Below are 59,045 nucleotides of genomic sequence, written 5' to 3' on the forward strand. Positions count from 1 at the left end.
AATTTGTAGTTGAACGTCCAACTCGTATGCATCTTTGCTTGTTTTTCATTATATTCATCAGTCTTACCTTGCTTATTGTTGAAATGAAACCATGTCCTGGGCTTGTTTTATTCCTCAATGTCTTACTTACTGTATTTGTCCAGTGGGTGTTATTTGATTTTTGATTTACTGTTTATTTTATGAAATATAAACATGTTTAGTTCATAAAGTAACTGCCCAGTATTTAAGGATGAATATGAATTTGAGTGAAATAGTTTCTAAAACCTGGTAATTAAGGATGTTAAAAGCAGCTCTTCAATGTTGTAATGTTGGTTGGTTACATACCGGTCATTACAAATATTAATGCAAGTGGACTGCTGACTGACTGGAGCGCATCCTCAGTGATAGTCCGTCCATCATAGCAAGCGTTTTAGATTTTTTTTCTCTTCAAGTTATTCTTTGGCCACATACCAGTTTTGGATAAGTCAACATCATTATTTTGGTATGAGTTAACAGAATATGAACTTTTAAAAGTAAGATGTTACTGGGCAGTTACTTCAAGTCAGACATTCCAGAATCCATGTCTCTTGACATGACAGAATGCCTTTGTTGTTCTAGTATGTGCTAAGATTAGGCACGTGTTCCAATTTGATATTTGAAGCAGTAAATACATATTTTTTGGGACATGGATGCATCATTATTTTGTAATTCCAAAAAAAGCATTGCTTTTACACTGGACAGAGTAACCAGAAGTGTAAATGTTAACACTAATAAAGAGTTAACTCTAGATTAACCAGAGGTGTTGAATATAAATTACACTGTGAGTGTTAATTCCTTCCAAGTGTTACATTTGAGTGACACTAGGAACTGTAATGCAGTGTTCATTTTTTACACTACTGAGTTTCACATTAACACAAAAAATGTAACACTATAATCAGAGTGCTTTTTAAACTCTGTAGAGTTTTGGCCGATTAAAACACTTAAAGCCGATAAATAAAATTGTAGCAGGCCGTATTGTCCAGGAGAGGCTGTCTATCATGGCCTACACCCCTAATTCACGATTCATGCCTTGCGCTCTTGTGCGCCTGATGCTGGGGAGAGAGAAAGAGTGAATCAGGGCACTTGACCTAGGCTATCTACCATTGAATGCGAAGATGGAGGCCTTTTTCATTGAAGTAAAACAAAACTTAATAGAAAGTTAGAATAAAAAAGTATGGCTGTAGTGAAAAGCACACAAGGGGAATTTAATATAAGTTGTAATATTGTAATAGACTAAGATGAGAAGAATGTTGGCACGACCATATGCAGGCTACTGTACAACTCTATTCAGGAAGGAAGCATTTTTGGAACTTAAATTAATTTTGATCTGTCTTTTTAATTGTTTAATTTAATTTAACCCACACTTTCAAAGTGCAGAAAACCAAGACTTTTACGAGAGCTGAAATCAGTGAACCAAATATCAGAGCACAAGTCAGAATTGATGCAAGCAACAGTAGATGGGCCAGGGTGTACAAGCACATTTCCAGATATCATCAACATTTATACAGTCAAGGCACGCCAGAGGACAGGGAGAGCTCTGCAGTGTTGATTTATGACATCTGAATGTGCATTAGATGGCAACAAGATCATATTATACAATTTCATCAAGTAACATGAATACAAAGCGGGCGAGAGCTGGTTAGAATAGGATGGGAGGCCAAAAGTCTGTAACTGTGATTAAGCCATCATAAGCTACCAGCCAAACAAGCTTGCAAGAATTGTTTACTTAAACTCCTTTTAGATAAGCATTTTTTCATCTGTAGCTCTGTAATGTGCCTGTATCTATGTAATTGTATGTGTACATTCGGAAATTGTCAAGGCCAGCATTCGGTACTGGGTAAGCCTACAAGGTAGGGAGGGATGTATTTTCTGTTTGTTGAGATTGACAGTCTATTTATTACTACAAAGGTAAACCATGATATTGAAGTGCCCAAAGTAGGTATGCGTTGTTTATTGGTTGTGTAGCAATGGCACTTCCACCTGTTTGGTGGAAAATGTGTTGCATATATTTTATAAATATGGCATCAAAATGTCGAAAATCTGATTTCCCCCAGTGGCATATATTCATGGCTGCCAAGGAAAGCCAGGCTTCCCCAAACAATGGAATGCCCCAAAAAATTCATAATTTGTCTCTCTGTGTTTCAGAAATTTCCTTCAATTCACAAGAGGCTGAATGTAGCTCCCCGGGAAAGCATCTGAGTGAGCGAAACTGAGCCTCAGTCTCAGTTGTGTAGCTAGTCAAAATAAGTATTACATTGTTGCCGCCCGTAGCACTGAATGCAAGGGAAGCCAGTGAGCATTTGGCTAGCAAACAAAGTATAAAAAAGTAGTTTAGCGTTGACCTAAACTGACTGAGCTCAACTGTGAATGGTTCTGGTACACCCAAAACAATTGTCAAGGGAGGCCAGTTTGGATTTGGCTTCAACTGAAAATAAATCTTGTCTTTATCCTCCGGTGGATAGCTAGCTAGTTAAAACCAGTCTTTTCCTAAATTAGTAATGGATGGAGATAAGTATTTGGACTTGAGGTTTTACCTAATTCTCTGTAATGGCCAATGATTATAATGGTGATTCTGATCCAACCATTAATTCACACATTCTTTCTCTGGCCTGAGAGGATGGAAGATGTAGCAGGCTATACCCACCTAGCAAAATGTAGTTGAAAAGACGACTATGCCCGACGTCCAATCTCCGTTTAGTTTTGGTTGAAAGTTTCAACGACTTGAAAACTTAATTTCAATGTACTTGCAGCACATGAACGCAGTATAATGTTTTTTGGTATATGGACAATTTTATTAACAATCATACATCACTCCAGTATTTACACACAGTATTTCTGTACAACATTTGTTCTAATTGTCTTTATTCCACTACTGAAGAACTGACTCGAATCATCACCTGCTCATATTTCAAACGTCCATTATTCCATGCCTTACCATTAACTGAATTATTGCCATTACATTTTATCAAAGGCGTTTCAATTCGGTTTTGATATTTCAAGTAACATTTAGTAATTGTCATTATTTATGCAACCAACTGACTTGTTTTTTTACAATTGTATTGTTTGCAAACAACGGAGTAAAACAAGCTTATATTTTGGGTTGGATATTGCATCAAATTCTTACTCTTTTAATCAATGGCATATTGAGAAACTAATGAACCCAATGATCGACCAATCAACACTCTTGCAAAACTAATGAACAAATATCTGCAAAAGCTACGTACATCTTGGTCCATCTTAGAATGAAAGATGGTACAAATTCAGGATATCTTCCACTATGTCAAAATTGTGCATGGTATATAAGTTTAGTATCACCTTTAAAACAATCCATTTTTGTTGAATTAAAAAAAATAATTAAATCAATACGTCAAATGATTCAACTACTGAAAACTGAAACAAACAAATGGATCAAACAGACCAAGTCTGTTGAAGGTGGTTGGTGGTGGCGTGGTAAAGGGGAATTCCCCTGTCTCTACCTATGCTTCAGGTGGTCTCCCACAGCTCTGCGTATGTCATGTTCTGTGGCCTTGATGTTCCATTTCTTGACTGCCAGTGCAACACAGAAATAAACATATTTAGTCATGCTATGTATATAAAACACTCAAAGTAATGGATATGGAGCATCTATGGACTCAGTTACACCCGACACTTAAAGGTGACTTAGTGTGAGAGGCCATTGTGCTCGCATTAGGTTCAGATCTGCCAGGATGGGCATTGTGTTCAGAATTTGACAGTCTGGATGCAATTAGGCCACCAAATATGTACAATCAATGTAAAGAGACGGGGTGAATGAGTGGGGAAAAGTACACGTTACACAAATTACTTAGAGAATAACAAAGAACAAATGTGGGTTCCTGAGAGGAAATCAACTGTCAAAAGGGGAGAGAAACTACATGAATCAGTGGACAATTTCACTGATGTAAATCAACATAGATGATGGAACATATTCCCTTTTGCTTATGTGATATAAATATTTACCATCTAAACCATGTGACCTCTCACCTCTCTGGCTGTAGAAGTGTCTCACTGTGCTCCACCCTCACTGGGTCCTCAGAGGAGAGGAAGGCTGGGAAGGGATGAAAGGATCAATGGATCAATCATTCAACAAGTCAGTAAAATAAAGGGAGTGTTGATTAGCTTAAATATCCATCTCCCACCCATGGAGAGACCTATATTCTGTATCTTACCCTCCAGACAGTCTCGGGGGTAACGAGGCGGCTTGCCTCATTCCTGGTCAGCTGACATGGCAGGGGGTGAGCGAATCATCACTGGTTCATACACACACAGGACAAGGACAATAAGCCTAGTTAATACAACACTACTACAGAGAGAAATAGCAATAGCGTCTTCTTGTAGGCACTAACTCCACCATGGTTCGTTGGACGAAGCCTATGGGGAAATGAACAGCGGTTTGGTAGGGTTTTTGGATGAGTGTAGAAAATAAGGTCTGTGGTAAACACAGGCTTAGGAGTTTTGTTCTATGAGATAATCATCTATAACATTCCATCTTAACTGCCTGTGGGAAGGTTAATTAAGTTGTGATGGCTTGAATTAAATATAAAACTTCTTTCTCACAGACAACCTTGTGTTCATAAGTGTAGTGTATAACAAGAGGTGTTCCAGCTCGGAGCCTGGGTTTGATTATGATGCTCCTCTCTCTTACCTATCCATCTCCGAGTCTGGGTTTGATTATGATAATGCTATCTCTTATGAATCCAGCTCTGAGTCTGTGTCATACCTATCCAGCTGAGTCTTGGTTTGCTCCTGATTTCTGGACCACTGAAGCAGACTGGGATGTTACTGCCTGAGAGGTTAGTCTGCCCTTTGACCTTTTGAGGAGGATCCATTGTCATCAAGCGGCTTTGTTCCTTCATCAGACAGTGGAGTCATAAGTGAGAGCAGCTCCTTGGTCTGCCATTCCTGAGGGAGAGAAACACAAGACTGATAACAAGGCAGCCACAGCCTACTGTAGAGGTACACCTCAATAGTCTAGTGGCTTCCTCTCTCCTACCTTTCATTGTCATTGATCTAAACAGGAGAAAGCATTATGGTATTTGTTTTCACCCTTCCAGTTTGTTATTTGACTAGGAAAGTCCCTGCAGTTGTTTTATGAAACGTGTTATGCAGAGTGGAAAGTACCCAATGGTTGCAGGCGTAGATTTACATTGTTTATTATCTGTTTTAGTAGTCTGACAAATTAATCATAATACTGCTAAACTGCGAATAGTTTTATCGTGGTTAGATTAATTTAATTGTAAATACATTTGTCCATTGATTGTAGAGATTGAAAACAGGAAGAGGGGGGAGTTTTACGAGGAAGGAAACCTTGGCCTACAGCTCAGAGTGAAACCATTATGTACTGTTGTATGACAGGGAATGTTAGGGAAGAGGACGGTTTAAAAGTCTATTGCTCTTTTATTTGTTCAGTTCGATGATTTGCATCTAGTCGTATGCTATAACTATGTGTTTTGTGGGGGATGTTAAGACTGTCAACTGTAAATTATATGTCTATGGTAATTCAGTAAAAAGTTGTTTTGGGTGAATGTGTTTTCCTTAGAACTGTGGAGAGAAGTGTATTTACTTGCTAGTAGTAGAACTGGTTTCACAAGGGACATAAAGTGATACTATCTAGGCTACATTTTCTAGGGCAAACTCAGCAGAACGTTTTTGAATTCATGCATATTGTGCAGTTGAAAGTCATGCTGACAACCACCTTAATGATTAGTACTACTTGTATTCTAATGTTGTATCGTGCAGGCACCACGTGTGGGTTCAGTGGCCTTTTAGTGTTGTCCTTGTCCTGTCCCCAGAGTTCCCAGTTTACCACAAGTTCACCTGTTTAACAGACACAATCACTGAGATGTCTTACGGTTAAAAGCAGTGCTTGAATTGAGTGGGTATGTAAGGATATAGGACTAACTATTGCTATAGAAATGGGCAAAAAGCAAATGCTACCCCTTGTTTGCTAAGCCTTAGTAAAAACAGTCCAGATTATACGTATATAGCGCTATACAGGCTTCAACAATGAATTCCGCAATTATTTCTGCATAGTCCACTAGACTATCGAATGTCTTGCTCACCCTCAACATGGGTTCTTGGTAGGCCTAACATGCTAACCAGACCAAACAGGTTGCCTGTTCAGAGTTTGTTTTGATATTTTAACCTGCGTGTCGTGATCGTGTTTGGTGTGGGGGACAAAATACATGTATGCATGATAGCGCAGGCACGCAGCCGGTTCGGGTTCCGTGTTAGTCTCCGCAATTTAGAATATTAGTGGTAGGCTATGCCTATACAAAAATACCAAAACGATAGAAGCGGTATCCATAGACCAAACAGTTGAACAGATTTTTATTCAGGTGAATCGCATTGAATCAGGCTATTCATTTCAGTGCAGCTGCGTACTTACCCATAACCTATAGCCTAAACGGAACCAAAAATACCCCTGTCTATTTTGATCACAGATCATGACAAAGCCTGCACATTTCAGCTATATTTCTCATTGATTTAGCCCACTATCGCCTACAGATTTGATACACATGAAGCCCTACAGGTTCTCTGAAACAATAGCCTGACTAGGATCCTTTGACTCCTCCCCGCGCCATATGTGTTCCCAATTACGCTAAACGTTGTCCTATTAATAAGCTTTGAATGTTTCCCTATTCATTTGCATTGGTTAACCGGTGTCAGAGGAAGGCCCTAAAAATTGTCAAAGACTCCAGCCACCCCAGTCATTGACTGTTCTCTCTGCTCCCGCATGGCAAGCGGTACCGGAGCTCCAAGTCTAGGTCCAAAAGGCTAATGAACAGCTTTTACACCCAAGCCGTAAGACTCCTGAACAGCTAATCAAATGGCAGCCCGGACTATCTGCATTGTCAACCCAAAATTATTAATCAACCAGGTTGTCACCGAAATAATTATAATATAATAGTAGCCTTTTCATTTTCTTTCATTGCTGCCAATACTGTTTTCTATGTTTGATTTCACTTAATACTTTGGGATACTAGTGCACAAAAAACACTGACAAATACAGTGTTTTACTCCAATTTGGCAACCCTCATAAAATTTTACTTGGCAACAGTAATATGCCAGAAACCAACTTCAAGAAACAATTGAATGTAGATCACATTTACCACAGTGTACAGAATCTGGACGTACCTTGTAATGATGAGTGAGGTAAGAGCTTGAATCTGTGGGAGAATAAACCAGTAATGAACAAGGACCGTGTGAAAGTGAAGCTATAGTTTCATAGCCCTTTGATCATATCTTAGTTGTCATCATTGTATTGATAACATGCAGTAATAGAGCATACACTTTTAGTCATACGGCTGAAGTTCTTGACATCTCACCATTTACAAAACTAACACCTGCAAGATGCTGTACTTTCTTCTGTTTCATTGTACTACATTGCTTGGTGTTTCCTCTAAATCTGACGATGCCTAATAGAAGGAAACATTACTCAATGAAACATTTCTAGTTCAGCCCAGAGTAAGTAGAACAATAACATCTGCTCAGCTAACCTTAGCACAGTGACTGTTCAACATGTAGATTATATCAACCTACCTCTACAGCATTTACTGTCACTGGAGAAAAAGTCACTGTTGTTAGACTTCTTTTCTTCCTTAGAATTACAAATATCCTTCTAAGTATTATTGTTATTGTTACAAGAGCTATTAGGACTGATGCCACAACACCAATGATGATTCCAGGATATATTCTTGAGGATTGTGGTCCACATTCAGAATTGGACCAATGAGTTCCTGGTCTAAGTTCTTGAAGACCTAAGGATTTACACCTGTAACACATAATATAACAGTCTGAGACAGCAATTTGATCATTCAACTTTCTGTTTTATTGTAGATTTGTACTGTAGTATATTGTTTGATTTACCTTAAACTTTTGATGTATGTAAACATATGTGAACTTACTGTGTGTGTGGCTGGCAGGATGTTAATGATCCATCTGAATAAGTATCACCAGTGCAGTCAGAACACACAGTATCTGTAGATGTTGTTCCTGCATAAATATATGATTGCATTTAATTTTTCACCTACTAATTATATTATATTTACAGTTAATGATTATTCACACTTTAACTCCATTAACTGTTAATGATTATTATTCACACTAAAGTGACCAACTTGACTCAATTGAATTAAGACAACAATTAGTATAATGAGTGAGACAGAAGACCAACCTGTGTGGTTGATGTATTGACCAGGTTTACAGCTGCTGTGTCTCTGGGCTGCTCTACAACCATCCTTAGTTGGGTCTAGACAGTAGAACCCCTCCAGTGTCCCACAGACAGTGTCTGATGAAGGTCTACATGGCTGCTTTACCTTCAAACCCAAACCTAGAGAGAAAACATGGCATGTATTATCTGATGCAGATTACAACTGACATATTCTCATAGCATAACAGCATAGACTAACATATCAGTGTTTGTGTCTGGGTTTCAGTACAGACACACAGGACCACTCTTACCTGGATCACAGTTGATACACACTTTGCATTTTATGAGACCATTGGGCTCATCAAGGAACGTAGAATCAACACAGGGCACACAGCTGGTGCTGGTGAATTCAGTACAATGCCTATGTACATGGTTTCCTGGGGAAGAGAATCACAATGTCATGTTTTTCTGTTAGTGTTGATGATGTATTAACGTCTGGTGATTCATATGATGTAAAGAGACGGTCCTTACCTGGTGAACACATGGGACAGCATTCATCCCCTATTCTGTATTCAGCTCTACCACATGCAATACAGCATCCAATGCTTACAAACACCAATATAATAGGTATCTGGAAGTAGAGAAAATGTCACAAAAAATATCACAAAAATCTAAACTGATGGTGTTCATAAAACATACAGAAGTAGATCACATAATTCTAACCCAAATATTCACGTTTCAAATCAAATTAAAGTAACTATATGGAACCCTTTTAAAGTATTTTGTGAGTGTGGTGGTGCCCCGTGGTGTTTTCATGTCGTCATTAAAGGTGTGACATTAGACCCTAAACCTTGGTCAGCGTTTCCCAAACTTGGTCCTTGGGACCCAAATGGGTGAAGGTTTTGGTTGTCGCCCTAGCACTACACAGCTGACTTCAATAACCAAAGCTTGATGAGGAGTTCATTATTTGAATCAGCTGTGTAGTGCTAGGGCACAAAACTAAATGTGTACCCCTTAGGGTCCCCAGGACCGAGTTTGGGAAACGCTGACCTAGTGAAAATGTACATCTCTCCACCACCTATTTTCAAAAAGGTTTCATTAAAATTGACAGAACCATTAGGCAAATAATAACTGATTTATATTTCATAGGGGAAATATTTCAATTGATAATTGTTTTAAACATGCCAAGCTAATCATAAAAGTTTCACTCACAGTCCATATCAAAGTGTCAAACTGTGCCATCGTTCCTCAATCCTCTCCAACTCACTGGAAGAGCCACACACTGGATTTGTGAAGTTCTTAGGAGTTTTGAAGTATCCAGATGAACTGACCTGTTGAATTCATGTGTTTTAGTATATGTAAATATAATCCTTTCAATTTGTAAATGATGATCTTACTGAATTGTATCACTGAAGAAAAAAATGAACAAGCTAGTTATCAACTTTGAGAAGTATGAAACAGAAATAGGAATGTAGTTAGAGAATGTTGCCATCTTTGACACTTGATACAGATACGACCAGGAAGGTATTATTGTTGCAGGTTAGGAGAGCATTTCCGCTAACCCTAACCCCTTTCCTAACCTTAACCTAACCCTCCTAACCTGCGGTGTATAACATCAGTAGTACACTATAGTACAGAGATTCCCAACCTTTACTGTCCCAGTGAGTGAAGAAACATGGTCTTCCTCCTTTTTTAACCAGCTCATGTTTAAAACAAATACATGTTAAAACACCACTGGAGTCTGGAGATACAACTCACCACTATAACTGGGCCTCCGAGTCTTGTCTCTGCTGTCACTGTCCCTCTGTGATTTACCTTGTTCTGATCTGTCACTGTCTGTAACTTTGTTGTCAGTCTGTCTCTTCTTGTTCTCCTCTGCTGTCACTCTGCCCTCCCTACCCTTTTGTCAACAGGTGTCACAGCAGTTCTTCTGTCACCCTGTCAATGACATAATCTGTATCCAGGACCATAAGGATTTCCTTTTCAGTTGCCATCAGAATTCTCAAGACCCGGTTACGAACTCGGGTCTCCGGTGTGAGAAACAGTCATTTAGCAAACTGAGCCACTGATAGTCAGCAGAACCCAGAAGATGAGGCAGGACACAGCAGTACTTGAGACTGCTGTTTTAATAAAGTAAAAAGGAAAGTTCAGGCAAAAATATAAATCCACAAAGTCAAAAGTAATTCCAAGAGAAAAATGTAATCCTTCAAGTGAAAAGGTAAATCCACAAGGTGGTAGGTACAGCAGGAAAAAGCCTCAAAAGATAATCAAAAATAAATAAACGAGAACAAAAAACAGAGCACCACAAGAGCCTCCAACTGGCGCAACAAACATTCACAGCATCGCTGGGTGCTAACATTCAAACACAGAGCAAAGAACTGAGGGAAAACTAAGGGTTTAAATATATTCAAAGGAAACGAGGCACAGGTGCAAATAATAACTGGAAACAAAGGAAACCAAAAGGGTCAAAAAACACAACGGGGGCATCTAGTGGCCAAAACCGGAACAATCCTGGCCAAATCCTGACAAGAATAAATGCTTCCAAGAGATTGTAGGATAGGGTGCTCCTGAGTCGATGTTTTATGAATTTGAGAGATGAGAAGCTCCTCTCACAGGCTACCTGGGTGACAGACAGGGTGAATAGGAACTTGTACCCCAGACCTATAACACTGTAGGCCTCTGTCAACAAGATGTACCACCGTAGAAGTTGACAACAACATACAGCACAGTTCTTACATGTTGAACAACTTGTATTCATCCTCTCCACTTATTCTTCATCAGGTCCATCTGCAGGTATCTCTCACAGTCCTGGTTGTGTACTTCTCCACTGCTGATGTTTTCAGTCTCTCCCCTTGACTGGCAAGACTAGTCAACTCACACTGCAAAGTACTGACAGCTGCTCAGTTGTCAAACTTAAACAAGAGTTTGCTTAGTTTTGCAAGTCATGTCTGGGGCAATCCATTATATTGTATCTCTGAGAACCTGCTGGGGTCCAGATGAGTAAAGTCTGTGTAGAACGTGCCTGGGGTCAGCAAGCGCTGACAGATGTCCTCAGTGACTGTATCCATGATGACAAAGTGCACCTTAGTCTCTCTGCATCTCTATCATGGTATCATGGCATGGTCTTCCTTTTCTTTGTTCTCTTCTGAGGCATCTCAGCTTGCACTTCCAGTTCGTTGTCTTCATCCTGTTCTTGCAGCTTGTCAGTGGACCACTGCATGAAGCTGTTTGCAGCCCTCTCCACATCAAGTCCCTCACATTCTTTTGCAGAGCCTCTTGTGTTCCCAATACCATCCCTCTGTCAGGATGTCCACGCCACTGGTTTGAAGGTACTTGGAGAGAGGGGACGTATTCTCAAATATAGACAGAACTGTTTGGGCAGTGAAGATTGTGTTGTATCTTGAGCAGAGACTCTGTTAATGCTCTGGCCTTGACACGTCCAGTTGGCCTTTGACCTGCCATCTCTTCAATAACCATCAAGGTGAGAATTACATCCACAAACAGAGCATTTTGTGGGTCGCCAAAGAATACAAAGACCTTCTTCAGAGCAGCATCCTTGGCCCACCAGCGTGTTTCTCCTATAGGAGAGAGACGTCTGTGGCGAGTGTCCAGGCTCTTTTTTCCACACATTGATTCTTTGGTAGGACTCTGGAATTAACACTGCCAGGTTATTTAGTAGAGAGAACAGACATAACTACTCCTATTGTGTCTGCAATCACAGGAGTCAGGATGTGTGTCTAACACCTCATATACTTGGTTGGGAGAGTGGGAGTTTTCAAACATTTCTATAGGTAGGCCTAAAGGTTTTTAGGCAAAACAACACAATCAAGACGGAAAGCTCCTTGAAAGTGGGAATATGCCAGTCCTATTGGGCCAAAATCAATGATCAATTATGGCCTATTGTATAGATAATAGAACGAATATGAATGAAATGTTTAAGAGATCTGATTTTTTGTTTATAAATACTTTGCTACAATGGCCCAGTTTGGTATCTACCCATTACTTTATCTTAGCATGTGCACGTAGTAAGTACACCATCATACTTATAGGATAAGTGTATTTTCAGATACCACAATGATCCTTTAGTTGTGGATGTTTCATGTAGCCAGCCTGTAACAACTTCCATATTCTGCACATAGAACTATGGAATCCGGTCTGTAACTTAACAGTTTAGCACCATACCAGCAGGTGGAATCCGAGCCTTAAATATAACAGTGGACACATCACCACACTCCCTCTCTTGCTCTTGGACCTCATCTTTGTAAGTCTATGTATCACTCTTTTTGTTACCCGTTTGACTTTGAATGTGTGCCACTTCAGCTCAGCTAATCAGAAAACCGGGCCGGACCATTTTGGGAGGGTGGGGGGGTCTTGCCTACTGGTCAGCCAAGTGCTCAATATAGATTATTTTGACAACAGAGATATTGTACAAAAGTAATCGAAAACAGGCCCATGACCCACCGGCCATGTTTTTTGTAGAAATAAAACATGATTTAATTTATTTTTATTTTTTAACAACCCACCCCAATAAAAAATGATTTGGTCTTTCTGCCGTTTGCCAGATGTCCAATTTGCCCATGCATGGAGCAAAGTCATACACCTGGCAGCAGGCCAAAATAACGATGAATGCCTACACTCCAAAATGTTGTATTCCAACAAGCGTTCTTCTAAGATCCTAAAAGTTCCTCAGGGTTCTTGGCTATGAAAAATGCCTCCAAAATGCTCTTCCAAGAACCCCAAAGGAGGTGGGACCTCCTCAGAAACCTCCTTAGTTTGTGGGGGTTCTTGCAGGAACTGCCCAACCGGAACATTTGGATTTGAATTTGAGGTGACAGCAGGTGCAGGCACTTAACTGAAAAATGTAAAGATTTCCTGAATATAAGGTAAGGTTTCTCCCTTGTATGATCTAAATTGATATTGTTTGATGATCATACCCTCTATCTTTTCATATTTGTAGAAATGGCGGTGTTGTTTGACACTTTCTCCCTTATAAAATTCTGTATATCAAATCAACAAAGAGGTAAGAATATGTTGAAGGCTATAGCTGCATTGGGTGCAGATGACTATACCTCTCACTTGTGTGTGTTTAGCACCACACTTTCAAATTAAAAAGCAGTTGAGTCATCAGAGGCAGAACAGACATTGAAAACAAAAGGAAGAGATCAGCCTTGTCGTAAAATTACAAATACAGTCATTAATCACGATTAAAATATGTCATTCTTTTTCAGTTACTGCACGGTACATGTTAAGTAGGCTATTTCTACATATACACACATAATCTGTATCTTACCCCGTCTTGGTTCGCAGTTGGACTATTTTACTTTCACTCTGACTTTCCAGATAAAGTTTGCGAAAAGTGGGAGGCAACCTACTGATAATCCACTATACAGTTTAAGTGGATAATCCACCCCAGAACTACAGATCAATTTGGTGAAAGCCTGTTTTATCAGATGATAAAATACATTTCCATCCGTGATTTAATTTGTAAATGGTCCGCCTGTGAAAATCTGGACATCGTGTATGAACGCATCATTAGTAGGCAATATAATTATTGTCACTGGAGATACAGGATTTCACACTATCACATTTCATAACGCTTTCAAAACAATGATCTACACTCTAGATCGACAAATCAGCCAATATATAATATGGCCACACATCCATCCGTTTATATTGTCATGACAAATGTGGGATTCTGTATTTCACAGTATTGCCATTACCATATATATGATTAAATATTATCTGATGTTGGTTGTGTGAGGTATCTGCATTTGTGCACTGGAGCATCATTATGAGATTAAACAACTACTTGCCTGTTTGTGTGTGTGACAAGAACTGAGTAACATGGTGTGACCTGCATGTAGCAAAACTGTAAATAACAGCCCAGCAGATGCTTTGTCCTTGTGTTTGTATGTAACAATATTGAGCACATGGTGTGACTTGCTGTATCTTACAAAGTTGCGGTTAAGCAGGCATAGAGAGGGGTGGTCATCACGAGGTTTAACTGAGATGGAAAAATACTGAACAACACAATAGCAGGAACTGAGCAACTGTTATAACTAGGCTGCGATACCAGAACAGTAAGACATCGACGGAGGGAGGACTCCAAGAAGCGCCAAGAGGCGGGGACCCGCCTGAGCGCCTGCAATAGGCTGAGCAAGTTTAAACCACGCCCAGCCTGTACTGTGATAGGCCAACAGACGTTTTGGGACAATGTCTATCACAGTATAAGAACACTGTTTACATACATCTTGTCAGTTCTCTGTTCTGCCCTGCGCGGTATTTCAGTGAGCACCTATATACGGAAGTTGCATTTGCCATTTATTACTTAGCTAATAAAAAATAAATAGTATACAATCGGTGGCTCATTGTTATATTTATCCTGATACCAGATTCGAATTTACGCAACTCTAACACAAAGTAAAGACTTCGCTTAGATGTGCTCAATCTAAACAGTGTACCAAATTAATAACCTCCGTTTCTTCTTCAAGTACCATGTCACAATGTGTCGTGTCTGTAGGATAACGGAACACACTGCAAACTAATACTGGATTTAAATACCCATTAAGGCAATCAAAAGGGATAATGTTTATTCTGAGTGGATATTAGCACCATTGGGAATCCATATTAAATGTATGTTTTATTTTGTTTTTAAAGAACATTTAACCTGCAATTTAATTTGATGAATATGTTTTTGTAATCCCCACTGTTGTCATGTATTTGTAACTGTAATAAAATAAAACACAAAATACAAACAATAATGCTGCAATGTCGCAGTAAGTCATACACGTTTAGGACTGATCTTAGAATGATGAAATGCATGTTTATTCTCATTCACTCTGATTGGCCCCCTCAAACCACTCTATGACATCAGCATCCATAGAACGTGTTTCTTTGAGATGGAATGTTTAAACCTTCTATGGAATAACCATAGAGATATTGTAAACTATATGATTAAAAAAATAACTGTACTATAGACTTTCTCTCATTTGATCTTGGTAAAATGTAAACATAAGTACTGGTCGTCTAACATCTAAATTATTATTAACTAATTAATTACTAACGACTTATATTACCGTAGCACGCGTTCCAGCAGGGATATATATTTATTTTACCTTTATTTAACTAGGCATGTCAGTTAAGAACAAATTCTTATTTGCAATGACAGCCTAGGAACAGTGGGTTAACTGCCTGTTCAGGGGCAGAACAACAGATTTGTACCTTGTCAGCTCAGGAGTTTGAACTTGCAACCTTCCGGTTACTAGTCCAACGCTCGAACCACTAGGCCTACCCTGCCGCCCCGGGGTAGCCTTTTCAGACTGGGCCACACCAATCTGTATAACATGATGAACCTTCTCATGTAGTAGGGTCATGTACTATCTCACTTGTCACCCCAATTCCTCCTTTGGCCGCCTCTCCTTCCAGTTCTCTGCTGCCAATGACTGGAACGAACTACAAACATCTCTGAAACTGGAAACACTTATCTCTCTCACTAGCTTTAAGCACCAGCTGTCAGAGCAGCTCACAGATTACTGCACCTGTACATAGCCCATCAATAAATAGCCCAAACAACTACCTCTTCCCCTACTGTATTTATTTATAGATATTTATTTTGCTCCTTTACACCCCTGTATTTCTACTTTGCACACTCATCTACTGTCAAATCTACCATTCCAGTGTTTTACTTGCTATATTGTATTTACTTCGCCACCATGGCCTATTTATTGCCTTTACCTCCCTTATCTCACCTAATTTGCTCACATTGTATATAGACTTACTTTTCTACTGTATTATTGACTGTGTTTGTTTTACTCCATGTTGTTTCCAATTGCTTGGCTTTATCTTGGCCAGGTCGCAGTTGTAAATGAGAACTTGTTCTCAACTTGCCTACCTGGTTAAATAAAGGAGAAATATATATTTTTAAATATCACTGCTTTCTACAATAATATGCGACATGAACTTTCTTTACATCCAAAAATACACTTAGTAAACATTTCCTTGATGGTGGTTTATGTAATATTATGTAAGTCTGCTCCTGTGAAGGACTTGCTGGACCCCTCCACACTCCCAGGAAAACCAGGTACCCAGACTTACCAGAGATGTTCTATAATGTTGAAACGGTCTGTAGCGGCATCACAGACTGTCAAACTCAACCTTTCTTGTCTGGTGGGAACCCCACTTTGAATTCAGTTCATAAACTGTGACTTACATTTTTAATTCACATTTAATCACTCTTATTTGATAATAATGCTTTGTTTTACAGTCCGAAATGACCAGGAATCCAGTCAACGGTCAGAGAGAGAAGGGCAAACAACTTCAGTAAAAAGAAAACTATATGTGAATAAAGTGAAAGGTATTGAATGTTTCTTGCATGTAACTGAAGCCTGCAGGTGAATGGCGCCACAAAAGGAAATGGCAGGTTTAGCCAGGATCAGCTAGAGAGGGTCATCAGAACAAGTCTAACTTCACCACTACCACCATGGCTGAGGACACGGGGGGTGAAGGTACCATGGTACATGACCCTACTACATGAGAAGGTTCATCATGTTATACAGATTGGTGTGGGCCAGTCTGAAAACCTCCCTGTAGACACTTTAAATGGCCCCTAGTAGATCTAGAAGGATCTGATGGTTGTTAGCACTATGGTTGGCTCAGTGGGGTGGGCACCATATTGGAGGTTGACTGTAGTTGTAGTATTGTAACCCCAAATCAACCCTTAGCTCTCACCCCCTGAGATCTGAAAGGTTTGGATAAGTGTGAACAATCCTGTCAATTAAAGCTGAAACTCTTATTGTATGTTATCCCAATCAATACTGAACTCTGAAGGTACAGTGAGTTCCTTGTGTAGAACTCTGTCCATAAAGGAAGGAGAGCTGATCACTGCTAAAGGCCAGCAGGATGAGTTGAGATAACAGCTGAGGACAGGTTGGTCCAGCTATAGGCCATGTCCAGGAAGCTAGTGAAGGACAGATTGGCCAAGCTACAGGCCATGTCGAGGAGAGAAAGCAGAAAACGTCTGGTTACGGTAGACTTGTCTGATCCTGTTCAAGCGGGCCAGTCTGGGATACGGTTCCTGTTTTCTCATGGTATGTGACGAAATATGACATGATTATATGAGATGCCTAGCAACACCACAAAATGTTACCCAAATAAATGCTTCACGAAATGTTGCACATCTTATTAAGAACTTTGCTGTTTGAGAGAACCTGCTATCTCCTTTGCTTTCCCTTTAATGTTGTGAATTTCCACGACATACTTCAGGTGCTCATGATGTAGCTTAACCAACCAGCAGGCAGATTTGGCACTTTTGGGACACTTCAGTTCTTTCTGGAACTCGTGATCTGATAACTTTGTTTATAAGCTACACTTCCTCTTAAAGAATCATGCCCATGGTTAGAAAGCCACCGTAGGCCAACGGTGGCAGTTCAAGAGGGGAGTCAAATGGTTCTCCTGAAAATAATGTTTGATTAGACCTAGTCCAAAAAGGACTATCTTATGTTTGATTCAGTTTGAGAAGGAGACCGCAAAGATTATTACATAAAAATACAATTTACAATCTAAATTAACTTTCATTTTCAGTATCATTCTGCGGTGTGATAAAAACTCACTTGAGCACGATCAGCACAGAGACTGTTTAAAGTGATCTAGGCTCTTTTACGAAGAGTTTTCTTTCCAGTCTTGGTGATGTTGTAATCTGTAGATTTCCTCATGCTTCTGCTTTATAACCTTTAGCCTCCCCCTCATCCTCTGCTCTCTAGGGCACAAGCAGCTACTCTTCCTGCGTTAGAAGGCTAACCAGTGTCATTTTTTAGTCCCCTTTGTACTGAAGCTTCACCTGTCAGACATTTGAATTTGCACCTGTGTTTGACTTGACCTTCTCTGTAGACAGAGCAGAGGGTTTCACCCCACAGAACCTGGTTTCAACTAAGGTTTCTTTGCCCCCAGGATATAAAAAAAATGTAATTGTGCTGTTTCCTTGGAATTACTTTTAGGGATTCAGGCCAATGGTTAACCTTCAAAGTCAGCTGAATCTCTGTACACTACAAAATTAATTTGCCAGAAACCCATTTCAAGAAACATTTGAATCTAGATCACATTTACCACAGTGTACAGAATCTGGACAGTACCTCAGGTAGCATTTGTAATGATGAGTGCGGTCAGAGCTTGAATCTGTGGGAGAATAAACCAGTAATGAACAAGGACCGTGTGAAAGTGAAGCTATAGTTTCATAGCCCTTTGATCATATCTTAGTTGTCATCATTGTATTGATAACGTGCAGTAATAGAGCATACACTTTTAGTCAAACAGCTGAAGTTCTTGACAACTCACCATTTACAAAACTAACACCTGCAAGATGCTGTACTTTCTTCTGTTTCATTGTACTACATTGCTTGGTGTTTCCTCTAAATCTGATGATGCCTAATAGAAGGAAACATATTACTCAATGAAACATTTCTAGTTCAGCCCAGAGTAAGTAGAGAAATAATAACATCTGCTCAGCTAACTTTAGCACAGTGACTGTTCAACATGTAGATTATATCAACATACCTCTACAGCATTTACTGTCACTGGAGAAAAAGTCACTGTTGTTAGACTTCTTTTCTTCCTTAGAATTACAATTATTCTTCTTATTATAGGAGCTATTAGGACTGATGCCACAACAACACCAATGGTGATTCCAGGTTCTATACTTGAGGATTGTGGTCCACATTCAGAATTGGACCAATGAGTTCCTGGTCTTAGTTCTTGAAGACCTAAGGATTTACACCTGTAACACATAATATAACAGTCTGAGACAGCAATTTGATCATTCAACTTTCTGTTTTGTTGTAGATTTGTACTGTAGTATATTGTTTGATTTACCTTAAACTTTTGATGTATGTAAACATATGTGAACTTACTGTGTGTGTGGCTGGCAGGATGTAAATGATCCATCTGAATAAGTATCACCAGTGCAGTCAGAACAAACAGTATCTGTAGATGCTGTTCCTGCAGAAATATATGATTGCATTTTGTGTTTTCCCCTACTAATTTAATGCCATTAACTGTTAATGATTATTCACACTGAAGTTACCAACTTGACAAAATTGAATTTTGACAACACGATGAGTATTATGATGAGACAGAAGACCAACCTGTGTGGCTGATGTATTGACCCGGTTGACAGCTGCTGTGTCTCTGGGCTGCTCTACAACCATCCTTAGTTGGGTCTAGACAGTAGAACCCCTCCAGTGTCCCACAGACAGTGTCTGATGAAGGTCTACTTGACAGCTTTACCTTCAAACCCAAACCTAGAGAGAAAACATGTCACTTGGTATCTGAAGCCAAATGTAAAGTATGTTGTAGTTCATTAAAACAACAGCTGATATAGTAAAGTAGCTCAGTGTTTATTCCCAGAACACAGAATTCTCACCTGGATCACATGTGGTACAGTTGTTGCATGTTGTTTTACCACTGGGCTCATCAAGGAAGGTGGAGTCAATACAGGGCACACAGGAGGTGAATGTAGATGTAGTACAATGACTATGTACATGATATCCTGTTGAAAAGATAAACAGAAAGTAATTACCTTTTGGTATTATTATCATCATAATTATTGTTGTTATTATTATAATTAACTCCTCATAAAAATACACAAGGTCCTTACCAGGCCTACACATTCTGCAATATCTGTCACCTATTTTATAGATGGCTGGATCATATGTGGAACAGGGTTCAACGTTTAGAAGTATCAAAGTTATAGGCATCTGCAAATAGAGAAGAAATAAAACATCAGCATACATTACATTTAAAGATGTGACACCAAACCCAAGATAACCTGTTATCTGCAAATTCAGTCAATAAATGTTAATGAAATGCATTTATCTCCATGGTTTTTCTACGATGTTTCAGTAAAATTTAAACTAAGACTATATTGTAGGCTGATAATAACTCTAATTCATATTTCATGAGGGAGAAATGTACATTGATCATTTTTTAAACATGCCAAGCCACAAAATGTGCAAATCAGAAATGTTTCTCTTACAGTCCGTGTCAAGGTTTCAAACTGTGCCATGTTTCCTCAGTCCTCACCAAGTCACTGGAAAGACCCACACACTGGATTTGTAAATTTCTTAGGAGTTATGAAGTATAATGAACTGACTGGAGACTTCGTTGAAACCTTAGGAATCAGAGAGAGAGATGAATTACAAGAGTATTTGGAATATTAGTGGATCTATGAGTGCTTAACAGAAATAGTCAAAAAGGTTGTAGTAAAATAGACATGCGAGGTGGATATACAACTGGTTAACAAGAATAATAGAATGTGCCTCATCAAAAACTCTGTTTGCAAGTTAAAACTGGTGTCTGGCAGGTTTATAAAATACCCTCCTTTAATTATTACCTGGACTGATGGACAACTAGAAAACTCACACCATGTATTGCCAGGTTCATGGAAAAAAAGTAAACAATAAAAAAAACTCCTAGTTTAGAATAAATAATTACTCCAGCGCACTGCACACAGTACTTAATTACACACTGCACACATTCATTTAATTGTTGGAAGCATCAAGATTGCCAATGTGCTGAAGTGTTTCATGATGGACAAAACCAAACAAAAAGTACACTACATGACCAAAAGTATGTGGACACCTACTCCTCGATCATCTCATTCCAAAATCATGATCATTAATATGGAGTTGGTCCACCTTTGCTGCTATAACAGCCTCTACTCTTTTGGGAAGGCTTTCCACTAATGTTGGAATATTGCTGTGGGGACTAGCTTCCATTAAGTCACAAGAGCATTAGTGAGGTAAGGCACTGATGTTGGGCGATTAGCCCTGGTTTGCAATCTATTCTACTGCCAATGTTTTATCTCTGGCTGTGTGCTTGATTTTATACACCTGTCAGCAGCGGGTGTGGCTGAAATAGCTGGATCCACTCATACTTTTGATTATATAGTGTATTTTTCACTGATGATATGAAGTTGAATTTGAGACTGAACAAAGCAGGTGTCACTATCCTCTATTCTAACCCTTGAACACAGTACTGCCTGATACTTCTCTCTTCTCTATGATAGTGGCACATAGCATGTGAATATCCATGCATAGTATGAGTGGGTGTACATGAAGGGAAGTCCTGCTTTCTCCAGTCCTGTACTGCATTCAGCTTTAACATTAAATATTCAATTGCCATGTTTATAAATTAAGTTTCAATATGGTACATTTTGCATTAATAGTCTGTGTATCACGTTTACAGAACTATCATTTCAAATTGACAAATGTTTCATATATTCAACTTCTCAGATGCATTCAGAATCAGTTTTAAAATTCAGACAACATCCTGGTACTTTGCCAGCCTTGACAGGTAGAGGAGAGCTGATAGAATAAAGCTCTCTCTTTGGTAAACAGAAGTTTTTAGTGATTTCTTAATTTATTTTCTTCTATTTTGTTACGAGGCATTGAAGACAGTTTTATTATCTCTACTTGCACATCCTCATCTGCACATCTATCCCTCCAGTGTAAATTGCTAATCTGTAATTACTTTGCCACTATTGGCCTATTTATTGCCTTACCTCCTTACTTCATTTCGACACACTGTATGCAGATTGTACGTTTGTTTATCCCATGTGTAACTCTGTGTTGTTTTTGTCACACTGCTTTGCTTTATCTTGGCCAGGTCGCAGCTGTAAATGAGAACTTGTTCTCAGCTGGCCTACCTGGTTAAATAAAGGTGAAATAAAATAAAATAAATACAATTTAAAAAAATCTTGCATTAGCTTCCTCAAATCATCCCTATGGGCTTTAGCTAAGTGGGCTAACACATTATTGTGACATGTAGGAGACCTGGTTTGTAACGGTTCTCTTGTTGTGAAGTAGAGGCGGACCAAAACACAGAGTGGTGGTTGTTCATTGTATTTTAATGAAGACACTATACATGAACAAACTAACGAAAACAAGAAACGTGAGAACTCAAAACAGCCCGATCTGGTGCAAACACAAAGACAGGAACAATCACCCACAAACACACAGTGAAACCCAGGCTACCTAAGTATGATTCTCAATCAGAGACAACTAATGACACCTCCCTCTGATTGAGAACCATACTAGGCCGAAAACATAGAACTGCCCCAAAACATAGAAAAACAAACATAGACTGCCCACCCAACTCACGCCCTGACCATACTAAATAAATACAAAACAAAGGAAATAGAGGTCAGAACGTGACATGGTTCAATCCCAGTCAGTCACAAGTAGAATATTAAATAGGGAGTGGAAAGGCTGTCCTTAGAAGGGCTATGGCAGAGATATTCAACAATATTCTTCCGACCAGGGGGGCTCCCAATGATTTGGTTGGTCAGTCTCACTCAGATATCATATACAAAACTGCAAACATTTCTCTCCACCCTATGTCAAAATGTGTAGAATTGCAGGAAATTAGATGTAAAACAGCTAATTTTGCTCTCTGCCCCATGGCAAAATGTGTAGAATTGCAGCAAACATGTTCTGAATTGCAACATGTTTTGTACACCCACATATCTAAATTAGAATTGCACGAAATTAACTCAAACGTTAAAAAAAATATCTGGGAGGGGGAGGCGTGGTATGGATGTAGGTACACAGAGCTGCGAGCAACTGTGGCCCCTCATCATCAGATTTTGTGGCCCCCACCCCCATCAAAGTTGCCCACCCCGTTCTAGAATGTTTTCATCCAAAATATCGAATAGAATCAAATGCTGCCTTGTGATAAACCAGTTTCTCTGCAAATTATATATATATATATTTATTTTCATTTTGTTATTTAACCTTTTATTTAACTACCCATAAGCACTCCGACCTGGATGTAATGCATTTCAATGGGGACATTCACAGTGGAGTGGAATAGACCTGGATGTAATGCATTTCAATGGGGACATTCACAGTGGAGTGGAATAGACCTGGACGTAATGCATTTCAATGGGGACATTCACAGTGGAGTGGAATAGACCTGGATGTAATGCATTTCAATGGGGACGTTCACAATGGAGTGGAATAGACCTGGATGTAATGCATTTCAATGGGGACGTTCACAATGGAGTGGAATACACCTGGATGTAATGCATTTCAATGGGGACGTTCACAATGGAGTGGAATAGACCTGGATGTAATGCATTTCAATGGGGACGTTCACAGTGGAATGGAATAGACCTGGATGTAATGCATTTCAATGGGGACATTCACAGTGGAGTGGAATAGACCTGGATGTAATGCATTTCAATGGGGACGTTCACAATGGAGTGGAATAGACCTGGATGTAATGCATTTCAATGGGGTCGTTCACAGTGGAGTGGAATAGCAAAGCCCCCTTGCGGTTAAAGGCGCCGCAACCGGGAGACCCATGGGGCGGTGCACAATTGGCCCAGCGTTGTCCAGGTTAGGGGAGGGTTTGACCCGCAGGGATATCCTGTCCTATCGCTCACTACTGACTCCTGTGGCGGGCCGGGCACAATGCACACTGACACGGTTACCAGGTTTACGGTGTTTCCTCCAACACATTGGTGTGGCTGGCTTCTGGGTTAAGCGGGCATTGTGTCAAGAAACAGTGCGGCTTGGTTGGGTTGTGTTTCGGAGGACGCACGGCTCTCGACCTTCGCCTCTCCCGAGTCCGTACGGGAGTTGCTACGATGGGACAGGACTGTTACTACCAATTGGATACCCCGAAACCGGGGAGAAAAATAAGTAAATATTTACATTTAAATATGAGTTTTTCCCCAAAAAGGGGCTTTATTACAGACATAAATACTTCCCAGCACCCCGGATGTGGAGGCCCTGGGCTGGCATGGTCTGCAGTTGTGAGGCCGGTTGGACATACTGTCAATTTCTCAAAAACATTGGAGGCAGCTGATGGTAGGCAAATGAAAATGTTGTTATCTGGCAACAGCTCTGGTGGACATTCCTGCAGTCATCATGACAATTGCACCCTCCCTCAAAACTTGAGATATCTGTGGCATTGTGTTGTGTGACAAAACTGCACATTTTAGAGCGGCCTATTATTTTCCCCAGCACAAGGTGCACCTGTGTAATGATTATGCTGTTTAATCAGCTTCTTGATAAGCCACACCTATCAGGTGGATAGATTACTGTATCTTGACAAAGGATAAAATGCTCTATAACCGGGATATAAACACATTTGTGAGAAATAAGCTGTTTGTGCATTTGAAAAATGTCTGGGATTTTTATTTCAGCTCATGAGACATGGGACTAACACTTTACATATTGCATTTATGATTTTGTTCAGTGTATATAGGTATATTTGGTGAGTTTTGACAATTGACAAATGAACAAAGTTTTGACTTATGCTTGTGTGAACATAGAACAGTACTGGCTCTGGAGCAACATGTGCACACTGTGTGTCTGTGTGGAGTCTGGAGTCCCTAAACTAGAGGTCGCGACCCCATGTGGTTTTGCCTGATATTAAAATGGGGTCGCGGGAGAATTTCATAAACCCTCCCCCCAAAAAAATATTAATATATTTTGTCTTTGTATCTCAAAATGATTGTAATGTGGTTAACCTTAAAAATCAGAATTAAAATTATTTGAATCCAAAAGATAAAATTTCAACCAGAGAGCGTCCTAATATCATGGAAAAAGGCCGAACTTGACCGTTACACTTGAATCATTACTACGGTGAATCTCTAGACCCGTTACATTATGAAACCACACACTATTGCAGAGACTGATATTACAATTGATATGGTGAAAACAATGTGAGGGGAGGCAGAGGCACAGAAATTGACATCAATACCTTTGTCAGATAACACTGTTAAGTGAAGAATTTATGCTATTGCAGGCAATCAAGAGGAAACTGACTGAACGACAAAAAACTCCCCAGCTTACGCTCTCCAAATGGATGTTGGCTATGAGGCCCGAGTTGCCAATGCATTGATTTTTGTTCGCTATACATTTCGGGGGACGCTATTCACAATGACATATTGTTCTGTCTCACGATTCCCGAGCATGAAATGGCACAGGGGATGTGCTGTGTGCTGTGTGGCTATATTGACGAAAACTGATTTCATGGGATCGAATGGTGGGCTTTTGCACAGATGGGGCTCCATCTACACTACCGTTCAAAAGTTTGGGATCACTTAGAAATGTCCTTGTTTTTGAAAGAAAAGCAAAAATAAAGTCCATTAAAATAACATTAAATTGATCAGAAATACAGTGTAGACATTGTTAATGTTGTAAATGACTATTGTAGCTGGAAATGGCTGATTTTGTTTGGAATATCTACATAAGCGTACAGAGGCCCGTTATCAGCAACCCTCACTCCTGTGTTCCAATGGCATGTTGTGTTAGCTAATCCAAGTTGATAATTTTAAAAGGCTAATTGATCATTAGAAAACCGTTTTGCAATTATAATAGCACAGCTGAAAACTATTGTTCTGATTAAAGAAGCAATAAAACTGTCCTTCTTTAGACTAGTTGCGCATCTGGAGCATCAGCATTTGTGGGTTCGATTACAGGCTCAAAATGGCCAGAAACAAATAACTTTCTTCTGAAACTTTCTTCTGAAATTAAGTCTATTCCATGCAAGAAATTGCCAAGAAACTCGAGATCTCATACAATGCTGTTTACTGCTCCCTTCACAGAACAGCGCAAACTGGCGCTAACCAGAATAGAAAGAGGAGTGGGAGGCCCCGGTGCACAACTGAGCAAGAGGACAAGTACATTAGAGTGTCTAGTTTGAGAAACGCCTCACAAGTCCTCAACTGGCAGCTTCATTAATTAGTTCTCGCAAATCACCAGTCTCAATGTCAACAGTGAAGAGGCGACTCCGGGATGCTAGCCTGAACCATATCTCAGACTGGCCAATAAAAAGAAAAGATTAAGACGGGCAAAAGAACACAGACACTGGACAGAGGAACTCTGCCTAGAAAGCCATTATCCCGTAGTCGCCTCATCAATGCCAACGTTGAGACTGGTTAGTTGGTACTATTTATTGAGACAGAGGGGCACAAACATTTCCAGACCAATGGCCACTCAAAACATGCCCAAAAGGCCTGAAAACATGCCCATTGTTTCACCCCACAGCAAGAGCTGCCACATTTATACAATAAACACATTTTTTTCACCATAACGTTATCGAGCAAATTACAAAGGAATATCGGCAGAACTTGTAATTACGTTAGAAACAAAATTAGGTTTTCATCAAAATAATAACTCTTGTGAACTATGACAAGACGTAATAAACTGATTTGAATATGTCGCAAGAGAAAAGATAATTTTCACTTATTAAATTTGCCAGATCGTTTTCAAACAATGGATGTTGGTTAAACTTGTTTGACAGCTATAATTAATCAATACTGCATGAGGGGGTATGGTATTTATCCAATATACCATGGCTAAGGGCTGTTCTTTAGCATGATGACCCAGTACCTGGGTGCCTTATTGATATTATAAACTGTTTGCCAACGTAAATACATTTGTCATACCCATGGTATATAGTCTGATATACAACGGATTTCAGTCAGTCAGCATTCAGGGCTTGAACCCGGTTTATAATTGTAAATAAATCCCTTTTGTGCATAATTATATATAAATCTGACAGGAGATTTTGAGTGATGAAAGTTGGACAGAGGATCTCGAAATCTCTTAGCAAGAAACACTTGGACTAATATTTTTTTTTATCTTAAGCTATTTTCTGGCAATTGTGCCATTATTATGAGCCAGATGTTAAGACTACTGTAATATTTGTGTTTTGGAGAATATCACCAGGCAGGAAACGGGAGTACAGTTTAGTGTTGTTTAGTAAAAACATCTCGTGACCTTCAGCATGTGCACTTTATATTAGGTGTCGTAACACTGCTGTGATAAATTACTGCTTAGTAACAGCATAGTAACTAACATAGACAGATATAGATCACCGATACTACAACTACAAACAGCTATAAATGGCCCATTTGCGAGATTGGCTTGTCATTTTAAAAGGCTTAGGTTTATGATTGTAATTCAATGTTGCCATGGTTTGCTTAGATAGATGCAGGTAGTATATAGCCCCTGATAGGACTACATCTTCAGATTGTCTACAGTAGCCTGGGCAAAATGTAGGCAAGATGTAAACTGGACGATTTAGCAGCTTGCTTAGTTCAAATTAACAGACTCATTTATTCAACATGAATAGTTTGGCAATTTCGAAGTAAGAAGTAATTGTGTTTCCCAATAGCCTCCTGGAATTGGTTACTGAGGATGGAGTCCTAATTTCAATCACTGAATTAAGTATGAATATGAATGTATATGAACTGAATATGCTTGTCAACAACAGACAGTGTTAATTTGTTATTGTTTGTTTTACCTGTTGCCTAATCTGACTGTTACCTTCAACCTATTGTGTTCTAAAAACTGATAGAGCATTGATAACTTCCAATTTAATTAACATGGCCATTAATAATTGCATAATAATTGACACAAGGCTATAACAACAATAGTTATAGGATATTTATTCAATCTGTTTGCCGGCTACACAAGTGGCACAAATTGATTTGCAATGACTCCAGTGATAGTCATTTCAACATATTTATTGTATCAAATGGTGGCCTACAGTGGCCTGCAATGACATGTAGGAATGAATAGCCTACTTGATGGCCAACAGATGCAAATGTATCCTATCATTTTCCACATTTAAGGGCAGTTTCATAGAGGCTTTTTGCCCATAACAGAAGCACGCGAGGGGGTTCCATAACTTCCATTTCAAATTTCCACTCACGCATGAAGACAAGTTAAATAGCCTACCTACAACTGGTAAAAAGTTGTCACACACCTTTGTCTCCTCTCACTCACGTGACTCAGCCAATAAACCGCATGCTCCATTGCTCTCTTAGAAGTACCCCAGAAACCATGAATCCTACCCAATATTCTCATCTCACCAAAGAAGCTAAATACATCATTAAATACTACCTCCCTGACTCCCTGGCTACATATTGACAGCTGAATCGCAAAATACACTTACCCCATGACATGTCGAAGTCGCCTGTGCTACCACTTTCACTTGTTTAGGGAGATGATCTAATCCCATGACACGCAGCAGTCCCCAATTGACTTGTTTGTTTAAAACAGCTGATTTCCTTTTCCTTTTTTTCCACTAGTTACCACAGCCACAAAGTCATAAACCTCGCCTATTTAAAACATTTATGTGTTTTAAATGTGATTTTAAACCTAACCGTAACAGCACTGCTAACCCAATGCCTAAACCTAACGTTAAATTTAGACCAAAAGGTTCAGGTTTGTTTTCATGAATTTCTATGCTATACCTTTGTGGCTGTGGTAACTAGTGGAAACACAATGTGCACTGGGAAAGTGCACTGGGAAAGTATTCAGACCCCTTCCCTTTTTCCACATTTTGTTACGTTACAGCCTTATTCTAAAATGGATAAAATAAATAAAAATCCTTATCAATCTGTACACAATACCCCATAATGACAAAGCGAAAACAGGTTTGTAGAAATGTTTACAAATGTTTTAAGAATGAAATAGAGAAATACCTGATTTACATAAGTATGCAGAATCTTTGCTATGAGACTTTAGCTCAGGTGCATCCTGTTTCCATTGATCATCCATGAGATGTTTCTACAACTTGATTGGAGTCCACCTGAAGCAAATTCAATTGATTAGACAGGATTTGGAAAGGCACACACCTGTCTATATAAGGTCCCACAGTTGACAGTGCATGTCAGAGTAAAAACCAAGCCATGAGGTCGAAGGAATTGTCCTTAAAGCTCTGAGACAGGATTGTGTCGAGGCACAGATCTGGGGAAGTGTTCCAAAACAATTCTGCAGCATTGAAAATCCCCAAGAACACAGTGGCATTCATCATTCTTAAGTGGAAGAAGTTTGGAACCACCAAGACTCTTCTTAGAGCTGGCTGACCGGACAAACTGAGCAATCGGGGGAGAAGGGCCATGGTCAGGGAGGTGACCAAGAACCCGATGGTCACTCTGGCAGAGCTCCAGAGTTCCTCTGTGGAGATGGGAGAACCTTCCAGAAGGACAACCATCTCTGCACCAATCAGGCCTTCATGGTAGCGTGGCCAGACAGAAGCCACTCCTCAGTAAAAGGCACATGACAGCCCGTTTGGAGTTTGCCAAAAGGCACCTAAAGGATCCTCAGACCATGAGAAACAAAATTCTCTGGTCTGGATGAAACCAAGATTGAACTCTTAGGCCAGAATGCCAAGCGTCGCATCTGGAGGAAACCTGGCACCATCCCTACGGTGAAGCATGGTGGTGGCAGCATCATGCTGTGGGGATGTTTTTTAGCGGCAGGGACTGGGAGACTAGTCAGGATTGAGGGAAAGACGAACGGAGCAAAGTACAGAGAGATCCTTAATGAAAACCTGCTCAGAGTGCTCAGGACGTCAGACTGGGGCAAAGGTTCACCTTCCACCAGGACAACGACCCTAGGCATACAGCCAAGTATGTTAAATCATTAAAAATTAAATAATTAAAAATTCTACAATGTGATTTTCTGGATTCTTTTCTTCTCATTTTGTCTGTCATAGTTGAAGTGTAACTATGATGAAAATTACAGGCCTCATCTTTTTAAGTGGGAGAACTTGCACAAATGGTGGCTGACTAAATACTTTTTTGCCCCACTGTATTTGTCCAGTGCTTGTTATTTGATTTTTGATTTACTGTTTATTTTATGAAATATAAACATGTTTAGTTCATAAAGTAACTGCCCAGTATTTACGGATGAATATGAATTTGAGTGAAATAGTTTCTAAAACCTGGTAATTAAGGATGTTAAAAGCAGCTCTTCAATGTTGTAATGTTGGTTGGTTACATACCGGTCATTACAAATATTAATGCACGTGGACTGCTGATTGACTGGAGCGCAACCTCAGTGATAGTCCGTCCATCATAGCAAGCGTTCTAGATTTTTTTTTCTCTCCAAGTTATTCTTTGGCCACATACCAGTTTTGGATAAGTCAACATCATTATTTTGGTATGAGTTAACAGAATATGAACTTTTAAAAGTAAGATGTTACTGGGCAGTTACTTCAAGTCAGACATTCCAGAATCCATGTCTCTTGACATGACAGATTGCCTTTGTTGTTATAGTATGTGCTAAGATTAGGCACGTGTTCCAATTTGATATTTGAAGCAGTAAATACATATTTTTTGGGACATGGATGCATCATTATTTTGTAATTCCAAAAAAAGCATTGCTTTTACACTGGACAGAGTAACCAGAAGTGTAAATGTTAACACTAATAAAGAGTTAACTCTAGATTAACCAGAGGTGTTGAATATAAATTACACTGTGAGTGTTAATTCCTTCCAAGTGTTAACATTTGAGTGACACTAGGAACTGTAATGCAGTGTTCATTTTTTTACACTACTGAGTTTCACATTAACACAAAAAATGTAACACTATAATCAGAGTGCTTTTTAAACTCTGTAGAGTGGGACTATATGTTATCCGGGGTAGTATTACAATTAACTGATTTAGTGCAGTGTTGATTTAACACTGCAAAATGTATTGTGTAGAGCGAGCTTGGGCACATTCTCTATAGACTACCTATGCTATGTGACAAAACTATCAGTAGGCCTGGAATTGAAAATGCTATGGAAATACATTTTACTTGTGTTTTTTATTCGGTACACGGGAATGTAACCTCTAATTCATTCACAGACTTTTATCTGAAACAAGTCGACTTGATGGAAACACAACTCTGATGGCAAACCAGGGTTTCCCTTAGCTGGTAATTGCCAGCTTTTGGCCGATTAAAACACTTAAAGCCAATAAATAAAATTGTAGCAGGCCGTATTGTCCAGGAGAGGCTGTCTATCATGGCCTACACCCCTAATTCACGATTCATGCCTTGCGCTCATGTGCGCCTGATGCTGGGGAGAGAGAGCGAATCAGGGGACTTGACCTAGACTATCTACCATTGAATGCGAAGATGGAGGCCTTTTTCATTGAAGTAAAACAAAACTTAATAGAAAGTTAGAATAAAAAAGTATGGCTGTAGTGAAAAGCACACAAGGGGAATTTAATATAAGTTGTAATATTGTAATAGACTAAGATGAGAAGTATGTTGGCACGACCATATGCAGGCTACTGTACAACTCTATTCAGGAAGGAAGCATTTTTGGAACTTAAATAAATTTTGATCTGTCTTTTTAATTGTTTAATTTAACCCACACTTTCAAAGTGCAGAAAACCAAGGCTTTTACGAGAGCTGAAATCAGTGAACCAAATATCAGAGCACAAGTCAGAGTTGGGGCTAGCAACAGTAGATGGGCCAAGGTGTACAAGCACATTTCCAGATATCATCAACATTTATACAATCAAAGCACGCCAGAGGACAGGGAGAGCTCTGCAGTGTTGATTTATGACATCTAAATGTGCATCAGAGGGCAACAAGATCATATTGTACAGCAATTTCATCAGGTAACATGAATACAAAGCCAGCGAGAGCTGGTTAGAATAGGATGGGAGGCCAAAAGTCTGTGTAACTGCGATTAAGCCATCATAAGCTGCCAGCCAAACAAGCTTGCAAGAATTGTTTAAACTCCTTTTAGATAAGCATTTTTTCATCTGTAGCTCTGTAATGTGCCTGTATCTATGTAATTGTATGTGTACATTCGGAAATTGTCAAGGCAAGCATTCGGTACTGGGTAAGCCTACAAGGTAGGGAGGGATGTATTTTCTGTTTGTTGAGATTGACAGTCTATTTATTACTACAAACGTAAACCATGATATTGAAGTGCCCAAAGTAGGTATGCTTTGTTTATTGGTTGTGTGTAGCAATGGCACTTCCACCTGTTGGAGGAAAATGTGTTGCATATATTTTATAAATATGGCATCAAAATGTCGAAAATCTGATTTCCCCCAGTGGCATATATTCATGGCTGCCAAGGAAAGCCAGGCTTCCCCAAACAATGGAATGCCCCCCCTAAAAAAATCATAATTTATATTTTGTCTCTCTGTGTTTCAGAAATTTCCTTAAATTCGCAAGAGGCTGAATGTAGCTCACCGGGAAAGCATCTGAGTGAGCGAAACAGCCTCAGTCTCAGTTGTGTAGCTGGTCAAAATAAGTATTACATTGTTGCTGCCCGTAGCACTGAATGCAAGGGAAGCCAGTGAGCATTTGGCTAGCAAACAAAGTATAAAAAAAGTAGTTTAGTGTTGACCTAAACTGACTGAGCTCAACTGTGAATGGTTCTGGTACACCCAAAACAATTGTCAAGGGAAGCCAGTTTGGATTTGGCTTCAACTGAAAATAAATCTTGTCTTTATCCTCCGGTGGATAGCTAGCTAGTTAAAACCAGTCCTTTCCTAAATTCATAATGGATGGAGATAAGTATTTGGACTTGTGGTTTTACCTAATTCTCTGTAATGGCCAATGATTATAATGGTGATTCTGATCCAACCATTAATTCACACATTATTTCTCTGGCCTGAGAGGATGGAAGATGTAGCAGGCTATACCCACCTAGCAAAATGTAGTTGAAAAGACTATGCCCGACGTCCAATCTCCGTTTAGTTTTGGTTGAAAGTTTCAACGACTTGAAAACAACTTAATTTCAATGTACTTGCAGCCTATACACATGAACGCAGTATAATGTTTTTTGGTATATGGACAATTTTATTAACAATCATACATCACTCCAGTATTTACACAGTATTTCTGTACAACATTTGTTCTAATTGTCTTTATTCCACTACTGAAGAACTATGACTCGAATCATCACCTGCTCATATTTCAAACGTCCATTATTCCATGCCTTACCATTAACTGAATTATTGCCATTACATTTTATCAAAGGCGTTTCAATTTGGTTTTGATATTTCATGTAACGTTTAGTAATTGTCATTATTTATGCAACCAACTGACTTGTTTTTTACAATTGTATTGTTTGCAAACAATGGAGTAAAACAAGCTTATATTTTGGGTTGGATATTGCGTCAAATTCTTACTCTTTTAATCAATGGCATATTGAGAAACTAATGAACCCAATGATCGACCAATCAACACTCTTGCAAAACTAATGAACAAATATCTGCAAAAGCTACATACATCTTGGTCCATCTTAGAATGAAAGATGGTACAAATTCAGGATATCTTCCACTATGTCAAAATTGTGCATGGTATATAAGTTTAGTATCACCTTTAAAACAATAAATTTTTGTTGAATTAAAAAAATAAAAAAAAATAAACAATACGGCAAATGATTCAACTACTGAAAACTGAAACAAACAAATGGATCAAACAGACCAAGTCTGTTGAAGGTGGTTGGTGGTGGCGTGGTAAAGGGGAATTCCCCTGTCTCTACCTATGCTTCAGGTGGTCTCCCACAGCTCTGCGTATGTCATGTTCTGTGGCCTTGCTGTTCCATTTCTTGACTGCCAGTGCAACACAGAAATAAACATATTTAGTCATGCTATGTATATAAAACACTCAAAGTAATGGATATGGAGCATCTATGGACTCAATTACACCCGACACTTAAAGGTGACTTAGTGTGAGAGGCCATTGTGCTCGCATTAGGTTCAGATCTGCCAGGATGGGCATTGTGTTCAGAATTTGACAGTCTGGATGCAATTAGGCCACCAAATATGTACAATCAATGTAAAGAGACGGGGTGAATGAGTGGGGAAAAGTACACGTTACACAAATTACTTAGAGAATAACAAAGAACAAATGTGGGTTCCTGAGAGGAAATCAACTGTCATACAGCCAAAAAGGGAGAGAAACTACATTAAAATCGGTAGACTATTTTTCACTAATGTAAATCAACATAGATGATGGAACATATTCCCTTTTGCTTACGTGATATAAATATTTACCATCTAAACCATGTGACCTCTCACCTCTCTGGCTGTAGAAATGTCTCACTGTGCTCCACCCTCACTGGGTCCTCAGAGGAGAGGAAGGCTGGGAAGGGATGAAAGGATCAATGGATCAATCATTCAACAAGTCAGTAAAATAAAGGGAGTGTTGATTAGCTTAAATATCCATCTCCCACCCATGGAGAGACCTATATTCTGTATCTTACCCTCCAGACAATCTCAGGGGTAACGAGGCGGCTTGCCTCATTCCTGGTCAGCTGACATGGCAGGGGGTGAGCGAATCATCACTGGTTCATACAAACACACAAGGACAATAAGCCTAGTTAATACAACACTACTACAGAGAGAATAGCAATGGCGTCTTCTTGTAGGCACTAATTCCACCATGGTTCGTTGGACGAAGCCTATGGGGAAATGAACAGCGTTTTGGTAGGGTTTTCGGAGGAGTGTAGAAAATAAGGTCTGTGGTAAACACAGGCTTAGGAGTTTTGTTCTATGAGATAATCATCTATAACATTCCATCTTAACTGCCTGTGGGAAGGTTAATTAAGTTGTGATGGCTTGAATTAAATATAAAACTTCTGTCTCACAGACAACCTTGTGTTCATAAGTGTAGTGTATAACAAGAGGTGTTCCAGCTCGGAGCCTGGGTTTGATTATGATAATGCTATCTCTTATGAATCCAGCTCTGAGTCTGTGTCATACCTATCCAGCTGAGTCTTGGTTTGCTCCTGATTTCTGGACCACTGAAGCAGACTGGGATGTTACTGCCTGAGAGGTTAGTCTGCCCTTTGACCTTTTGAGGAGGATCCATTGTCATCAAGCGGCTTTGTTCCTTCATCAGACAGTGGAGTCATAAGTGAGAGCAGCTCCTTGGTCTGCCATTCCTGAGGGAGAGAAACACAAGACTGATAACAAGGCAGCCACAGCCTACTGTAGAGGTACACCTCAATAGTCTAGTGGCTTCCTCTCTCCTTCCTTTCATTGTCATTGATCTAAACAGGAGAAAGCATTATGGTATTTGTTTTCACCCATTCAGTTTGTTATTTGACTAGGAAAGTCCCTGCAGTTGTTTTATGAAACGTGTCAGGCAGAGTGGAAAGTACCCAATGGTTGCAGGCGTAGATTTACATTGTTTACTGTTTTAGTAGTCTGACAAATTCATCATAATAATACTGCTAAACTGAGAATAGTTTTATTGTTGTTAGATTAATTTAATTGTAAATACATTTGTCCATTGATTGTAGAGATTGAAAACAGGAAGAGGGGGGAGTTTTATGAGGAAGGAAACCTTGGCCTACAGCTCAGAGTGAAACCATTATGTACTGTTGTATGACAGGGAATGTTAGGGAGGAGGACGGTTTAAAAGTCTATTGCTCTTTTATTTGTTCAGTTCGATGATTTGCATCTAGTCGTATGCTATAACTATGTGTTTTGTGGGGGATGTTAAGACTGTCAACTGTAAATTATATGTCTAAGGTAATTCAGTAAAAAGTTGTTTTGGGTGAATGTGTTTTCCTTAGAACTGTGGAGAGAAGTGTACTTACTTGCTAGTAGTAGAACCGGTTTCACAAGGGACATAAAGAAGTGATACTATCTAGGCTACATTCCTAGTGCAAACTCAGCAGAACGTTTTTGAATTCATGCATATTGTGCAGTTGAAAGTCATGCTGACAACCACCTTAATGATTAGTACTACTTGTATTCTAATGTTGTATCGTGCAGGCACCATGTGTGGGTTGAGTGTATCATGCAGGCACCACGTGTGGGTTCAGTGGCCTTTTAGTGTTGTCCTTGTCCTGTCCCCAGAGTTCTGTTTACCACAAGTTCACCTGTTTAACAGACACAATCACTGAGATGTCTTATGGTTAAAAGCAGGGCTTGAATTGAGTGGGTATGTAAGGATATAGGACTAACTATTGCTATAGAAATGGGCAAAAAGCAAATGCTACCCCTTGTTTGCTAAGCCTTAGTAAAAACAGTCCAGATTATACGTATATAGCGATACAGGCTTCAACAATGAATTCCGCAATTATTTCTGCATAGTCCACTAGACTATCGAATGTCTTGCTCACCCTCAACATGGGTTCTTGGTAGGCCTAACATGCTAACCAGACCAAACAGGTTGCCTGTTCAGAGTTTGTTTTGATATTTTAACCTGCGTGTCGTGATCGTGTTTGGTGTGGGGGGGGCAAAATACATGTATGCATGATAGCGCAGGCACGCAGCCGGTTTGGGTTCCGTGTTAGTCTCCGCAATTTAGAATATTAGTGGTAGGCTATGCCTATACAAAAATACCAAAAAGATAGAAGCGGTATCCATAGACCAAACAGTTGAACAGATTTTTATTCAGGTGAATCGCATTGAATCAGGCTATTCATTTCAGTGCAGCTGCGTACTTACCCATAACCTATAGCCTAAACGGAACCAAAAATACCCCTGTCTATTTTGATCACAGATCATGACAAAGCCTGCACATTTCAGCTATATTTCTCATTGATTTAGCCCACTATCGCCTACAGATTTGATACACATGAAGCCCTACAGGTTCTCTGAAACAATAGCCTGACTAGGATCCTTTGACCCCCCCCCCGCGCCATATGTGTTCCCAATTACGCTAAACGTTGTCCTATTAATAAGCTTTGAATGTTTCCCTATTAATTTGCATTGGTTAACCGGTGTCAGAGGAAGGTCCTAAAAATTGTCAAAGACTCCAGCCACCCCAGTCATTGACTATTCTCTCTGCTCCCGCATGGCAAGCGGTACCGGAGCTCCAAGTCTAGGTCCAAAAGGCTCACAAACAGCTTTTACTCCCAAGCCGTAAGACTCCTGAACAGCTAATCAAATGGCAGCCCGGACTATCTGCATTGTCAACCCAATATTATTAATCAACCAGGTTGTCACCGAAATAATTATAATATAATAGTAGCCTTTTCATTTTCTTTCATTGCTGCCAATATTGTTTTCTGTTTGTTTTCACTAAATACTTTGGGATACTAGTGCACAAAAAACACTGACAAATACAGTGTTTTACTCCAATTTGGCAACCCTCATAAAATCTTACTTAGCAACAGTAATATGCCAGAAACCAACTTCAAGAAACAATTGAATGTAGATCACATTTACCACAGTGTACAGAATCTGGACGTACCTTGTAATGATGAGTGCGGTCAGAGCTTGAATCTGTGGGAGAATAAACCAGTAATGAACAAGGACCGTGTGAAAGTGAAGCTATAGTTTCATAGCACTTTGATCATATCTTTAGTTGTCATCATTGTATTGAGAACGTGCAGTAATAGAGCATACACTTTTAGTCAAACGGCTGAAGTTCTTGACAACTCACCAGTTCCAAAACTAACACCTGCAAGATGCTGTACTTTCTTCTGTTTCATTGTACTACATTGCTTGGTGTTTCCTCTAAATCTGACGATGCCTAATAGAAGGAAACATATTACTCAATGAAACATTTCTAGTTCAGCCCAGAGGAAGTAGAGCAATAATATCATCTGCTCAGCTAACCTTAGCACAGTGACTGTTCAACATGTAGATTATATCAACCTACCTCTACAGCATTTACTGTCACTGGAGAAAAAGTCACTGTTGTTGGACTTCTTTTCTTCCTTAGAATTACAAATATCCTTATGATTGTTATTGTTACAAGAGCTATTAGGACTGATGCCACAACACCAATGATGATTCCAGGATATATTCTTGAGGATTGTGGTCCACATTCAGAATTGGACCAATGAGTTCCTGGTCTAAGTTCTTGAAGACCTAAGGATTTACACCTGTAACACATAATATAACAGTCTGAGACAGCAATTTGATCATTCAACTTTCTGTTCTGTTGTAGATTTGTACTGTAGTATATTGTATTATTTATCCTACACTTTTGATGTATGTAAACATATGTGAACTTACTGTGTGTGTGGCTGGCAGGATGTTAATGATCCATCTGAATAAGTATCACCAGTGCAGTCAGCACAAACAGTATCTGTAGATGCTGTTCCTGCAGAAATATATAATTGCATTTCATTTTTCCACTACTAATTATATTATATTTACAGTTAATGATTATTCACACTGAAGTTACCAACTTGACTAAATTGAATTATGACATCACAATTAGTATAATGAGTGAGACAGAAGACCAACCTGTGTGGTTGATGTATTGACCAGGTTTACAGCTGCTGTGTCTCTGGGCTGCTCTACAACCATCCTTAGTTGGGTCTAGACAGTAGAACCCCTCCAGTGTCCCACAGACAGTGTCTGATGAAGGTCTACATGACTGCTTTACCTTCAAACCCAAACCTAGAGAGGAAACATGTCACTTGGTATCTGAAGCCAAATGTAAAGCCTGTTGTATTTCATTAAAACAACAGCTGATATAGTAAAGTAGCTCAGTGTTTATGCCCAGAACACAGAATTCTCACCTGGATCACATGTGTTACAGTTGTTGCATGTTGTTTTACCACTGGGCTCATCAAGGAAGGTGGAGTCAATACAGGGCACGAAGGAGGTGAATGTAGATGTAGTACAATGACTATGTACACAATATCCTGTTGAAAAGAAAACCAGAAAATAATTGTGTTTTGGTATTATTATTATCATAATTATTATTGTTGTTATTATAATTAACCCTTCATAAAAATACACAAGGTCCTTACCAGGCCTACACATTCTGCAATATATATCACCTATTTTATAGATGGATCATATGTGGAACAGGGTTCAATGTTTAGAAGTATAAAATAATATAAAATGTATCTGAAAATAGAGAAGAAATAAAACATCAAATTCAGTCAATACATGTTAATGAAATGCATTTCTCTCCATGTTTTTTCTACAAGGTTTTCAGTCAAATTGAAACTAAGACTATATTGTAGGCTGATAATAACTCTAATTCATTTTTCACGAGGGAAAAATGTACATCGATCATTTGTTTTTTTAAACATGCCAAGCCACAAAATTTGCAAATCAGAAATGTTTCACTTACAGTGAAACATATCAAGCGTTCAAACTGTGCCATGGTTCCTCAGTTCTCACCAAGTCACTGGAAAGACCCACGTACCAGATTTGTGAGGTTCTTAGGAGTTTTGAAGTATTGAGATGAACAGACCTGTAGACTTAATGTATTTTAGTACATGCACTGTATAGTAAGAATAGCTCTATTATATTCTGCCTAAATATTGCATACACTGCCATGTTAATAAATATAATATAGTAATTCATGTACGTTGGCTGGCCTCCCCTGAGTTATCAGTCATCACCGTCAATGCGAATAAAAGTTTACTGAATCATAATAAAATATAATAACCTTTCAATTTGTAAATTATGATATCTTGCTGAATTCAATCACTGGAAGAACAAAACATTAACAAGCTAGTTATCAACTTTGAGAAGTTTGAAACAAAAATGGACAAATAGTTATTAGAGAAGGCTTCTCTCTTGTGGTGAAGTAGCCTTCTACATGGAGCAATGTCCGTTCTACCAAAGACAGCACAGTATGAAGACAGACTAAAACTGATTCATCAATAGAAATCCTCGATCACACTTGTAGGTGATGTCATGGCGACGTTGGCTTGCCAAACTCATGCGGAAACATGTCATCGGGTTTAACGGTCGTCTCGAGTCGAAATGCGCATGTGCAAACCGTAACTCAAAGGCACTTCGATATAAAGTTGTTTTTGACAAATGAAAACGTGTCAATTTGTCACTTTCTCCAAGGCAGGAGTAGTAACATGTTCAACTACTTAAGACATTGGCTCCAATCTAGGTTGTGCCTTTAGATTTCGAGAAGATGTACAACTAAGGACGAATTCTTCAATTCTCTAATTTATTTTTCAAACCCCGGCCTGGGGCCTCATTTATAAACCGTGCATATGTACAAAATAGACCCTAAAACATGCGTGTGTCAGTTTTCAAGCAGAAGTTGGCATTTATAAAAAACTGAACTTGACATGAAAATGTGCTCACCTTCCCGCAAACTTTAGACCATGCTTACGCACAGTTTCTAGTGGTTGAAGTTTAGCATTGGAAACAGACAAGTAGACTAGTATTTTGTGCAAATGGGGGATATGATGGAGAGGCTTATTCATAACAATAAACAGGTTAATAACAAGATGCAATCATTTGCCGTTAGTGAGAGAGAGAATCTATTTTCTATAAATCTATTAGGTTGATTTTAGTGTTTGCTTTTCAGGTATTGTGTAGATGATGTGTGTCACGTTCTGACCTTTATTTCCTTTGTTTTGTCTTTATTTAGTATGGTCAGGGCGTGAGTTGGGGTGGGCAGTCTATGTTTGGTTTCTGTTTCGCCCTGGTATGGTTCTCAATCAGAGGCAGGTGTCGTTAGTTGTCTCTGATTGAGAATCATACTTAGGTAGCCTGGGTTTCACTGTTGGTTTGTGGGTGTTTGTTTCCGTGTGAGTGTTTGTCGCCACACGGTACTGGTTCGGTTTGGTATATTTCACGTCATCGTTTGTTTTTGTCCGAGTGTTCATTTTGTCTTTATTAAAATATCGTCATGAACACTTACCACGCTGCATCTTGGTCCGATCCTTACTCCTCTTCAGACGAAGAGGAGATCTGCCGTTACAATGTGTGTATACAGTGTAATTGTTGTGTATTGATGTTCAAGCAGGGCTCATCTGCGAAAGAGACCATGGTCACAGCATGACTCCCTGCTTAAAGAAAAACGTTAAGTGTTTTTATTCATTTTCATGATCATTGCATAATAAATTCCTCACCTTTTCAGTGATCTTTTTATACTTACGAGGTACCATAGTCCTACAACAAGGAAGCCATTCATCCAATCTCTCATTTAATTTGACCCACTTCACAGTAGTAAACAGACGAGCTTTTTCAAGTATTTTGCTGTATGCCATCGATCCGGTGGGACAGAAGGTTACTTCTGTAGCTTACGCCTGAATACAGTAATGTAATACAATATTGCATTTATACACAATCCATATTTTCATAATTATTGCAGAATAAAGAGCATATCTAATATGTCCAATTAAACGAGAGATGCGCATGGTCATTTGTTGTAGGCTATGGCTACTTTGGGAGTATGAACCCATCATGGCTGGAAAAGATGATGAATTGATGCTGCAGTGATTATGGAAATTAAATAAATAATATCCTTGAAATTGGATGCTTATTGATAATTATTTTAAAATGCAAAGAAACTAAATAGATTCTCGCCTTTCACTAAAAGCAAATTATTAACCTGTTTATTGTGAATAAACCTGTCTAGACATCACACAATAATACATCAAGATGAAAATGTCATTCTTAAAGTTAGGCTACATTCACAGAACATATAAAGTAGACTATTTCTATGTAAACACGTCATTCATCTAACCCCAGCCTTGATCCCAGTAGTGTAGGGTCCTGGACTAATTTTACTTCATTTAGGATCAGCGTCTTTAGGACTAATTAGTTGTTTCCATTGTTCCTAGATCAAGCACAGCTAAAGTCCTTTAAAATATACTGTGAATGTGACTTCTCAGTAAAATGGTTTTATTTTCATTTCTCTTACACGTGATGTATGAGGAACTCATGATAATGCTGGATGAGGAGAAGGACACCCTGATGCATGCCTTTCCTGTTACGTCATCAGTTAACTTCAAATCAAATTTTATTGGTCACATACACATATTTAGCAGATGTTATTGCGAGTGTAGTGAAATGCTTGTGCTTCTAGTTCCGGTAGTGGCTCGGGGAATTATATTTTTTGCCTTCCTGTGACATCTTGTGTTGTAGGTATCCTAGAGGGCAGGAAGGTTGCCACCATATGTTGTGCAGACTGCACCACCCTCTGGAGAGCCCTGCGGTTGTGGGCGGTGCAGTTGCCGTACCAGGCGGTGATACAGCCCGACAGGATGCTCTAAATTGTGCACCTGTAAAAGTTAGTGAGGGTTTTCGGTGACAAGACACATTTTTTTCAGCCTCCTGAGGTTAAATAAAAAAACCTATTACGTATTCCTGTGCCTGTCTCCAATCATTAGACAACGTGACACTAGGACAAGTGCATTGATTATGTCAAGCAATGCTTCAATGAGAAACCTCATAGATTGATAAGTAATGTAAAAGAAAGGGTTTAGATAATGTATTTTTTAATTTAATCTTTATTTAACTAGAAAAGCCCCCCCCCCCCCCCCAAAAAAAGTGTCTCCAGCAACACAGGGTTTACATCCATTCATGGGATAGGTTGTACTGCCCTCTAGTGTCAGTGGCATTAACATACTTTTTTTTAAAAACTTTATTTGACTAGGCAAGTCAGTTAAATAACAAATTCTTATTTTCAATGACAGCCCCTGTTCAGGGGCAGAACGACAGATTTGTACCTTGTCAGCTCGGGGATTTGAACTTGCAACCTTCCAGTTATTAGTCCAACGCTCTAACCGCTAGGCTACCCTAAGTCTAAGGGCAGTCCAATATCAATACAAAGTATTTGTCACTGATTATGATCCTCCAGGTTGTAGTCCAGCTGCAGGAGGAAGTATCCCAGAGGAAACAGGAAGTAGCTGATGTCAAAGGTTAGACTAGGCAGCTCAGCTTTTGCTCATGAATGTCTAAGAAAGTGCATTAATTATGTAAATTGAGGAATGCTTCAATAAGGAACGTAAACATTGGCGAGTAGAAAATCATTGTGATCATTATCAAAAAGTGACCATCAAAATCAAATATGATTTGCTCATTAGACCTTATAGATGTATGGAGGTGCTGAATCCCTGCTTCTCCAGGAAGAGTAACTTGCATGAGTAATCTCTCGTAAACAGACTACTTAAACATAAATGGTAGGGTCGGTCTGTCATGATACAACAGGATGTGTGAGACAGCAGCCTTAGTTCCGGTGCTTTGGACAAATCACGATTTGTTTGGACCCCAGGAGGAGTCAGCAGCTAATGTGGATCCCTACTAAATACATTTCACAGGTGTTAATATCATTCTGATTTCGGAAGGGGAGGGGACATTCGGCTCATAGACTTGACCCGTAACTTGAAAAGAGGGAGGGTGGAGCTCTTCGTTCCGATTCTCTTAACAGCATGTACCTAGAACTTAATCCAGCATCTGACCAATGACGCAAGATGAGTTCTGGGTTAACCTTGATTACTGCATGAGGAACAGCTAATGGGGATCATAATAAACTAAAATTCAATGTAACGGCTGTTGGAAGGAGAGGACCAAGGTGCAGCGTGGTATGTGTCCATATTTATTAAATGAACACGGAAAAAACAAAAATAACAAAGAGCACGACCGAAACAGTTCTGGCTGGTGCAGACACACAACAGAAAACCCGAAAACAATCACCCACGAAACACAATAGAAAACAGGCTACCTAAATATGGTTCTCAATCAGGGACAACGATTGACAGCTGCCTCTGATTGAGAACCATACCAGGCCAAACACAGAAATAGCAAATCATAGAAAAACTAACATAGACAACCCACCCAATTTACGCCCTGACCATACTAAAACAAAGACATAATAAAATAACTAAGGTCAGAACGTGACATTCAATGAGAACCTGAAAGTGGTTGAGTCAAGCGAAGCGAGTCATAATAACCTCCCAACTTGTTCTATATTCTGACAGATTCCAAAAAATTATTATAATAATAAATGGGATTTGAAGCGCCATTTAAATTAAAAATAGGCAGAGTAAAAACAAAGAGGAACAAAACAATCGAATTAAAACAGAAACAAAGCTAAATCTCCAGTCGAGTCATAATGTCCTCCAGAACAACATGAAGATGTGTCACAATAAATGACGTTGTCAGCTGACTTTATCCATATCACCCTGTCATCATGTGCTAGAATATATCATCTGTTTTGATGAGTCAGAGCATACATCTGGTCACCGGCTAGGTTGTACTCTTGTCATTCCTAGTCATCTTCTTCATGCTTCAAATTCATCTTCAAATGCAATGATGTAGTTAGCCAGGTGAATCATAACACCTTACATTAAGGCATACTTTAAGAATAATCTATTCATAGATTATGAATCAGTAGTAAACATGGTTACCAATGAATCTCATTCCAGTTTAGTTCAGGTCTTGGTTTAGTTTCTAACGTGTGGTTAACTGAAAGTACTGACAAACTGCACTGAATGTTAAATTTAGAACTCTTAATGAATGGTTGAACTTCATAGAAGATATTGGCACCTTTAGAAGGCTGCGTGGATAAACCTGGTTCTGTGTCTTCCAGCATGAGAGGCTGAGATTGAAGATCATCCAGGCCGTCTTCTCTTCTCCTGGAGCCAAACCCCCCCCAGACTGAAGTCAGTGATCAGTCTCTTCACCCCACCATGCAGGTACCTCAAGGGATCATTTGATAAATCTTCATCCAGGTCAATGTTTTGTACCCCACGGATAACAGATTCTCAAACAAGTTAATTAAACACATAAATAAACTGGATACTACCCATGTCACGAGCCCCCCACCAAAAAAATAAGTAAAATAAGTAAAACACCAAATTATCCAGTAATGCTAAAGTTCACCTATAAGCTATACCCATGACAATTTGGAAGCTTTAAAACATTGCATAAAATACTGAATGTTTGTTAGTTTTAGAAAACATTGATGACAGTTCAAAGTTCTACCAGAAACTGCAGCAGAAAGGAGAGAAAATCCTTCCTGTTACTCTGATGTACAGGGAGCTAAAGCTGAGTGTGATAAGGTGCGTCTCGGTGAGAGATGTAGGAGTCAGGCGCAGGAGAGCGGGGATTTCTGAGAAGCGTGTTTAATATATATATATATAGTCCACCAATACAAAAATGGCACAGACGAAAACCCCAAACTACGCTCTCGAAGGATCAGAAACTCGTGCCAACACAAGAAGGAACAACCACAGTTCCGACACTTAACTACGCGTGCCTAAATAGTGAAAACAACAAAGATAATCGAGCACAAATACACACACACTTAATCCCGCACGAACTAAGGCAGGCAACAGGTGCCCTATATACACACAGAAATAAACGCAAATGAAACCAGGTGTGAAAAGGAACACAGACAAAACAACCAGAAAAGGAAAAAGGGATCGGTGGCGGCTAGTAAACCGGCGACACCGAGCGCAAACAGCTCCATTGACTCACCAACTGCCTCTGGCTCTCTCCTCGGCTCGACCGACAGCCCCTTATGCCCCCGCACCAAACAAATATATTGGGGGGTTCTGTGGCCGCGGTCCCTGGCATCGTCGCTGTCCTTCCAGATTCCTTGGCGACTCCTTCCAAGGAAGGGTCTCGCATCCTCCCAGGAACTCCTCCCATGTCCAACTCACTTTTGCCTCCATAGCACGCTGCTTGGTCCTTGTGGTGGGATATTCTGTCACGTTCGTCGAAAGGAGTGGACCAAGGCGCAGCGTGAATAGAGTTCCACATACTTTATTACAAAGTGAAACTTAACAAAAAAACAACAAAGAATCAACTAACGTCCAGTAGAGAGCGCACTAAGGCACTAACTGAAAACAAAACAATATCTTATAAACGCAGGTGGGAAAAGGACTATTTTTAAGTATGATCCCCAATTAGAGGCAACAATAATCAGCTGCCTCCAATTGGGAACCATACTCATACCAACATAGAAATATAGTACTAGAACACCCTCTAGTCACGCTCCCCAAAGGGCTCTCTATGGTCAGGGGGTGACAGTATCACAATTCCAGTGGGTCAGAAGTTTACATACTCTAAGTTGACTGTGCCTTTAAACAGCTTAGAAAATTCCAGAAAAGGATGTAATGGCTTTAGAAGCTTCTGATAGGCTAATTGACATCATTTGAGTCAGTTGGAGGTGTACCTGTGGATGTATTTCAAGGCCTACCTTCAAACTCAGTGCCTCTATGCTTGACAAAATGGGAAAATCAAAAGAAATCAGCCAAGACCTCAGAATATAAATGTAGACCTCCACAAGTCTGGTTCATCCTTGGGAGCAATTTACAAACACTTGAAGGTACCACGTTCATCTGAACAAACAATAGTATGCAAGTATAAACACCATGAGACCACGCAGGCGTCATACCGCTCAGGAAGGAGACGCATCTTCATAAGGTCTCCTAGAGATTAACGTACTTTGGTGTGAAATGTGCAAATCAATCCCAGAACAACAGCAAAGGACCTTATGAAGATGCTGGAGGAAACAGATACAGAAGTATCTATATCCACAGTAAAACGAGTCCTATATCGACATAACCTGAAAGGCCGCTCAGCAAAGAAGAAGCCACAGCTCCAAAACCGCCATAAAAAAGCCAGACTACGGTTTGTAACTGCACATGGGGACGAAGATCATATTTTTTTGGAGAAATGTCCTCTGGTCTGATGAAACAAAATAGAACTGTTTGGCCATAAGGACCATCGTTATGTTTGGAGGGAAAGGGGAGGCTTACAAGCCGAAGAACATCATCCCAACCGTGAAGCACGAGGGTGGCAGCATCATGTTGTGGGGGTGCTTTGCTGCAGGAGGGACTGGTGCACTTCACAAAATAGATGGCTTCATGAGGAGGAAAAATGATGTGGATATATTGAAGCAACATCTCAAGACAGGAAATGGGTCTTCCAAATGGACAATGATCCCAAGAATACTTCCAAACTTGTGGCAAAATGGCTTAAGGACAACAAAGTCAAGGTATTGGAGTGGCCATCACAAAGCCCTGACCTCAATCCCATAGAAAATGTGTGGGCAGAACTGAAAATGCATGTGCGAGCAAGGAGGCCTACAAACCTGACTCAGTTACACCAGCTCTGTCAGGAGGAATGGGCCTCCTGACAATACATCAGCCACACAGGTTGGTCTCCTCTCAACATTCACTCATTTATTAATTTTAACATTATGATGTCATGAGGTTTTTGATTTACATTTATTCTGTTGGGTTGTTTTAAGTTGTGGAGGTTATTAAGTTTTATTAGTCGTATGTAGAGGATAAGGTAAACACCATCCATTTAAATGCTTATTTGCAGGTTCCTTCTCGACAATGCAACAACAATAAGAATAAATAAATAACATCTAAGAATATAAACATAAAGTAAATGGCTCATTAGAATATAATAAAACATTTTAGAATTAACCCAATTTCCTTCTGAAAAAAAGCATTTTAATTTCATACAATGTGCACTAATGACAATACATGACTGCCCTCTAGAGGTGACCTCAAGTGCAATCAGTGTGAAATACCAAGGCAGGTAGCATGTGAAAGACAACTGTTTAGAATGGCCTGGAGGAGAGGAGGGGAAAACAAAACAGGTGTCAACATACAGTACCAGTAAAAGGTTTGGACACACTTATTCATTCCAGGGTTTTTCTGAATCTTTTACTATTTTCTACATTGCAGAATAATAGTGAAGATATCAAAACTATGAAATAACACATATGGAATCATGTAGTAACCAAAAAAGTGTTTAACAAATCTAAGTCAATTTTATATTTGAGATTCTTCAAAGGAGCCACCCTTTTCCTTGATGACAGCTTTGCACAGCATTCCATGGCCTTTTCTTTGCAACTCTGCCTAGAAGCAACTTGTAACACAATATAAGTGTTAGTCCAGTTAGTTGTCGGAGATTGCTCCAGTGAAAAACCTAAACCATAATCGCTGTGGGTGAATCTTCCTTCCTTTATATCCATATGTTTTTACTAGATGATGCTCATACACTGAGTATAACAAACATTAGTAACACATTCTAAATATTGAGTTGCACCCCCTTTTGCCCTCAGAACAGCCTTAATTTGTCGGGGCATGGACTCTACAAGGTGTCGAAAGCGTTCCACAGGGATGCTGGCCAATCTTGACTCCAAGGCTTCCCAAAATTGTGTCAAGTTTGCTGGGTGTCCTTTGGGTGATGGACCATTCTTGATACACACAGGACAATAACTGTTGAGCGTGGAAAAAACCCAGCAGTGTTGCAGTTCTTGACACAAACCGGTGGACCTGGCACCTACTACCACATCCTGGTCAAAGGCACTTACATCTTTTGTCTTGCCCATTCACCTGCTGAATGGCACACATACACAATCCATTTCTAATATGTCTCAAGGCTTAAAAACCTTTCTTTAACATGTCTACCATCCCTTCATCTACACTGATTCACATGTCCACAAACTTCAAAGTGTTTCCTTTCAAATGGTACCAAGAAAATGCATATCCTTGCTTCAGGGCCTGAGCTTCAGGCAGTTAGATTTGGGTCTGTCATTTTAGGCGAAAATTGAAAAAAAGAGTCTGATCCTTAAGAGGAAGTGTAGCTTATAAACAAAGTTATCATATCACAAGTTCCATTCTCCTCTTCCAGCATTATCACGAGTTCCTCACACATTCACGTAAACAAGAGAACTGAATTTAAAGGCAGTTCTTAGAAAAGTCACATTCACAGTGTATTTGAAAGGACTTTAGGTGTGCTTGATCTAGGCACAATGGAAAGATCTGAAGTGTCCCAAAGGTGCTAACTCTGCCTGCTGGTTAAGCTAAATCATGAGCACCTGAAGTACGTCGTGGAAATTCTAAACATTAAAGGGAAAAGCAAGAGAGGTTGCAGGTTCTCTCAAACAGAAAAGTCCTTTATTAATAAGATTAGCAAAAATGTAGCTGGTTAGCATAGACCCAAAATGGTACACAGCGAAGAGCCCCCAAACACATTTTAAATGGTATTTTATAGCTTTCCTTAGCGTCTATCTTTGCCAGCTGGCAAAGAGCTATATGTCCATATATGGTTACACATTTTGCAGTGTTGCTAAGCATCTCATACTTCATCACATACCATGAGAAAACAGGAACCGTATCCCGTACAGACTCCCTTGAACAGGGTCAGACAAGTCTAATGAAACCAGTCGTTTCCTGCTTTCTCAGGGTATAGCGCAAAGCTAAGATTAACAGAGTAAGATGTATGCTTGTATAAATCCTTAAGCCTGCAATATTTCCCCCAGAAATATTGAAATCATTTGAAATACATATTTGACCCAGGTTTGATTGACAGTTATAGATATAACCTAATCTACACACTCAAAGCATGTTCATAACTTCCTGGACATGGCCTGTAGCTAAACCAACCTGTCCTTTACTATCTTCCTGGACATGGCCTGTAGCTAAACCAACCTGTCCTTTACTACCTTCCTGGACAGGGCCTGTAGCTAAACCAACCTGCTCTTTACTATCTTCCTGGACATGGCCTGTAGCTAAACCAACCTGTTCTTTACTATCTTCCTGGACATGGCCTGTAGCTAAACCAACCTGTCCTTTACTATCTTCCTAGACATGGCCTGTAGCTGAACCAACCTGTCCTTTACTACCTTCCTGGACATGGCCTGTAGCTGGTCAAACTGGTTCTTCAGCCGCTGTCTCAACTCATCCTGCTGGCCTTTAGCAGTGATCAGCTCTCCTTCCTTTATGGACAGAGTTCTACACAAGGAACTCACTGTACCTGCAGAGTACAAATACAGTATTGATTGGGATTACATACAACACAAGTTTCACCTTTAATGGACAGGATTGCTCACACCTTGTCAAACCTTTCAGATCTCAGGGGGTGAGGGCTAAGGGTTGATTTAGGTTTGGGGGCTCATCCTCCCCCAGTTTAGGCTCTAAAGCTGTGTTTGATACTGTATCTCCATGTGAACACACGAGAAGAGATCCTAGCCTATAACTCCCTCGTCAGCTGTTTGTTGGTTCTCTCCACTTCCCTCATCTGTTCAGTAAGTGATAAACTGTTGTCTCACTGTAAACTGTTGTCTCACTGTCCACTTAATTCTCTGTATAACTGAAGAGCTGTGTTTGTGGTCATGTTCCAAGACTCAGACATGGCCACCATGCAAGATTAGTTTTAGGTCAAATTTCAGAAGATAACATTACATGCAGCCTGTATATCAATTTCAAATGTTAACAAATTATGAATTCCTTTCTCTGACCAAGTTAACTAAGGGTTAACCTCATGCTGTATGGCTTGGTGTTCGGTCTCTGAGTGAGTTGCTTCTCTGTCCAACAGGGCTGGGAACCCTCCATGTTCAGGACCCCTCCCAGAGCTGGCATCTCAGCCTGTGGATCTTCTCTTCTATCCTGGCTGTATGCTGGCTCTTCTCCTGCACCTTCTTCTACACCTCCCTCTGATTCCTGACCTCCTCTGATAGACACACTATCAACTCCACAGTTAACACAAAGAAACACAGAAAAGTATGTGAGAGGAAGGTTACTTCAGCGCCACATTTTCACTATTTTTTATATACATTTTTCTTTCATTCGTTTTATTTTGACAGGTTTTTATATTTAATTCTAGATGTGTGTCGCATTGTATAATGATAGAAGACAGGCACAGGATTTTATTTTATTTCTCTACCCAAAATAGCGTACGTCATGGACATGACGAGGATGAAGCCCAAAACAAACAAAGGTGTGTGTGTATATATATATATATTGCTCAAAAAAATAAAGGGAACACTTAAACAACACAATGTAACTCCAAGTCAATCACACTTCTGTGAAATCAAACTGTCCACTTAGGAAGCAGCACTGATTGACAATACATTTCACATGCTGTTGTGCAAATGGAATAGACAACAGGTGGAAATTATAGGCATTTAGCAAGACACCCCCAATAAAGGAGTGGTTCTGCAGGTGGGGACCACAGACCACTTCTCAGTTCCTATGCTTCCTGGCTGATGTTTTGGTCACTTTTGAATGCTGGCGGTGCTTTCACTCTAGTGGTAGCATGAGACGGAGTTTACAACCCACACAAGTGGCTCAGGTAGTGCAGCTCATCCAGGATGGCACATCAATGCGAGCTGTGGCAAGAAGGTTTGCTGTGTCTGTCAGCGTAGTGTCCAAAGCATGGAGGCGCTACCAGGAGACAGGCCAGTACATCAGGAGACGTGGAGGAGGCCGTAGGAGGGCAACAACCCAGCAGCAGGACCGCTACCTCCGCCTTTGTGCAAGGAGGAGCACTGCCAGAGCCCTGCAAAATGACCTCCAGCAGGCCACAAATGTGCATGTGTCTGCTCAAACGGTCAGAAACAGACTCCATGAGGGTGGTATGAGGGCCCGATGTCCACAGGTGGGGGTTGTGCTTGCAGCCCAACATCGTGCAGGACGTTTGGCATTTGCCAGAGAACACCAAGATTGGCAAATTCGCCACTGGCGACCTGTGCTCTTCACAGATGAAAGCAGGTTCACACTGAGCACGTGACAAATGTGACAGAGTCTGGAGATGCTGTGGAGAACGTTCTGCTGCCTGCAACATCCTCCAGCATGACCGGTTTGGCGGTGGGTCAGTCATGGTGTGGGGTGGCATTTCTTTGGGGGGGGGGGCGCACAGCCCTCCATGTGCTCGCCAGAGGTAGCCTGACTGCCATTAGGTACCGAGATGACATCCTCAGACCCCTTGTGAGACCATATGCTGGTGCGGTTGGCCCTGGGTTCCTTCTAATGCAAGACAATGCTAGACCTCATGTGGCTGGAGTGTGTCAGCAGTTCCTGCAAGAGGAAGGCATTGATGCTATGGACTGGCCCGCCCGTTCCCCAGATCTGAATCCAATTGAGCACATCTGGGACATCATGTCTCGCTCCATCCACCAACGCCACGTTGCACCACAGACTGTCCAGGAGTTGGCGGATGCTTTAGTCCAGGTCTGGGAGGAGATCCCTCAGGAGACCATCCGCCACCTCATCAGGAGCATGTCCAGGCGTTGTAGGGAGGTCATACAGGCACGTGGAGGCCACACACACTACTGAGACTCATTTTGACTTGTTTTAAGGACATTACATCAAAGTTGGATCAGCCTGTAGTGTGGTTTTCCACTTTAATTTTGAGTGTGACTCCAAATCCAGACCTCCATGGGTTGATAAATTTGATTTCCATTGATAATTTTTGTGTGATTTTGTTGTCAGCACATTCAACTATGTAAAGAATATTTCATTCATTCAGATCTAGGATGTGTTATTTTAGTGTTCCCTTTATTTTTTTGAGCAGTGTATATAAAACACAGGGCTGTAACCCAAACAAAGAGTGAGGTGCAAACCTCTAATAAATACACGGGACGAGACCCGTAATAACAAGTGCACACTAACACGGTGACACGCATGCCAATACAACAGAGCACAGGTACTCACAAGACCAATGGACATGGAACAATAATCATCAAAGACAGTGGAGGACAGAGGGCACATATATACACATACTAATCAGGGGGAATGGGAACCAGGTGTGCGTAATGAGACAAGACAGTCCGGGGTTGGTGGTAATGATCCAGTTCCGTGGCACCTAGTAATTCTAGATCTCTGTTGGTTCTGGTATCAGTTTTAGTTTGAACAGTCTAATTCTAGATCTCTGTTGGTTCTGGTATCAGTTTTAGTTTGAACAGTCTAATTCTAGATCTATGTTGGTTCTGGTATCAGTTTTAATTTGAACAGTCTAATTCTAGATCTCTGTTGGTTCTGGTATCAGTTTTAGTTTGAACAGTCTAATTCTAGATCTATGTTGGTTCTGGTATCAGTTTTAATTTGAACAGTCTAATTCTAGATCTCTGTTGGTTCTGGTATCAGTTTTAGTTTGAACAGTCTGATTCTGGATCTCTGTTGGTTCTGGTATCAGTTTTAGTTTGAACAGTCTGATTCTAGATCTCTGTTGGTTCTGGTATCAGTTTTAGTTTGAACAGTCTAATTCTAGATCTCTGTTGGTTCTGGTATCAGTTTTAGTTTGAACAGTCTAATTCTGGATCTCTGTTGGTTCTGGTATCAGTTTTAGTTTGAACAGTCTGATTCTGGATCTCTGTTGGTTCTGGTATCAGTTTTAGTTTGAACAGTCTAATTCTAGATCTCTGTTGGTTCTGGTATCAGTTTTAGTTTGAACATTCTAATTCTAGACCTCTGTTGGTTCTGGTATCAGTTTTAGTTTGAACAGTCTAATTCTAGATCTCTGTTGGTTCTGGTATCAGTATTAGTTTGAACATTCTAATTCTGGATCTCTGTTGGTTCTGGTATCAGTTTTAGTTTGAACAGTCTAATTCTGGATCTCTGTTGGTTCTGGTATCAGTTTTAGTTTGAACAGTCTAATTCTGGATCTCTGTTGGTTCTGGTATCAGTTTTAGTTTGAACAGTCTAATTCTGGATCTCTGTTGGTTCTGGTATCAGTTTTAGTTTGAACATTCTAATTCTAGATCTCTGTTGGTTCTGGTATCAGTTTTAGTTTGAACAGTCTAATTCTAGATCTCGGTTGGTTCTGGTATCAGTTTTAGTCTGAACAGTCTTGTAAACTGAAAGCTCAAGGTTTGTCACTGCTATACTGTAGTTAGTGTCAGGGATAGAGGGATAGATGGCACTGTTAAAGTTGTAGCACTGCTTTTGTAGTCAGTATATGTCTGTATACCCATTAAACCTGGACAAAGGTCACAAGTTGTTGTTCAGTACATGAGCTACAATACACTCACAGATCTCTGAAATATACAGTACAGAGAAGTTCCTACTTCCCATTCTCATTATGAGAAATGGTCAGCTCTGTCAGCTCTTCCTGAAGAACAGAGATCTCTTGGTTTTCTTCACCTCATCAGCTCCTTTAAAAAGAGGGGTTATAATACTACAACTACAGTCAATACTGACCTCCAATATGATGCTGGGTACCTGGTTTTCCTGGGAGTGTGGAGGTGTCCAGCAAGTCCTTCCCAGGAGCAGACTTACATAACATTATGTAACAGTATAGCTTCCGTCCCTCTCCTCGCCTCTAACCAGGGACCCTCTGCACACATCAACAACAGCCACCCACGAAGCATCGTTACCATCACGCCACAAAACCTGTGGCGCGATGGTAAGGGGAACAACTACTTCAAGTCCTCAGAGCAAGTGACGTCACCGATTGAAACGCTATTAGCGTGCACCACCGCTAACTAGCTAGCCATTTCACATCAGTTATAAACCACCAACAGGAAATGTTTACTATCTGTATTTTGTGGATGTTAAGAAAGTTTGTGTAGCATGTTATTGTAGAATGGAATGATAAAGTCACCTATCCTAATAATAATTTAGATTAGATGACCAGGGCTTATGTTTACATTTTACCAAGAGCATATATCTCTATGGTTATTACATAGAAGGTTTTAACATTCCATCTCAAAGAATACAGTTTTTCTATGAGACTGCCATCATAGAGATGACATCATAGAGATGCCATCATAGAGCTGACACACGTTCTATCTCCATGGCTGCTGATGTCATGGAGTGGTTGTTACATAGAATAGAATGAATTGCCAGGGTTAGAGGTTCCAAGCCCATTATATTAATTCTATTTATATGGTTGTTAGACTACCATATATATCTTCTTAAATTATGTGAATCTAAACAATGGTGTTTGAGGGGGCCAATCAGAGTGAATGAGAATAAACATGCATTTCATCATTCTAAGATCAGTCCTAAACGTGTATGACTTACTGCGACATTGCAGCATTATTGTTTGTATTTTGTGTTTTATTTTATTACAGTTACAAATACATGACAACAGTGGGGATTACAAAAACATATTCATCAAATTAAATTGCAGGTTAAATGTTCTTTAGAAACAAGAAATCAAACATAGGGTCATTACAATACATTGATAGTTGATTCACAATGGGGCTAATATCCACTCAGAATAAACATTATCCCTTTTGATTACCTTAATGGGTATTTAAATCCAGTATTAGTTTGCAGTGTGTTCAGTTATCCTACAGACACGACACATTGTGACATGGTACTTGAAGAAGAAACGGAGGTTATTAATTTAGTACACTGTTTAGATTGAGCACATCTAAGCGAAGTCTATATTTGTCATGACAATATAAACGGATGTGGCCATACTATATATTGGCTGATTTGTCGATCTGGAGTGTAGGTCATTGTTTTGAAAGCGTTATGAAATGTGATAGTGTGAATTCCTGTATCTCCAGTGACAATAATTCTATAGCCTAGTTATGATGCGTTCATACACGATGTCCAGATTTTCACAGGCGGACCATTTACAAGTTAAATCATGAGGAGAAATGTATTTTACCATCTGATTTTACCATAGGCTTTCACCAAATTGATTTGTATTTCTGGGGTGGATTATCCACTTAAACTGTATAGTGGATTATCAGTAGGTTGCCTCCCACTTTTCGCAAACTTTATCTGGAAAGTCAGAGTGAAAGTAAAATAGTTAAACTGCGAACCAAGACGGGGTAAGATACAGGTTATGCGTCTATGTAGAAATAGCCTACTTAACATGTACCGTGCAGTAACTGAAAAAATAATGATATACTTTAATCGTGATTAATGAATGTATTTGTAATTTTATGACAAGGCTGATCTCTTCCTTTTGTTTTCAATGTCTGTTCTGCCTCTGGTGACTCAACTGCTTTTTAATTTGAAAGTGTGGTGCTAAACTCAGTCGAATTTTCCCTGTTCTTGAAAAATGAAAAGCTTTGGCCTTCTAATTTTTAAAGAAAAATTATTACAATTTTGCTTGTTTGCAACAACAATAAAAAACGGACAAAATAATATAGTTTACGTCAGAAGCCCTGAATTGGCCTGGCTGTGCTGTACACTCTAATAATAAAAGATTGCTGGAGGATCCTTTAGGGGTTCTTCAAATTGAAACTGTGGAGAACCTCTATAAATTCTTCAAAGAACCCCTTTTAATCGATCCTGGGGTACATTCTTTAACTCTTCCATCCCCAATTATTAATAATAATACACAGAACAATAACAACAAGAACACAATATTTCAGTTGTCAGTGTTTATGATTTTAGTGGCCAAGCACAATTTAAAAATCCAAAGATGAGAAAAATTCCGATCCGAGCCCCAAGTCCAATGGATATATCCTCTGTCGTGTTGATGTTCTCCGTATCAATAGCCAGAATGATTTTGCAATGCATGGTGATCTAACAGGTTTCCTGTTGTATTCATTAGAGTTGTAGGGAGAGTGAAGTGTGTGAATCCCAAAAATTGCAATTATACAGATGTTTAAAAGAAACGTGTGAATGGCAGTATTCATACCTTGGTTTTTGTGGTAAATGTGAATTTACTTTTGATTATGTTTTTTATAAAAATCCCCTGTCCATAATGTAGAGGCCTCTGGGGGTTTTTATTGAAGAGGTAATAAATTAAAAAAATGTATTTCACCTTTATTTAACCAGGTAGGCTAGTTGAGAACAAGTTCTCATTTGCAACTGCGACCTGGCCAGGGAGGGAGGCTGCTGTGACTGAGTCCTATAAGGTTTTAGAGAAACCAAAATTAACTGTAGATGATGTGATCTGCATAACATACCAATTGTACATACCTTTGTGTACCTGCTGCTCAGTATACCTGCAGACTCACACACACACACAATTGAGAGGTATAGTCATCTCCACCCAATGCAGCTCTAGCCTTCAACATATTCTTACCTCTGTTGATTTGCTATCTGTTCAACTGTCCATTTTCTGTTTTATAAATAATTTTAAAGGGAGAAAGTGTCAAACACTGCCATTTCTACAAAAATGAAAAGATGATCATAAAACAATATCAATTTAGATCATACAAGGGAGAAACATTACCTTATATTCAGGAAATCTTTACATTTTTCAGTTAAGTGCCTGCACCTGCTGTCATCTCAAATTCATTGAAACAGTACAACTGGCATTAGTAAATGTATTGGTAATGCTACTGATGGAGCTGCAAACATACAAGACCAGTACAATGGTTTCTCTGCCTTGCTATCCTCCCACTCTCCCAACCAAGTACATGAGGTGTTACACACACATCCTGACTCCTGTGATTGCAGACACAATAGGAGTAGTTATGTCTGTTCTCTCTACTAAATAATCTGGCAGTGTTAATTCCAGAGTCCTACCAAATAATCAATGTGTGGAAAAAAGAGCCTGGACACTCGCCACAGACGTCTCTCTCCTATAGGAGAAACACGCTGGTGGGCCAAGGATGCTGCTCTGAAGAAGGTCTTTGTATTCTTTGGCTTGTTTGTGGATGTAATTCTCACCTTGATGGTTATTGAAGAGATGGCAGGTCAAAGGCCAACTGTACGTGTCAAGGCCAGAGCATTAACAGAGTCTCTGCTCAAGATACAACACAATCTTCACTGCCCAAACAGTTCTGTCTATATTTGAGAATACGTCCCCTCTCTCCAAGTACCGTCAAACCAGTGGCGTGGACATCCTGACAGAGGGATGGTATTGGGAACACGAGAGGCTCTGCAAAAGAATGTGAGGGACTTGATGTGGAGAGGGCTGCAAACAGCTTCATGCAGTGGTCCACTGACAAGCTGCAAGAACAGGATGAAGACAACGAACTAGAAGTGCAAGCTGAGATGCCTCAGAGAACAAAGAAAAGGAAGACCATGCCATGATACCATGATAGGGATGCAGAGAGGGTCTACAAGACTAAGGTGCACTTTGTCATCATGGATACAGTCACTGAGAGCATCTGTCAGCGCTTGCTGACACCAGGCACATTGTACACAGACTTTACTCATCTGGACCCCAGCAGGTTCTCAGAGATACAATATAATGGATTGCCTCAGACATCACTTGCAAAACTAAGCAAACTCTTGTTTAAGTTTGACAACTGAGCAGCTGTCAGTACTTTGCAGTGTGAGTTGACTAGTCTTGCCAGTCAAGGGGAGAGACTGAAAACATCAGCAGTGGAGAAGTACACAACCAGGACTGAGTGAGATACCTGCAGATGGACATGATGTAGAATACGTGGAGATGATGAATACAAGTTGTTCAACATGTAAGAACTGTGCTGAATGTTGTTGTCAACGTCTGCGGGGGTACATCTTGTTGACAGATGCTTACCATGTTATAGGCCTGGGGTACAAGTTCCTATTCACTGTTTGTGTCACCCAGGTAACCTGTGAGAGGAGCTTCTCAACTAGAGGTCGACCGATTAATTTGAATGGCCGATTAATTAGGGCCGATTTCAAGTTTTCATGACAATCGGAGATCGGTATTTTTGGGCGCAGATTTGCCGATATATATATATATTTTTTACACCTTTATTGAATCTTTATTTAACTAGGCAAGTCAGTTAAGAACACATTCTTATTTTCAATGACGGCCTAGGAACGTTGGGTTAACTGCCTCGTTCAGGGGCAGAAGGACAGAGTTTCACCTTGTCAGCTCGGGGGATCCAATCTTGCAACCTTACAGTTAACTACTCCAACGCAATAACGACCTGCCTCTCTCTCGTTGCACTCCACAAGACTGACTGCCTATTATGCAAATGCAGTAAGCCAAGGTAAGTTGCTAGCTAGCATTAAACTTATCTTATAAAAAACAATCATAATCACTAGTTAACTACACATGGTTGATGATATTACTAGATATTATCTAGCGTGTGCTGTGTTGCATATAATCTGACTGAGCATACAAGTATCTAAGTATCTGACTGAGCGGTGGTAGGCAGAAGCAGGCGCGTAAACATTCGTCAAGCATTGCGCTATTTATGACTTCAAACCTATCAACTCCCAGATGAGGCTGGTGTGACCGAAGTGAAATGGCTGGCTAGTTAGCGCGCGCTAATAGCGCTTCAAACTTCACTCCCTCTGAGCCTTGGGGTGGTTGTTTCCCTTGCTCTGCATGGGTAACGCTGCTTCGATGTGGTGGCTGTGGTCGTTGTGTTGCTGGTTCGAGCCCAGGGAGGAGCGAGGAGAGGGACAGAAGTTATACTGTTACACTGGCAATACTAAAGTGCCTATAAGAACATCCAATAGTCAAAGGTTAATGAAATACAAATGGTATAGAGGGAAATAGTCCTATAATAACTACAACCTAAAACTTCTTACCTGGGAATGTTGAAGACTCATGTTAAAAGGAACCACCAGCTTTCATATGTTCTCATGTTCTGAGCAAGGAACTGAAACGTTAGCTTTCTTACATGGCACATATTGCACTTTTACGTTCTTCTCCAACACTGTTTTTAAATTTTTTAAACCAAATTGAACATTCATTACCTACTTGAGGCTAAATTGATTTTATTGATGTATTATATTAAGTTAAAATAAGTGTTAATTCAGTATTGTTGTAATTGTCATTATTACAAATACAGTTTTTTATTTTTTATT

At 39.8% G+C, this 59,045-nt stretch overlaps 1 protein-coding gene, 1 long non-coding RNA gene and 1 pseudogene across 6 annotated transcripts; all 3 read right to left on the bottom strand.

Annotated features, from left to right (window-relative positions):
* Positions 1-2,786: 2,786 nt before the first annotated feature.
* Positions 2,787-13,502, bottom strand: LOC139416899 (tumor necrosis factor receptor superfamily member 14-like). Of its 5 annotated transcripts, none has more exons than XM_071166068.1 (13): positions 13,479-13,502; positions 9,401-9,454; positions 8,720-8,819; positions 8,500-8,625; positions 8,213-8,368; positions 7,944-8,031; positions 7,579-7,810; positions 7,365-7,454; positions 7,174-7,205; positions 4,757-4,938; positions 4,206-4,286; positions 4,021-4,084; positions 2,789-3,564 (listed from the first exon to the last, which is right to left on the bottom strand). In XM_071166068.1, exons 2-8 carry the CDS (start codon positions 9,428-9,430, stop codon positions 7,410-7,412), a joined length of 777 nt encoding a protein of 258 aa, XP_071022169.1. In that variant the 5' UTR covers positions 9,431-9,454; positions 13,479-13,502; the 3' UTR covers positions 2,789-3,564; positions 4,021-4,084; positions 4,206-4,286; positions 4,757-4,938; positions 7,174-7,205; positions 7,365-7,409. The 5 variants fall into 5 exon arrangements, with proteins under 5 accessions (XP_071022165.1, XP_071022166.1, XP_071022169.1 ...); XM_071166067.1 differs by having other exon boundaries at positions 9,401-9,519; XM_071166064.1 differs by lacking the exon at positions 7,365-7,454 and having other exon boundaries at positions 2,787-3,564; positions 9,401-9,519.
* A 19,882-nt stretch (positions 13,503-33,384) lies between these two features.
* On the bottom strand, positions 33,385-35,003 carry LOC139416914 (uncharacterized). The gene is made up of 4 exons (XR_011635140.1): positions 34,708-35,003; positions 34,209-34,289; positions 34,024-34,087; positions 33,385-33,555 (listed from the first exon to the last, which is right to left on the bottom strand). It is a non-coding gene; the product is annotated as an uncharacterized lncRNA (long non-coding RNA).
* Positions 35,004-36,863: 1,860 nt separating this feature from the next.
* On the bottom strand, positions 36,864-51,060 carry LOC139417613 (tumor necrosis factor receptor superfamily member 5-like; annotated as a pseudogene).
* Between the last annotated feature and the right edge of the window lie 7,985 nt (positions 51,061-59,045).

Source organism: Oncorhynchus clarkii, chromosome 9 (assembly GCF_045791955.1).
Source record: "Oncorhynchus clarkii lewisi isolate Uvic-CL-2024 chromosome 9, UVic_Ocla_1.0, whole genome shotgun sequence".
NCBI classification, from domain to species: Eukaryota; Metazoa; Chordata; class Actinopteri; order Salmoniformes; family Salmonidae; genus Oncorhynchus; species Oncorhynchus clarkii.

What these genes read in the sequence shown, in the direction of transcription:
- LOC139416899 (XM_071166063.1), bottom strand. Translation starts at nt 9,430, where the DNA reads ATGGCACAGTTTGACACTTTGATATGGACT. An exon ending in TTGACACTTTGATATGGACT is followed by an intron (nt 8,820 to 9,400) that starts GTGAGTGAAACT and finishes CTCTACTTCCAG; the next exon opens with ATACCTATTATATTGGTGTT. An exon ending in GTGTATCAACTGTGATCCAG is followed by an intron (nt 8,369 to 8,499) that starts GTAAGAGTGGTC and finishes TTTTCTCTCTAG; the next exon opens with GTTTGGGTTTGAAGGTAAAG.